This window comes from Vigna unguiculata, chromosome 7 (genome assembly GCF_037176805.1).
Source record: "Vigna unguiculata cultivar grain cowpea cultivar isolate G323 ecotype 2 chromosome 7, ASM3717680v1, whole genome shotgun sequence".
In the NCBI taxonomy this organism is placed as follows: Eukaryota; Viridiplantae; Streptophyta; class Magnoliopsida; order Fabales; family Fabaceae; genus Vigna; species Vigna unguiculata.
Window position 1 is genome coordinate 42150601 of NC_140798.1, and position 72089 is coordinate 42222689.

The following is a 72089-nucleotide window of genomic DNA, read 5'->3' on the forward strand; positions in this document are numbered from 1 at the left end:
TTTATCAGGGACCTACCTAAAGAGTTTTAAAATTTATCAAGACGTACATACAAAGTTTTTAAATTTATCAGTGACCTACCTACAAAGTTTTTTAACTTATCAGGTACGTAACAACAAAGTTTTTAAATTTTGCAGGGACCTACCTGTAAAGTTTTTAAAATATCAAGGATTTACCTGAAAAAATTTTAAATTTATCAAGAACTTGATGCAAAGTTTTTAAGTTTGTAGGGACCTACTTGGAAAATCTTAAAATTTATCAAGACGTACCTGCAAAAAATTTTAAATTTATCAGGGACCTACCTGCAAAGTTTCTAAATTTATTAGAGACCTAAATGTAGAGCTTTTTTAAAGTTATCATATAAGGAACGTAAGTGCAAATTTTTTTAAATTATGAAGGACCAACCTACAAAGTTTTTAAACTTATTAGGGACCAACCTGCAAAGATTTTAAATTTATCAAAGACTTACATACATAGCTTTTAAATTTATCAGGGATCTACCTGTAAAATTTTTAAATTTATCCGGGACAAACTGCAAAAGTTTAAAATTTATGAGAGACCTACCTGCAAAGTTTGTAAATTTATCAAGGACCTACCTGCAAAACTTTTAAATTTCTCAGGGACGTACCTGCAAAGTTTCTAAATTTATTAGGGACCTACCTGCAAAGTTTTTAAATTCATCAGGGACCTACATGCAAAGTTTGTAAATTTATCATGGACTTCCATGCAAAGTTTTTGAGTGTATTAGGGACCTTCCTGCAAAATTTTTAAATATATAAGGACGTACCTGCAAAGTTTTACAATTTCTCAGGGACCTACCTGCAAAATTTCTAAATATCTCAGGGACCTACAAACAAAGTTTTTAAATTTATCAGGGACCTATCGTCAAAGTTTCAAAACTTATTAGGGACCTACTTGCAAAGTTTTTAAATTCATTAAGGACCTACCTGCAAAGTTTGTAAATTTATCAAGGACTTACATGTAAAGTTTTTAAGTTTATCAAGGACCTACCCGCAAAAATTTTAAAATTATCAAGGACGCACATACAATGTTTTAAAATTTATGAGGGGTCTACCTGCAAAGTTTCTAAATTTATCAGGAATCTAAATGCAAAACTTTTAGATTTATCATAACAGGAAAATAACTCCAAAAGTTTTAAATTTATAAGGCACCAATTTACGAAGTTTTTAAATTTATCAGGGACATATCTGCAAGGTTTTTAAATTTATCAGGGACCTGTCCACAAACTTTTTAAATTTATCATGGACCTATTCAGTTTTTTTTTGTTTTAAATTTATTAGGGACCTAGCTGAAAAGTTGTTAAATTTGTCAAGGTCTCTCCTGCAAAGCTTTTAAGTTTATCAAGTATCTGAAAAGTTTTTAAATTTATTTAGGACGTACCTACAAAGTTTTTAAATTTATCAGTGACCTACCTACAAAGTTTTTTAACTTATCAAGGACCTAACAATAAAGTTTTCAAATTTTTTAGGGACCTACCTGCAAAGTTTTTAAAATATCAGGGATGTACCTGAAAGATTTTTAAATTTATCAAGAACTTACATGCAAAGTTTTTAAATTTTCAGGGACCTACTTGCAAAATTTTGAAATTTATCAAGACGTACCTGCAAAGTTTTTAAATTTATCAGGGACCTATCTGCAAAGTTTCTAAATTTAGTATAGACCTAAATGCACTTCTTGTTTAAAGTTATCATATCAAGAACGTAACTCCAAAGTTTTTAAAATTTTCAAGGACCAACCTACAAAGTTTTTAAACTTATCAGGACCTACTTCCAAAATTTTTAAATTTATCAAAGACTTACATACATAGCTTTTAAATTTATCAAGGATCTACCTACAAATTTTTTAAATTTATCTGGGTAAAACTGCAAAATTTTAAAATTTATGAGGGACCTACCTGCAAAGTTTGTAAATTTATCAGGGACCTACCTGCAAAACTTTTAAATTTCTCAGGGACCTACCTGCAAAGTTTTTAAATTTACTAGGGACCTACCTGCAAAGTTTCTAAATTTATTAAGGACCTACTTGCAAAGTTTTTAAATTCATCAAGGACCTACCTGCAAAGTTTGTAAATTTTTCATGGACTTACATGCAAAGTTTTTGAGTGTATTAGGGACCTTCCTGCAAATTTTTTAAATTTATAAGAATGTACCTGCAAAATTTTAAAATTTATCAGGGACCTACCTGCAAAGTTTCAAAATTTATTAGGAACCTACTTGTAAAGTTTTTAAATTCATCAGGAACCTATCTGCAAAATTTGTAAATTTATCAAAGACTTACATGTAAAGTTTTTAAGTTTATCAAGGACCTTATTGCAAAAATTTTAAATTTATCAAGAACGCACATACAATGTTTTAAAATTTATGAGGGTTGTACCTGCAAAGTTTCTAAATTTATTATAGATCTAAATGCAAAACTTTTAGATTTATCATATGAGGAACTTAACTCTAAAGTTTTAAAATTTATAAGGCACCAACTTACAAAGTTTTTAATCTCATCAGGGACATACTTACAAGGTTTTATACCAAGGACTTGTCCACAAACTTTTTAAATTTATCATAGACCTATTCGTTTTTTTTTAATTTATTAGAGACCTAGCTGAATAAGGTCTTGCCTGCAAAACTTTTAAGTTTATCAGGGATCTACCTGAAAAAATTTTAAATTTATCGAGGACTATCTACGTATATATTTTAACCTATATTATTTTATTTTATTTATAGTACCGTCACCAAAGATGGTATTCTTTTTTCTTAAGTTTTCAATGACTTTGGTTTTTGAGGTTTTCGCGTTATAAATTCAAGTATACTCAAACTAGTATAGAAATGTGTGTGATTTTTCTTAACTCTTAATTTTTCAGTTTTTGTATTTTTTATTTCAATTCGTTAATTTTTCTGAGATGTATTAGTTATACAATACAAATTCATTAGTCTTCTTAATAGTGCCCAACATTAGTGATGATGGTCACATTTAAATTAAAACTCATACTTCACTTTAACATATTTATCTTAAAATAATGTGTCACATTATAGATAAATTTTACGAAATATCATATTATATTAACATTGAGTAAATTGATTATAAAGGCAACACTTAGAAAAACATGGTAGTGTCTTATTTTCCACCGGCCAATTCTGCTTTTACACGTTTCATTATTATTTTAATTAGATTTTCATCTTTATTAAAGCAAACTTAGAATGAAGGTCATAGATTCGAATATTTATTATTTCTTATAGAATGCACGACGGATCCCACTTAGGTAGTGAATAATGGCATCAAAGGATAAATAAATAAATAATTGTAATATGCTTTGATTTTAATAAATAAACTTTTATGAACGCAGTCACACGATGAATTTTTTTTTTAATCTTTTAAAGAAATTCCAAAGTGGTTATACAACATTTTTTTGGTATATCTCTCGTGTATTCTTCACTTTTCATTAGAGTATTTTGTTTTTCTTAATTTCATTTGTTACTTTTTTCTAATAAAGATTTGGGATCACCAAAATTTAAAGACTATAAGCAAACTAAATTGTGAGATGTTTATAGAGTTAGATACCTAAAGAACTATTTATCCAATAATAACTTTTACATAAATAAAAAGATGTTTTATTTGAAATGAAAAGATAATGATTTATGAAGCTGTGTAAAAAGAGGGCTGAAAGAAACAAAGAATGATGTAAGCACAGTGTAGGAAAAGGTGGGAAAGAAAGTAGTGGTAGGTAGAGAAACTACAAAAAGAGTCACGAATGAATGAAGTCAAAACAAAAGGTGACCTTAGGAACTTGTATGTATATACATATTAAACCACAGAACTTAATTTTAAGAATGACGTAACACCACAAAAAGAAGACATGCACAATTTCTTACGCAGCAGCATTGTTTTAACTACCTCAGTGTCTTCTAATGTCTAAGTTATCTTAAAATATAATTTCAGATTTAACTCAAATTTCATAAACTTAACCTATGAGATCAAACTTCCACTTGTTTAGTGTAAACTATGACGCATGATTACGAATACGACAAATATTTGATATATTAATTTTGAAAATAATAAAATATAATATGTGATATATGTATATTAAAAAATATATAATAATTCATAAAAATATAGTAAATATATGATTGTTATTGTGCGAATCTAAATTAAAATATTAAAATTCTTAACATAAAAAATTATAAATTATTGTCATTATAAAAATATTACTGCTTTATAAATTATATAGTTCATTGTTAAGTGTCGATAAAATATCATAAAGTATCAAATACAAGTACGTGTCAGACACGGATACATGATCCAAATTGAAGTATTGATGCATCATAAATTGTAAATTTTTCCAAAAACAAATGAAACAAATATATAATCTAAATTATTTTTATATTTTATGATATCTTGGTGGAATGAAATAAAAAAAAAAAAAATTAGTGTGTTCAACTCAATGTCTTTTGAGTGGGGAAGGTGGATTGGGGAATGGTGTTTTATTAGAACGTGTATGAAGTTATATATGCATGTCACTTTGTGTTTTTTTAATTTTAAACACTTCGTTGTATTGCACACTTGTATATTTCTGTGGATGAATGCAAACATGACATAAGTTTCACTTTAAGAAAGTTCGAGACAATTTCCTTCATTTATATATATATATATATATATATATATATATATATATATATATATATATATATATATATATATATATATATATATATATATATATATATATATATATACGTATGTACGTATGTAAAGGACAAATTCGATAATTTTTAATTAAATTTTTTATTAAAAAATTATTTATTCAATATTCAAATTTCCATATTTATTTTTAATCAGGTTATACGTTTGTTACCTTATGTTATCTTGTTTATTTACTTGTGTCCATATATTAAATGTATTAGATGTATGATTTTTGTGATTAATATAAAATGATATTATAATTAATGTAAAACGATAAATAATAATTTTTATTACTTTAATTTACTTAAATAATTTTTATTTATCATTTACATAATAGTAGTATTGACCACAATCTTTTAATTGGCATCGATGATAACATGAAAGTTATCGATGTCCAAAATAATTTTATTATTTTAATATATTTTCAATTAAGAATAGTAATTGGAATCTGAAGTGAAGCAAAAGAAAATTTCTAAGTTGAGGTGGGTCAAAATTGTTCCGTATTCTATTCCCTCTACGACTGTATTTAATTATTATATGTTTTGTTACATTTATGTATGTTTATTAGTTAAGTATATAATCCTTCGTCCATACTCTTTGACCACCAACAAAGATGTTGGAAAGGAAAGAATAACATTCAACCTAAAATGGAATCATGTCAAACTGTATTTAAAACAAATGTAACGTTAAATGTTATTATAATTTTTTTTATTGATTTTAGTCATATTTATCAAAATAATATAGAGTTAAACATGTTTAGAACGCCTAAAATTGAACATGAGATTATAATTTATGTTTCAATATTAATATTTATGTGTTTAACATCAAGAACGTGTTAAACATTGTATACAGTTCAAACGAAAACTTAAAAATTTATTTGAGATGTCAAAAAAATTTAATATATTTTAGTTAGAAGGATTATGTCTATTCATTTTTAAAATTAAAACTAATTATATAAAAGTTAGGATAAAGTCTAGTTTTAATTTTAATTTCAATTTCGCATCAAAGTTTAGAATGTAAAAATATATTTAACCCAATACTATATTTAGTTTATGATTAAATATATTTTTAGTTTATATACTTGGATATGAAATTGAAATTCGTCCTTATCTAAAAATTATAAACTTGATATATTTTGATTTCCAAACTTTATAAATGAATGAATATAATTATTTTAATATAACAATGTATATTTTTTTTTTGTTTATTAAATGATGTTTTAGACTAATATTTAAACTAAATCGTGTCAAGATGGTGTAAACAACTCAAACATCGTCCTAAAACACATTTGACACCTTAAAAAAATTTAATCGAAGTTGATTAAGAGAATTGTATCAATTCAATCTTAAAGTTAAGTTAAACTTTTGATAGAGAATTATATTAAAATTTAGAAAATTAAAAATATATTTATCCACTTACTTTTTAAGATAAAGAAAAAGTGAGTGATAGTACCTGCACCGGATATATCTTGTAGTAGAGTGGATATGCTTCCAGCTGTACATTCCAGAACGGACCTGCATTATTTGTCATTACAATGTTGACTAAATCAAGATTTTGCTTTGTTTTATTAATATGGTGTGAAAGGTACTTAATCATTACAAATATTAATATGCGAAATTCAGCGCAACGAGATCGTGATTCGTGAATGAGATGTATACGATTCATTCACCATTCTCAATTAGCATAGCATTACTTCATTATACTTTCTTAAAATTACTTTATTCTCATTGAAGTGCTCATCTATCATGGCAAAGCAATGTAATTGGTTCAGGAGATAAAACCCTTTTTTTTATAATTACGTGTACAACTTGTTGAGTGAAAAGTGTTTATACATGCGATCCTTGTTTCCCTTTCATACTAATAGTTTTATACCAATTGTGATTATATTTTGATTTATAGAATCAACTAGCTGTTAGACATTTGAGATGCTTATAATTGTGGAAAGTTAAGAAAAGGTCGTATAAACCCTAGAACAAATCTAGCATAGGAATTTTTTCTCCCCAGAAGAGGCTTCCAAAATATATGTGAGATGCAGAAGGGACAAAAAGCAATAGGGTCGTAAGTACAGTTTCTCCTACAATCTCGCTTTTAACTCAATTTTTTATTCATCACATCAATTATTTGGTTGGAAGAAAATAAAAGTATGTGTTTCCTCTTCATTAAAAAATTATTCTTAGCCTACTGATTTTAATTATTCTTTATATATATATATATATATATATATATATATATATATATATGCGCTTAATTTATAATATATGTACTGGAAAGGAATATAAAATACAAGATGATAGAAATATGGAGAATGTTTTTCATTGATGATGACCACTGCTCATCTTCCTAAAATGGAAGAGACAATTATATCCCTCCTTTGGAGAGTGATTGGAAAGAAAGTTACAACAATTTGAAATTATTGCAAGAAAATTCCAGCAGTTATATCAGTTACCAATATATGCACCTTTCTCTAGCTAAGACAGACCAAACAACCCACAATGTCTTAAACAGTGACGCTACATGGAGCACAATAAATTTTTTACAAACAATCTCAAATCTCTTAGTTGGAATTTTTTCATCGATGGGTCCTATAAAAAGAGTTATGGGTCAAGATATGATTGCTTTGCTTTGTTTTTTCAACACATGACATTGTCCTGTTTCTTATTATGTTTATCCAGATCCTTGATGCCACCTAATGGCATACAAATGTTGAAGAGAATGATCTTAGCTTTTTCGACATGTCACATAACCTTCTGTCGGGAGAACTGCTTCGTCATTGCTGGAAGAGTTGGACATTCAATTTATCTCAATAGATTCATCAGTAGTAATAATGAGAGCCAAAATTCATCCTTCCAGGGCAGTTATATGATCTCGGAAGCAATGTTTTTGCACGATAATAAAAACATTGCAGATAGTTTTTTATTTTTGTTAATAATAAAATCATTAACATTATTGTTGTACTTTTATTATTAGAAAATGTATCTTTTGGTATTATCATTATCCCTGACTACTAGAGATTTAAGGCAAGTCTTATGCTTTCTTGTTTAGCACAGAGGAGTTCTTATAAACTTGTTTGGCTCAATTTATGTATGGTGTATCAATAGAAACATCAAGACAAAGCAAGATGAAGATTATAAATTTTGTTGAGGAGTCTGACGATTAAAGGTTCTCAGTAAATTTACAACTTTGTGTTTAGCTATTATAATCCAGCGGGGTTACTAGACTAAACTTCTATTTCGCGATCCTTATCATTGAGATTCGGTATGTTTCCTTCCCACAGCTCAAGTAATTCTCTTTTCATCCAAGAGATCACAATCACAGGTCCCAAAGTAGAAGGCACCTACAAAAACCAACAAAAGGAACATTAGAAGCGAAACCAAACACATCATAAAATCACCAAAACATGAAATCAGCTGCACCAAGGTTAACGCAATTATTGTAAAATTTAACATTAATATGTAAAAGCTCAAGATTATCTTAGGTTAAGCTTACTTTTCATTTTCGGCATGTACCAGACCTAAGGATCTCCTTCTATATTATGGTGAAAAGATACTAATGTTTATTCCATTTATGATCACAGGAAACAAGAATGAAAATGAGACAGGTTCCTGTTTAAATATTATTATTCATTTAGGATGATTCCAACAGATACGAGTTTGTATGCTCTTAAGAATGGAGCACCATTGACAATCATGAGAATAAGAACTATGGATCAGGTATCGCATTGTTTGAAATTCTACCAAGCAAATTAATTTCGAAAAATAATAAACAATGATCGGATGTACAGTGCAACTTATGCACTGGGCCAATGGGAAGTAGTCATTATGCACTTAGACTTTGATCCTAGAAAACAGATGACAAAATGACAAACAAACAGCCCGTTACTAACATTGCAATTTACAAACCAAATATATACGTTGTGAAAAAATGCTCAACAATTTCAGTTTACAAACAACTGCGGCACAAATCTAGCAACCGTAACTTCTATTGATAAGTGCACCGAGGAATATAGAACCAACTTTTACAAGGGAAGCAAGGGTTACACAATGGAAACTGTAGCTTCTACTGTTAGTGCACCTAGGAAGAACATAGAACCAACTTTTACAAGAGAAGCTAGGGATATACACAATGGCTACTGTAACCTCTATTGTTAAGTGCAACCTAGGAACATAGAACCAACTTTTACATATGTTGATAACAGAAGAGATGGAGAAATTAAGGAGTCAACTTTTATGATCCATCATAAGGCCAATAATTGCATCACATAGATAATGGATTGATGAACAATCTCCTGTTTTGATCTATTTAGTTTAACCCAAAAAAATCCGGCAAAATTATCTTCAGATTGAATTTCAAGATGGAAATTCTTCAAGTTGGTATGCCATACTAATGGACTGGGTAGAGAAATAACAAAGCTAAAATGAGTCATAACTGTGACTACTTTCTTGTATTAGTCATACAACCTAAAACCTCCCAATATATAAATAGATAAAGGAATTCCAGTTGTGTGCACATTAGCACATAAAAAGAGTCAAAAATGTCTTTTTATCTGAAAAAAAAAAACTTTATTATATAAAAAACACAAAAGTCATTCTATGCCAACGATCTTGAGTAACTTAAAGTGTTTAATAAGATGTATTTAATGTCTTCCCTGCTCATGAGCACACAAACAGAATAAATATGACAAGAACATAAGTTCAGGAATAAATGATGTAAAAAGTAAAGGTAGCTATGAAACCAGTATAATGACAAGAATAAAAAGAAAAACAGAAGTACCAGATACAGAAGTGCAGGTTGAGGTGAGTGAGTCAAGACACCAGCAGCCAAAGCAGTTACTAAACCAATGGCATACCCAGGTAGTGCATACCATATGTACTTGTGCCCCTTTGAGGAATGTAACTCAAAGAGATTTACAATGTCCCTGCTCTTGCGATAATCAAAGCAGAGGACTAAAGCCAGGAGCATTCCTGGGATAGCCTATAAAAGAAGACAAAAATTTATAAAACATGGTCAGCCTACGGTGATATTGTAAATAAACAATTTATAGTTTAACAATACAAGCACTGGAGCACAAAGAAAGCATAAGCATTTAACATATCACATTCAATGCAATCTTACAACATAAATTTCAATGAAATCAAACCACCTTGTAGCATGAGAAGTTAAACACCCTTTCAAATTTCAGTCCAATATAAATTGGTTCAGGGGAAGGAGGTTTTACAGCAACATGTACAATACAACAAAGTGAACAATAGCCATATCTTTTTTTTTTCAATTCTATTGCTCTTGCATATGATATGACATAATATTTCCCTGAAAAGGGGTTCAAAATCATAATGATAATACATGTTAATCCACATAACATACATAAAACCTAACAAGGCAGGATGCATGAAGAAAACAAGAGAAAGAAGTGCACGACATATAAAATTTGCACAACCGATTTAAATCAAACAACATGAAGCTTTCTATAGTTCAATATTAAGTGAAGTAAATCCAAAACAACACAGTAGTACTTCATATGACAGTAAACAATTGAAAAGAGAGTCTAAAACTCAGAAACAGTTACGGACAAATCCACATATCGTTAGAGATAGAGGGTAAGAATGTCATACCATGTCACCTAAACCAAGCATCATGAAGTCCGTCGCATTCTCTCCAGGAACAACACCGCCCAGCAAATTTCTTGGAAAAACAATCTTTACAGGCAACTCTAACTTCTTGGTTATTAGTTGCAACCCAGGAAGGCTTAAACTATTAGCAACTGTGTGCACGGGATTTGATGCTTGCTGCGTTGCTACTGATACCATGACATTTGCACCAAAAAATCTTTCGGAAAAGAAAACCCAAAAAATGTCATATACGAATAGACAAAGAAGGAGCATTGCACAAATCTTGATGTTTGGGAGACGCACATGGCTTACAAAAGCAATGCATATAGATATGCCTAATAAATTATTCAGTATCCAATGACCAGAAACAAGCCAAGACGCGACTATGAAAGAGCAAACTACCAACAGTATAGCTTGGAGTCGTGTAAAAGATTTTGAGCAACATCGTGAAACAAATGGATCAGCTAAACCAAACTGTGTCTTTAGATAAGCAACATAAGGAGACAAGCAGAAGAAAAGGGAAGAAGCGGACGCAATGGCAGTGAATGCAGTGAGAAGCTGCGAGACAGATGAGAACAAGTAGAACATCAAAAGCAAGCTAAAAGAGCTCATGACAGGGATCATCAAGGCTTGTGACCTATCCAATGTAATGGATGCTTCGGATAAGTCACGATTACGTTCCATTTCCTTGCCGTAGTTTAGAGCTCGAAACGCAGAACCAAATGTCACAGCCACTGCTGTAGTGATAAGTGTCACAGGTGCAGGCTCGAGCAAATACAAAAGTTTCGAAAGGGATTCCATTTTACAAGAGGCACGATTATGTCAAGCCTACTTTCATGCATACACAACTCAACACCTGTAACTTTACAACCAAAGTTGCACAGTTTTTAATTTGGAAGACAAAATCCTAAGCAGTTAAAACCGTGCAACCTGCATAAAGCAAATGAACCTTGTAAGCACATGTAAGTATTTCATTGAAAAAACAAACGTGCAACAAAAATAATTTCAGAATCATAAGCTATATTCCCATTTATACCACGCACACACAAAAAAAAAAAAAAAGGTTTCCTCTAAGGTCTAACCACTACAACAGCAGTGTCATCCCTCTAAAGCATACAAACCCATCAGAATATGTTCACATTATGGTTTTATTTACCCCAAATCCAAATTCGACAGATTTCTTTCTTGATTTCAAAAAAGCAATTAAATTGAGTAATGCACCCAAAATTCTCATCATCCCTTTATTCTTCTTTCTCACGATCACATCTATTAACCCCACAAAAAAAAAAAAAAAAAAAAAACACACTACCACCGACCCGCATCGCAAAAGTTGAAGATTTTGAATCGGAGGTTAAAAACTTATGCACATCCACGATTATCAAAACCCATCGGGGATATTGAAGCGAAGTATGTTATGAAAAATGGAAGAAAAGGAAATTGGGGAATTAGGGTTTAGGGGAAAGACTGACCTTGGACTTTTGCAGAGGTTAGAGAGACCCTTTGCTTTCTCGCGCTAATCAAAGATGCCACCCATTTCTCCCAAAGTGATGTGAATGTCAACCTATTCATAATTTCATGTTTACCCCATCACTCTCACTTATTTCCCACTTGTCCCCCTACTTTTTTTTATAGGATCAATGACATTTTACTAATAAATTAGTAAATTGATTATAATTTAGTTTTTGGAAAAAGAAAAATGGATTTAATACAAATTGTACCATGATTGCAATCTTTGTCATTAATTTTTATGAAATGGTGTTGTTAGTAGGAGAATTATAAAAGGATATAATTAATATGTTTTGAATTTTAAATTTTAAAAAGTGTATAATTAAATATAATACTAAATGAATATTTATCTAATCATCATAATACAATTTTATTTAATTTAAAAGAAAAAATGTAATATTTTAATTAATAATTTATTTGATGTATGTCTATGAAAAGTTAAACATAATTAAAGGGTTAAATATGCTTTTGGTTTCTCAAGTTTCAGTGAATTTTGAAATTAGTCCTTCTTCGGAACTTTATACCAATTTAGTTCTTCATCTCTAGAAATGCGTGAATTTAGTCATTCTTACCCAATTTTATGAAGTTTATTTGACATTTTAAACACATGTTGTGATAATATTTGAGTTAACATTAAAGTAAAAATATTTCAAACGGTTTAAATAATTTAAATACTATAATGAAATGCACTTGAAACGTCCGATAAACTTAACAAAATTTAGTTAAAAAGACTAAATTCACGCATTTTTAAAGATGAAAAACTAAGTTGGTTAAAAATTTTAATTATAGACTAATTCCAAATTTCGCTGAAACTTTAGGGACAAAAACATATTTAACCCATAATTAATAATTATATTTTAATATAATTAAAAATTAAATTAAAATTAAACGTAAAAAAAGAAAAATAATTCGAATGTGTGACAAAAAATATTATGAAGAAAAAAGAATATCTTTTACATGGAATTACATTATTTTCACCACAGAAAAATTAAAAAAAGAATATAAATTTTAAGGAATTTTTTTTTCTTTTAAAAATTAAAGACAAACATTTTAAGTTTTCACTAAAAAGACTCTTTTATGTGTCAGACATATATTTTTTATCATTCCTTCTAATTATTTTTCTTTTTTATGTTTAATTATATTTTAATTTTTAGCTATATTAAAATACTTTATTTTTTTATTTTTTTAACTTTTTATAATTGTATATAAAATAAATTATTAATTAGAGTTATATTTATTTATGGACATTTTTATCATTTAAATAAAATAAAATAATATTTATATTGATTAAATAAAATAAAATTATATTTATAATGATTTCGATAAAATTTATTTAATATTACAATTAATTATATAATTTTATAAAATTAAAAATATATTAATTATTTTTAACTAGTATTTAGTTATCAAAAAATCTGATGTTTAAAGATAAATTTTATATTAAATTTTATTATTAAACCTTAATTTAATATGTAACCGTGAAAAAGTGAAGAAGTCATGTAAGAAGATTTATTTGTTACTTTTATGTCTAATTTAATCGAAATAAAAGAAGAAAAAAGAACATAGTGATTTTTTAAGAAATGGAACAAAGTGATTTTGCATGTTTAAGGAACCCATATACGGTATTAGGAATAGACAAATTAGATTACTAGATTTGAATCACAATAAACACATAATAATTTGTAAATTTGTAATCAAATTTTTTCCATACGACTTTCGGACTATCTAATCATTAAATTTATATCTATATTTTATTCAAGATTGTTTAACTTTGAAACATTTAGTTTGATACGTACTTTTAAAAATCTATTTAACACAACTTATTTTTAAACAAGAAGATATGTAATATATTTTATCTTATTTTTAAAAAATGTAAGATAAAAATGAGTAAATAATTTAGGTGGAAATAAAATAGATATAAAAGTATACAAATTTAAAATAAAAAATATTATTTAAGGGATTAATTGACCATTTAAACAGTTGACTTAATGATTATTCAAGTTCATTTGATTTTGATTTTCCTAGTACTACTAAGAAAAACTTTATAAAACAAAATCATCCATTCTCAAGAAGTAAGTTTTTGAAAAGCCCAGTCAAAAAACTAAATTGGACCAAAATCCATGGTATTGGACTGAGATAACCAAACCGGCCCATATAAATAGCATTTTTTCACGAGTCATGTGCCTCAGAACAACTTCTGGATAAAACATTATTTATGTTTTTTGAAAATTTGGAAACACGTTTGAAAACAATAAAAACCACGTCCAATTTGTAAAAACAAAATGGGAAAGTTAGTAAATTCTCAAGGATAAATGATTATGTTATTTTTTAAATGATGATGCAATGTTAGCTTATTCTGTAAAATGATGAACTAATTATTTCAATTCTTGAATGTTTAAATAGATTTTTAATTACGTTAAGTTTTGTATGATTATTTTGATATTAAAATATATTTCGAAGATTGATTTTGTTATCAAGTTATAATACAATGATCAATTTGAATTTTTTTATATAATACTAAATCGAAATTCAGCAATACCTTAAACATACATAAATCAAACGTTGATCCGGACATTTTTTTTCTTTCTTAAACCACATGATTCGTTGAATGTTCTGACTTTTCTCTTTTAAGGTTTTTACTTTATAGTAGTTTGTTCCTTATTCTTTACTTGAAGAACCCGGTTCAGAAGACTTCAGACAAGACAACAAAGAGTTACATGCCCAAAAATGCAAACAAAAACTGGATCTCACAGAAAGATGCTCTTTTACAATCTCAGATAATTGTCAAAAAGGCATTGAGAAAACTAATTTGATTAATAGTTAAGATTAAATAATTTTTATGCACTTGTTGCTGACAAATTTAGAAGATAAAAGGATAAACAATATTTTTTCTATGGATAGAGGATAAAAATAATATTTTTCATATACATAATGTTGATAAGGCATGTGCTCCTTAACGCATTCATGTTTGTGACAACTTTTTAAATAGACGAAGTTGGTGGATTGGGTTATGCATGTGTCTTAAGAACTTTAAATAGCAGGATCAGCATAAACGAATAAGATGCAGATTATATTATTATTATTATTATTATTATTATTATTATTATTATTAATGTGTATATATATATATATATATATATTGATAGAATTACATGACTATAAGCATCGAGAACCAAATTTAAATAACTAATAAAAAAGAAAAAAAAAATCATAAACTAGAAACATTATAATGTGTGCTCTTAGTCTGAACCCAAGTGAGTTATAGCACAAGTTGGCGAACAAAATGGACCTACCACGTTTACTTCGCACACTACACAACTCTATTAGTTCCTTCTTTCTTTTTCCATCAATCACAACCTAGCTGTACAACTCTACTCTTAAAACAAACTTCTACTAACCCCAAATCAACATTCATATATGTCCAAAATTCATGACACGTTTCAAAACTACACATGTCATGTGATCATGTGATAATAACCGGTTCAAGAGATTGATTATCTACACTGATCATGTGATAGGTTTATCTAAAAGTATTGTTAATTCAACATAATTAAAATTAAAATATAAAACACTTATTTTGTGGCAATTGATAAAATAAACTCTCCCAACTTGTACAACTTAATTTAAAAGTATATTAAAAATAGAAAAATTAAGTATTTTGCTTTATGTTTTTTTTTTTTAAAAGAACATTTAACAACTACATGAACAAATGGAGATAGTCTTAAAGAATTGGAATGAAGTTGTGTGTGGTGTAGAAAAAGATGAGTGGGGAAAGGAAAACAACAAAAAGTGAACTATGGCTTGAACACTCAATTACACCAAAAACTAAACCCCACGGCAGCAACAAACATAGTTTGGTTGCCATATCGGTTCATTTCTGTTGTTGGTGGGGTCCATTGCGCACAATTTCAACCTCAAACCTTTCGTCCATTCCCTTCTTTCTCATCCATTTTCCAATATCAATTCCCTTCGTCTCCACCTTCTCCCTTTCTCTGTTTCCACCACTCAACAACTACACTCACCAGAACGACGCCGTTTCGCAAAGCGTCTAAAAACCGCAACTCCTAACTCCACAGACACACATTCTCCACCTTCTAATCTTTTCTGCTCGCATGCGCCATGTTATTATTATTATTATTGTAACGCTTCGATGGCGACGCGAGGTTTAATCTATATCCGTTTCGTTTAAGCAATTAATGAGGCGTCGATTTCACTTACGTGGATTTCCAATCCCGCTTCGTTCCTCACACTGCATTGTGGAAACTCAATTAATCTCAACGAATGTTGATTATTATTAATACTCCTTTAATTCCAGACAAAGAGCAAAAGCACGCACTGTTTTCTAGATCCTGCTGTCTCAGCTATCGTTTCCCCAAGCGAATCCGAATCCAGGTAAAGAACGCCATTCCTTTCTACTCTTTCTAGATGAATATCCTCGTGGCGCTCGCATTCTTGTGTCTGGCAGCGCTGGCGCCATGGCGCGTTCGCTCGCAACAACAGAGGCATCTCGTGAACATGACGCTCGTTCACCAGGCTAAAGCTAGCGGCGCTCGTAAGTTCGTTTTAATTTTCATTTTCCTTGATTCAGTGTTAATTAATTTTGCATTATTATTGTTGTTATTCATTGAAATTTGGAGGGAAAAAAACGTTTTCAGTGTGTTTGGACGGAAGTTTACCGGCGTATCACTTGGACAGAGGATTCGGCGCCGGTGAAAACAACTGGCTTCTTCAATTTGAGGTACTGTGCACTCAACTTTCTCTAAATTATTTAAGACATGCGCACTTGTGTGGTAAAGATGTAGTGATATATACTGCTATGTTTTTGAATCTCGCGAGTGTTACTATTGTCTTGAAAAATGGGATGAGTATGTTGTTTTTGTGGTTTGAAAAAGTGGCGATGGTGTCTTTGTTGTTTTGGGGAGGTGAAGAGGGTGATGATTGCGTGAGTCATTGGTTTGTTTCAAAATGCCACATGACAGTGGCTTTTTTGTCGTGCACCTAGAGTTTTGCGCGCGCAGCTTTAGGGAACTGGAATCCACTGTTTTACCTCCCAAAGCTGATTCCAAAATAAGCCTATCCAAGAAAAAAATTATTGAAACCATCCCCTCGGCGGGTATTTACATCGCGGATTTTTTGATACATTGAAAAAGTTTTTGGTAACAAATTTTGAAAAAGTCTTTACAAAATTTTTCTCTTCTCTAAAAAAACTATTGATCCAATTAAGTGATCATATGTAGACATTGTTAAAACTTTGTTAAAAAAGAATTTGTCAACAAATTTTTTCCTTTACATTAGGAATTCAATACAGCAACTCAGCCAAATTTTGACTGATTCATGGTGACTGAGATAGATGGTGGCTAGTCAAGAAGAGTCAAAATTCGGCTCTGATAACAGCAAATTCTGACCTGTTTTTTTTTCTTTTTTTTAGACTCTTTTTGACAATTTTTTTTTTTTAAAAAAATTGGAATTTATTTTTCGTAATACATCATTTTTTTAACGTTATATTAAACATTATTTATTTATTTATTGAGGTATTATTCTCTCGAAAGTTTCTTGACAAAACTTGGTTAAAAACTAACTTTTCTTTAATTTTCTTCAAACTTTTTTTTTTGAAATATTAAAATATTTTTGAAAAATATAAATATAAATTACTAACGTAGATTAATTTATATTATTTAAAAACCTGTATTTAATTTAACATTAAATTATTTTTATCAGCTTAAATAAACTTTAAAAGTTAATTCAAATGACGTTACACAAATTAGTAAATGTATACATTAATATTAAATTTTAATTTAACAACTTATATGACTAACATTGAGGATTTACTATTAATTTTAGATTATAAATAATAAATGAATAATTTAATTGTTATTCATTGAAATAAATTGTTGACTATTTTACTAATTTTTATTTTATAAATTTAGTATTATTGTTTTTATTTATATTTATTAATAGATTCATTGAAATAAATGTATTGATTTTATTTATATTAATATAATACAAAAGTATAAATTTTGTTATCAATTTAAATTTACTATAGTTAATATTTTTGTAAAATAATTTATCTTGCAAATTATATTTATGATTCTTAATTTGAACTCTTTAATAGAAATAATTAATTATATTTTTTATAAATTTTTTAAAAGATTTTTTTTTCATTTAAGTAATATTAAATTAATTGATTAAAATGATGACTATTTAATCTAGAGGTAATTTTTCTTTTTCGCCTTACCTTGATATTGTAAAATTTATGTGCCAACAGGTTAGTATTCAATAAACTTTCAGATTCATTGATCTTTAGCGTAATGTGATAAGCAAAATAAATTAAGGAGATGGTAAAAAGTTTATAAAATTAGAACATTTTATTTATTCAAAATTTCAAATAAATTCGTATACATTAAAATAAAGGTTAAATATATTTTAAGTTATTTAAATTTCAGTGAAAATTATAATTAATTTTTTATTAAAATTGTAGTTTAATTTAATTAAAATATGTGGATTTATTCATTTAATATATTTTGTTAAATTTATTAAATTTATTTGATTAAAAAAATTAAATATATTTTTTTTTTATTTTTTTTACTCTTTTTCATTGATTTGTTTGCAATGAAGTTTCATAATTATTTGTCATGAATGTTTTCTATCACATTTAAAATTTTCTTATTATGTAGAATGGTATCTCCTTAATTACTATTACTTTGAATTACTAGTATTTCGTTTCAAATTATGATTTAAGTTTCACAAAATAAAAATCTTAATTAATTTTGTCAATGAAATTTAAGTGCTCTATTTTATGCAAACACATATTGCAACAACTCAAATTCACATATTTTTTATACATGACAAAATTTTAGGAAACAAAGGATATAATTAGAAGAAAATCGTAATTATTTTGAAATCCGATGATGATCAATAAAAAAGGGAATTTATTTTTAAACGTGACACTCATTTAATGACGGAGAATAATAATTTATGTTTCTTAACAATTTTTATTAATTCGTATAAAATCCTTTACTAACCATTCATTCAACATGATCTCTTTCTCAGATTTTTGTCTCGTTCACAAGATTTAAATCCAATTTTATACTTACATTTAGTCCTACTTTTATTTGAAATATTAAATGAAGTCATAACAAAAAGCATAACATATTTGTTTAATTAAACTATATATTTTGTAATAAAATATTTAGTAACATTTGTTATTATTTGTTCTTATACCTGTCTCAATATCCATTATTTTTATCCATCTCCATTTAAACTCAAATACTCATAAATTATTAAATAATATTATATATATATATATATATTATTTTTATTACTTATTTTCGTCACACTTTTTTTTTCTTTCGTACTCTTTTCTATTATCTTCTAATTGTTTAACTTATTTATCTATTTCTACTACTTTTAGTATTATTATTTATTATTTATTTTTTAAATTGATAATTTTTATTTATTTTTTCTAATTCTTACTTTGTATTTTGGTTTAAAATTTATAAAATCAAATTTTAAAATTATTTGACATTTAATATTATAATAATAAACAAAATAGATATATCATTATAATAATTAGTTAAATTATTTGACATTAATTATTTAATATTATAATAATAAATAAAATAGATATAGACACGAGTAGGTAGGGATATATCATTATTTAAATAGATTAGAATTTGACAAAAATTTATACTGGGACGAAAATAAATATAAATTTTGACTTTAAAGATAAAATGAAATCCGGTTGAACTTTGCCCGTTATCATTTATACATAAAGATGTACTGTAATATATATTTTTTATTTGTATATATGATTTGATCATTATCTAGTATTTATCTGGGTTTTAATAAATGCTTAAATCATTTTAATTTTATTTATATTAAAATTTTCTTTTATATTTTAACTGTTGAGTTCAAATCTCAACATTAATTATATTTTTAAAATTTCTTTGTATATCAAATCTTCAATTTTTATATTTTCTAAAAGTATTTTTCTAATTTAAAATTTCTATTTATTCTACTTATATTTTCAATTACGTTGACATATGAGTTTAAAAATAAATTCATATAAACAGTCTCCAGTTCAAATATATATCTTATCACAAAATAAATAAATAAAAACTATATTTTTTCTATTATCAATTTGATTGATTGATGAATTTTACTTTTTCTTTATTTCCGTGACATATTATTTGGTATATATATATATATATATATATATATATTAATAAACTCTTAAAACATTTCTTAAAGTTTGTTAAATTATCTATAATATTTTTTTTTATTAAGTTATGTTCAAATTGTAATATTAAAAATTCTTAATAATATATTCTTTTATACTTAATATTTTTCTTTAACTTATGTACGTGTGTATATTCGTGTGTGTAGGTTAGATGATGGAAGTTTCAAATTAGACAAGAGTATACTACAATAACAGTGTGTTTTATCCGTCTTAATAACTTATTTTACTTTTAGTTCTTTATTCAGTAATATAAAAATATTGGGTAGTAGCATTATGAAAAAAGAAAAATAGAAAGAAAAAGACAGTACGCCCTTCCCTGGTAACACTTTTATAAGCAGTGTCGGAAGTGTGGAGTTATTGTCCGAGAATAAAGTTTCGTATATTCAAACTTTGAATCCAAGCAAAGCAATGGAAAGGAAACCTGAAATGATTGAATGAAATGACAAAGTGACAGTAGCACAGTAGCTACTAACTATTCAGTTAGTTTGGTGGAGCCTAAATTAAATTCCAGTTGAGGAAAACCCTTTGGATCTACCTTCATAAATCATTAATGATGATCAATACCTATTTATTAATTATGGTTCCTATCAGGGAGGTGGATGGTGCAATGACTTGCAATCATGCTTTGAGAGAGCCAAAACTCGGAGGGGTTCAACAAGTTATATGGCCAAATTAGAAGTGTTTTCTGGTATTTTAAGCAACAATGCCACCCTTAATCCTGGTAACTAAACCAACTTTTTCTATTTTATTTTACTTTAGAAATATCAAAATTTAACTAAATATATTTTTATGATACTCAATACAAATCAAATTATTTTGATTATAATGTCTTGAAACAAACTGTGAGAGTAACTTGTTCTTATCAAATTTCCAAATTTATGTGTTTGATGACATCTACACAAATAAAGAGAAAACAAATATTTCCTTGAAAAGCAGAGTTGATGGTAAATAATAACAATAACTTGGGTCATAACTTTTGGATCCACATCTTGTTGGGTTCTGCCATACCAAGTAAGGCAGGTTCCGTGAGGTGGAACTATGATGTAGTAGAAGCCGGTAACTACTGCATTTATATGAAATAAAGGAGAACAATTACATCATATTAGGTGAATATAACTGTGTTTGGTACGTGATAGAGGAGGCGTTTTTCACATGTCACGTTGGGGCTGGAAGCACAATTTTAATTTTTTCCACATTTTTACATAAATTTGACTTCTAAATGAATATCCAAACACGTATTATGACAAAATTCTGAAAGGTCAAGTACACAATGAACGCCGTGTGCCTCAAGGTAGCGTTCAGCATCACTATCATGAATTTTGATTTTTTTTTAAATATTTTAAATATTTTAAATATTTTATTCTTTTCTCCTATTGTTTGTTGTACTTGACTTTTAATTTATATTCTATCTTATTTTTAATCATTTCATATTTTACAAACTAGTGTGAAAAAAATAATCATTGCCACAATTTAATATCTTACAAAAGAAAGTCATTATTTAATATAATTTTTTATTGTGTAAATTTTCCTTAGACTCAAAATACAACATATATTTGTAATATGATTTTTATTATTAATCGTATTACTTTAACTGTTTTATATTTTACTTCATATTAATAAATATTTTGTGCACTGTATAAATATTTGTAGTATTTCATAATTTTAAAAAATATACTAAAAATATTTTATGAAGCCAAAATAAAAGAAAAAGGTGAGTAATAAATTTATGTAGAGTGTGTTAAGAAAGAAAAAAAAATGTTTAGGATTATAAAATGCTTAATTGATAATGTATCATTCTAGAAAAATAATATGCAAGTCATTTTAAAATACATTAAATACATTCTGATCTAATATATAAACATATATGGTTGTTGATGAGCATTTGTATATTTTGATTGTTTTAATCCAATTATTTAACAATACAGAGTACATGACTGTTCTGTAGAAAAAAGCGTACCACACACTTCATCTTAAAAAATTGAAATCAACATAATGATAAACTATTAATTGTTATAACATCATTAAAGAAAGTTGTTTCGCAAATGTTTTCTTGCCAACATATTTTTGTGAGAAGTGTTCCTCCCCTTTTCATCTCTTGATTTAAAGATAAGAGCATATATGTGAGCCAATTTAAATTTCAGTGACTGTTACATTGATGTTAGTTTTTTATAGTCTAAAATTTCTATTTAGAAAATTAAAGTAAATATTTACTTTATAGCATGCTACCTTGAACTTTAAAAAAGTATTTTATTTGTATATTAGATTACATCATATATGATTTCTTACTCTTACTCCTATGCTATGTACCTTTTTAATTACCTCCAGACCCATTATTTTTCTCTTAGTTATTTTGGTTTATTATATATAAGAATATAATGGTTGGTGATTAATATAAAGTAGTTATTATTATTATTATTATTATATTTTATTATCTCTTTTAGTATACCAGTATATATACAGTGTTGTACAATGTAAGGACTACTACCAGTTTTGTAATTGGTAACATCCTAGTTTGGGGATATTATTTTTGTCATTTCCACTTTACTCTTTTGTGTCCGAGTGGTCCTTCTGGAACCATTAAAAAATAGGTCATCAGGTCTGGTTTGGCCTCACTTACCATAAATTAGTTACTTTGTGAGTTAAATTAATTCAACTCACTTATTAACAGTAAAAAAAACATGAATCAAATTCGACCTGATGTATGTTATTTTGTTGATCCATTTAATTAAAACAATTAAAAATAAATAAATTATATTTATAATTAAAATTTAAATAAATTTAAAATAATTTAAAATATTTTTTAATTCAAAATACAAATCAAAATAAAAAAATATTAAATTTGTATTAGTTAACTTAATATATTGATCAAAGAAAAATAGTCTAATTCAACCTAAATAAAAAGAAATTGTGTGATAATTTAGATGGAGTTAACCGATACAACTCATTATAAATTCAATCTGAATGGACCTAATTATTGACAGATACTAGAATTTATAAAAAAAATTAGCCCAAAATAACCTAAACTCCTGATGGAACAACTGAGGGACGGATTCTGATCCAACAGCTCTATTTAAAACACAGCTGTCATTTCAGCTTAAAAACGATAGTCATGCATACAGGCAATCCAGTTGTGTTGTGTATACAGGAGACTGAGACTGTAAACTATATATAGCTTCTGGGTCATGTCCCTCCTCACGGACTCTTGTCTCCTATCGTGTCGTTTGACCTTCCTTTTTTACTTCCGAGTGTTTAGTATGAAATTTCTATGACATATATTTGCTATTTTTTAAAAGAATTATTTTAATAAATTATTCATTAAATAGATAAATATATCCAAGACCATGCCTAGGGTTTACAAAGGAGATTACAGAAGTCCAATAGGATTGGTGGAAAGAGCATATGACAAAACAATAAATACGAAGTTCTTTGTACACAAATTTTAATTTTAATACATGCTTTTTAAATATTAAAACTAATTCATTTTTTATTTTATAATAATAAATGAAAATTCTCAATATAATTTTAATTTGAATATAATACAAGTATTTTCTTTTAAAATAACAAAACCAACAATTATATTAGACCCTTTCCATACCTGTGCCAAGAAACCTTACATTTCTCTCAGACATTGGTGGTCCCTTCTAGTATGCTGCTTATTGTATTCTTTGTTATATACTAAAAGGCAAACGTTTTATATTACTTAATTAATTAATTTCTTGTACGTTTCAGTTCGATTTTCCCTTAGTATTTTACTAGACTACTTAGTTGGCCTTCTGAGGAGTAGGGTATGGCCTTCTCCAATTGGGGTTCTCAGAGAACATATTTTATTGGATTATACCAAACAATTTTTTACACACAATTTATATATATTATTTTATCTTTTAATTTTTTTTACAAATACAAAAGTTAGATTTTTGTAGTGACCAAAATATTTTTAAAAGTGAATTATCATGTCAAAAATACATTTTCCATTTTTATTTATGGTTTCATTTTATTCATCCTGCATTTTCTAATCATCATCTCCAGCTGAACTGTCGGTGGACATATATGATTTTATATGCTAATCTAAATTATTTTAGATGATGTGTGTGAGCATCATGTGTTGCGTTTAGATCCGTTACACCGACCTGCTAATTTCTTTTCATATGTTCCATGAAAATGAAAAACATATTTCCCCTTCTTTAAAATGAAAAGGAAAACAAATACGTTATTTATGTTTACAAGTTATTTAATTTAATATTAGCATTTTAGCAGTATATAATTGTTTAATTTAGTTTTGAAATCTCTGGCGTGACCGTAAAGTCTAACTAACTATAATAACTTTTTTGTCTAATTATGTACTAAAGGAAGTGTTTTTTTTAATCTTTTTTTTTTACCTCTTAGACTTTGTGTTTTTGAGTGTTTCCAAATTATTAAATTATTGCGTTTGTCCGTGAATGTATCAGATTTTTACAACTGGAACCGTGTAAAGCTGAGATACTGTGACGGAGCGTCGTTCACAGGAGACGCTGTGTTCACTAACAAGGTAAACAACTCCTCATTTACCAGTCTTGCATTCATTCCTCTATCATAAATAATATCTTTCACATTGACTAGACCATTTCTCTAACCCAAAATTAAGGTGGTTCCCCGGTTCAGACTAAATCAGACACCGATTCAGGCTAAATAAGAAAGAATGCCGAATATAAAAAAGGAAAACAAGAGCAAAGTTTCTTTTGAATTTCTAATAACTGATATTACATTTAACACTATACGTAATTGTTTTTGTCATTGATTTATTCTTTATTTTACACACTAAACTTGTATCTTGAAAATACTCTTCTACAGTCAGAAGGTCTAACTTTAAGTTATTTAAGTTTTGTTGTAAAAAAACAGTTTCCAAGGGAAGTTACAGTAAATCAGGAGGATATTGGGTTAATTAACTTTACGGGCATTAATGTTTCATCAGCATTTTTAACATGTCTAAACCAATTTGTTGCATAGAGTAACTCTTGGTGTTTGTGAGATGAATCAGACAACAACACTTCATTTCAAAGGGCAAAAGATTTGGGAAGCCATTATTGACGACCTTCTACCACAAGGTTTGGGAAAGGCACGGAAGGTATACTTCAATTCTGTAGAGTTTGCTTTTGTTCATTCTCGCAACTCTGAACTGAACATGAGTTTGAGTCAACAAATTTTGTTATATGATAGATGGAATTTATGATACATACTATCTTGTGTGTAGGCTTTGCTTTCAGGTTGCTCAGCAGGAGGTTTAGCGACCTTTCACCATTGTGACGACTTCGCCCAGCGTTTGCCAACGGATGCTAGTGTTAAATGTTTGAGTGATGCCGGTTTTTTTCTTGACGAGTATGTTTAGTCTATCTTGAGCCATTCCAACGTATTCTTCGCCTGTATTTCTTCAAAATCTAAGTATTGAAGTTACTTTCCCCCTTTACAGAAGAGACATCAGTATGAACCACACCATGAGGTTTTTCGTCAAGAGTCTAGTTCAGTTCCAGGTAACATTCAATAAATGCGACACATGTACGGCACTTGTCTTTTAAAAATATCTTAAATAATGTGTTCATCAATAGAGAATTGAAGGCCTAAATGGTTTGTGGGTATGTGCATTTGGTTTATATGTTATACGATTTTCATCTTCTTAACTGAAAGATATTTAGGCAGTACAACTGCTATATTGCTTCACTTTTACAATTTCTCACATCTGATGACATTTCCTTCTTCATTTGTCGGTTCATTTTTCTTATATGGCTGTTGAAACTTAACAAATCGCTTTTAGGATTTCTCTTTGTAATACGCATTGCTGAATGGTTCAATTTCGTTGTAGATATCACATGTCATAACACGCCTTGGTTACTTTTGTCATTAAAATTGAGCTTAGGTAGAGGGAATTGTTTATATTTCGTATTTTATATACGCAGGATAGCCGAGCAATCGGTTATGTAAAGAATTCTTAATGAAAAGAAAATTATAGTGCTCAAACATGCCAAAGAAGACGAAGTTATTTCTTATTCATTACTTGTAATCCATCACAGCAATATGTTACAAAATAGACAAAAGAGCTAGCTAGAATGTTTTTATTCTCTACATTCAATTTTGAAATTGCATAACAGAAAGCATAGTATTCAACAGTCTTAACATGACAAAGTCTTGTGCAACAGGGGATAGAGCAGCACCTGAATAGAAATTGTACCAAAGAACTGTACTTTCCAGACTTGGTATGATTTCCCATGAACTTGCATCATTAGCTCAGGCAAATTATAATTATTATATACAATTTTGATGTTTTTCATGTTTACATGCAGTGCTTCTTTCCACAATATGCGTTGAAATACATATCAACGCCATATTTTATTTTGAATTCTGCCTATGATGTATACCAAGTAATATTTTTTTCACAATATTTTGTTCTTTTAGCATCCTATATGGCACAATTGTCCAATTATGAGATGATTACACCTTATAATGTCAACAGTTCCATCATATATTGGCGCCACCCTCTGCTGATTTGCACGGACACTGGAACAAGTGCAGGCTGAACCCGGCTGCATGTACAGCAGACCAAATTGCTATATTGCAAGGTTCCTATTTCAAACTTTTATTTCTCAGCAGTTTATGAAATTCTAATGTATTAAGAAGTCTCTAGTGTTTACAGTTAAAAATGTTTTTATTTTGTGAATGATTATACATAGTTCGCACGTGTTGAAAACTCTTCCATTATGATGTAAATAGAACTAATTTTCCTTAATCCACGTCTATTCAGGTTTTAGGCTCGACATGCTTGCAGTTTTGAGACCATTCTATATGAATTCAAGAAGAGATGGGGTGTTCATAAATTCATGTTTTGCTCATTGCCAAAGTGAACAACAGGATACATGGTTTAGAGATGATTCTCCAAGAATAAACAACAAGGTACGGATCTTACTCATTGACAGAGATATGATGATAATAAACCTGTTTATAGTATGTGGAATTTTTAAGTTTGTCTGGAGAAAAATTATATTGCATGAAAATAAATTAATTGACTTTTAATCATCAATTATATCTAACGTATATGGAGAAGCAGTTTGCAAAATAAAAGATTAACAGTATAAGATCTTTGAACAGTGTCAATATTGTAGTATTTCGTTATTTGATGTTTCATCCTTTGAACTTTTGGCACTACGAATTTTAGTCTGCAATATGGTTAAGGTAAACTATCTTTTACAGACTATTGCAGAAGCGGTTGGTGATTGGTATTTTAGTAGAAACATAAGCAAGGAAATAGACTGTCCATATCCATGCGATGGAACATGTCATAATATTATACCCTAAGCTCAGGTAAATGACTTGTATAAAATCATGTATTTGTTCTCTTGCGTATCTAGGTGGCTTTTATTTTCCATTGTCTGACTTGATTTCAAATGTTGCAGGTGAGATGGAAGATTAAACTGAACATTTTTCCTCAAGATTCTCAATTTCTCACATAGAAGCCCTGATAGTCCAGTAAAACAGAATTAAAAGGCAGTTTTTTTGTAGAAGAGTAGAAAACCATACACATATAGTGAATCCTAGGCAGATAGAAAATTCCTTGATAGGAAGTGATAAAGAAACCAATAGAGAAAATGTGGTTTGAATGATTTCAGTTATTTTTCATTCATTATAAAATATTTTTACTTCAATAAAATTAATTTGAATTTCTTTTTCCTTTTTTTTTCTTATGTCTCATCATATCATATGCACTTGAAACAGGTGATAATTAGTAACTATAAGAACATAATGTCTCGGTAATTGAATCAAACAGATAAATGGCGACTATCTATAACACCAGGAACTTCATGATTCTTCAGTAGCAACCTGATAGAATAAGAAGGTTCAGATTAGTAAGGAAGAATTCCAGGGAGATAGCATAAGTGAATACAGAGGAAAATTGAATGCCACAAGCCTGTCTTTTCATTGTTCTATGAATTTTTTTTCACATAAAACATTATGACCATTGAATTTCATGTCTAAAATATAGATTTATCATTAATCAACCGTCCCATATTCTTAAAAAATACCTCCTTTAAACCTTTAGTATTAAATTCGTTTTACTCCTATTAGGTCTCTTTGTAACTTGAGTTGATTCTTATTAAAATCTTTCTTCTCATTAAGCATAAGTTCATTTAAAAGTTAATTTTAATTATTTCACAAAGAAAGATGATAGTTTAACAAAAAAATTTGACAAACTTTTGACAAATTATCTTTTTAAGTAAAAAAGTATTACAATTATTACTTTATTTTGATTAAAAAATAAAAAATTAATCTATTTAATTCTATTTATAGAAACTTTGTCAAAAGTTTGTTAAAAGAATTTGTCAAAAGATAATTTTCTTTTCACAAAACAAGTTTCTTTAGAGTTGTCAAAAAATTAAGATTTATCTTAGAACTATTATGAGGTGAATTTAATTATAGTAAATCTTATAAATTATTGACAATAGAGTGACATCCTAAAAAAAAATATATCAACCAAGAAATAACTATAGAAAGATATCTAATGATAAATTCAATTTAGAAAAGAAATATGTATACATCAATTATATGATAATAACCATGGAATATAAATTTACATAAAATAATTCTCTTTAAAATAATTGTATTTTTTATAATTCTGAATAAAATTATAAATTTATAAATGTTAACGTTTTTTCAATTAATATTTTTGCTTTATTCACTTATTAAAAAAATACAAATAAATTCAATAAAAAGATATTATATTTAAAATTATAATTAGATATAAAAAAATTTATTGTTCATGGGTATCTTGACGATAAATTATACTCACTCTAGGTTAATAAATGACTAATTAAAATATTAGTAAAAAGGAAAGGAGGGTACAATTTTTACTTGTAAGCTAAAAAAGTAATATAATGTTTGTAGAAAGTAAAAAAGAAAGACTATATGAATTTATTATTTAAAAAAAATTAAAAGGTATTTATTGAAAATAAAAAGTTTATCATCTGTTATCCTTTACTCAAAAACTCAAATCCTAAACATATACCTGAAGCGCAAATACTCCATACTTGTGATCAAGTTTTATTTCATGAATTTTCATAATGAGTTGAACAATTCTTTATGAACATGAATGCTTTATTACTTATTAATACACATGTTTGAAAAATATCAATCTATTGAAAAAGAAAAAAGAGTGAAAGCTATAATTAGTATTTTGTGGATATGAGAAATCAAATTTTAGGATTTGTTCATTATTGTTTGTGAAACCCCTTTTATTATTTCCTTTCTCTTTTCACTCCCTATTCACCAAAAACACACACCAGCTCAACGTTCCTTCTCATCTTCTCTGCACTGGTCTCCTTCACTCCCTCAAACCAGAGGACTACAGCCCCTTCTGACCCATCCTTGTTCCTGATTGCAGCAAACAAGTCAGAAGGACCAGTCCAAGACTTTCCTTCCTAGTTAAACCTCCATCCCCTCAGCGTAAGTAGAATTTGCTTCTCATTTCTAATCATTTTCGAATTCTGGAAGTTCTTCTTTGGCTAGACCGAAATTAGGGCCCTATCCTTATTGTGTGAACCTCCATTTCAGTCCCTTAGGTTGTAAATTGGGGTGCTTCATGTCAGGTTTTACAGAGGGGGTTTCACTGGGGAGAACAACACCAATGAGATCTGAGTCTAACCACATAAGACACTGACACCACTCTCAACCAAAAACCTTAAGGCAATGGGTTTATGGGCCTTGATCCTTATATGGTGCTCTACTTTCTCAATTCTGGTCAATGTGAGACTTAGACTCACACTTGGATTCCTAACACTTCACTATGAGAAGCCATACTTGCTAGTTGGTGACCAGTTAAGGTAAGGGAAGCTAACTCTTCACTCAATTTTCGTGTAAAATGTGTCTCTGAGTGATTGGATTGCATGATCATGTGTTTAATTAATGTTTGGAACTGCTTGTTGTGTGAGATTGAGTTTTGTGTGAATTTGTGTAGCTCTGCATGTGAAGAACAGATGGGAATCCTGGTAATTTTGCCGAGGCGAGCAGCTCTCGCCTAAGCGAAAATACTCAGAGGGTTGCATCTGTCACTGCGCGAGGTCTCGCCTAGGCGAGTTGGGGTCGCTTAAGTGAGAGATCCTCTCGTCTAAGCGAACCAGCTTAGCCTGAGTGAGAATTTGCTCAGAATTGTTGAGTTGCCATTGTAAGAGGTCTCGCCCAGGCAAGAGCAGCTCGCCTAAGCGAGACAACTCTCTAGCTTAGGTGAGATCCTCTAGCTTAAGCGAGATTCATTGCAGAATTTGATTTCCTTCTCTGTGTTAGATTAAATGAAGTTGTGCTAAGTGGATTGATGTGATAATTGTCTATCCTGTACGTGAGTTATATGAATAATAGTCAATGTGATGGAATTGTGTGAATTTGGTCTGTATGAGAATGTGATGGAATTAGGATTTCAGGAGAAATTCTAAAGATGATGGTTATAGTGAATGTAAGGACATGAGGACTCAATTTGGTGGTATCATGACGCTCCTATAACCATTAAGACTCATATAGAGTATAATGGATTATGTCGGGATGAGTAGCAGGAGGTCCTAGTCTATGGACCCGATCCGTCATAGACGTGAAGGAGACTTACCCTGGGAGTGGTTTGGTGAATATCCCTTGTGCCCAAAACTCTACAGAGTTTAGGAACCGTCATAGGTGCAAGCCACCAAGAGCTCCAATATGACTTACATAATCTAGACGGATATCGAGTCTAGAATTGTGAATGCGTGTTATGATTGTAACGATTTGAACAATTCTGATAAATGTGATAAACCTTGATTGGTGCTTAATTATTAAATTGCATGATTTCTCTTTATTTAAATTAGCTTACCCTTCTTGCATATGTTTGTTCTATGTGTCTTTCTCTTTTGCAATGATCGCCATTAATGATTGGCGTGAGCAACTAAAAGTGCAGGTGAGGATACACTCCTCTTGGATATGAATTGAGTAGTGATTGAGCGCTTTCAGCAGTAGCTTTCACCCTTTATTTTGCTTAGATGGTTAGGTGTTTTGTAACCCCTTTCTTAGTTAAGGCTGTATGTATAGACAGTACATGTATGGTTAACTAAGGATGACTGTATTGATACTTTATACCGGCCTATTCCTATCATTTGCTTGAATTATCATAATATAATGTTTTATTTGATAGCATAAAAATTATTAAAACGGACGTTATATTGTTCACGCAGATAAGATACTGATGTAAGGCAAGTAGGTGATTCAGTTTAATACACCAAGGAACTACCATCACATCTGGAGCAAATACACCAAAGAACTGCCATGACATTCCAGCTTAAATTAACAAGGTAAGTAACAAGGCATCGTTCACCTAAAACCAGACGTGAAAGACACTTAAAATACAATTTTGGTAATCTCATATCCCCTTTTTTAAAACCAGATTATTCTGTATAGATTTAAAAAATATATTAATTATATTTTAAATAAAATATTTTTATTTAAAACCAATTTCTTTTTGTGTAATTTTCAAAATATATGTTAATTATTTTTTGAATAAAATAATAACAAGCAAAATGAATCATAAAAATAAAAAAAATTAGAAAATTCAATTATATGGTTCACAATTTGTTTAATTTAAAGTTTATTAATAAATAGCCTTTATAGTTTATATTATTTAGTTACTATAATTGAAATACTTTAAATTATTTAGTTACTATACAAATAAAATTGTAAAAATATACTCTTAACCCTTAAATGAGGTAAGTGACTGTGTAAAAGTAATGCTAAAAGGAGCTCTAACCTTCCTAGGAATGGATATAAATATAACTCTCCGCACAAAATTTACTCCATTCTCACAAGTGATTATCTCGCTCATCTGATTCTTCTGCAAAGCACAGATTCAGTTAACTTTGTAGAAGCACAGATTTAGTTAACTCTGTAATTACAGCATTTCTTGATATTTGAATTTTAGAAAGTTTTAGTCTTTTGCGGATGTTTTCAAAGACACATTCATTCTTTGATTGGGTGTAGGCTTCTTTGATCATGCTTGTCTCAATGTACAAGTTAAATTTTTATTCTTTCTGGCACCTTATAAGTTCTAAAGACAAGAAAGATTGTAGAAAGATCGAAGAAGGAGCAGGGGAGTGAAGAAAGAAAATCAAGAAGCAGCCAGGGTTTGTTAAAGTGGTTAATGCACTGCGCGTTCTTGATTGAGATAGAGTGTTTCAGGTTGATTCTATTTTGTTTTGGGTGTGTTTTTGACAGTTCTGGGAATGTGAAAGCTTTGACCTCTACACAGTGCTTGTGCGCTCTGTTGTTGATCCTGTCAGAAAGTTACTGAATTACAGATATTGATGGTGATTGAGAGTTATGTTTTTGTATTTGCACTTTCTTGCATTCTTTATAAGACTTTTCTGGTATAGATTACAATCTGAACTTTAAGAAGAGCTCTGTTTGCATATTTTCTCTTAGCCTGGTCATCCAAGCCCATGGACTGTCTTTAACTTGAAAATTATCAAACCCAGCAGAAAGATGACACAAATTTTTACAGTAAGAAAGAAAGACAGATAGCGAGAAACAGAGGAGAAAGATAAATAAATTAATGACATGTTTGTCATACAAGAAGACTATAATAATGTTGTTGGAATAACTCTGTGCAAGAACTGGATGTAAAAATATCACGTAAAGGTATTTCTAAACTCTAACTCTAAATTAGTCTCCTTGAAAAATGTGGTGAAAACATTCATGATCCATTTGATTCAACCAATCTTACTTTTGTTGGAACTAGGGATGGTAACGGGGCGGGTACGGGTATCATGATCCCATCCCCATCCCCATAATAAAAATTCATCCCCATCCCCATCCTCAAACCCAACGGGTATACAACTTTTGACCCATCCCCATCTCCACCGGGTAACGGGTATTTTCTTATACCCATACCCATACCCATTTTTATTGTTCCATATATCAATTAAATATTTTTTATAAAAAAAATTTAAAAATCACACCAACGGAATCATGATACTATCAAAATATTCAATATTAAAATAACATACTCTTTTTGATTTTCATGATGTAGAATATTAAGAAAAATATTATAATAGTATAAATCTCAAATTAAAGTATCAAATAACAACTAAATAAAATTCAAATAATTATATAAAAGCTAAAAAATTACACATTACTAAAATTTTATAATAACCAAAATATTTATTAATTTTACAAATGATAAGTGGTTTCATTTGCATTCGATCCACCTACACATAGAAAAAAAATGAAAAATTAGATATGATATAATAATTGAAATTGAAAATTTTAATTACTAGAATATAATGTACCTTCTTCATCATATTCATTATCATAAAGGAGTAAAGATAATTAAATGTGTGACCCAAATTTGAGAATATCCATTTGAACATAACATAACGGAAAAAAAAATGTATAATTAAGATTATGATAAAAGGAAAAGTACCTTGAAGATCTGCTTAAACCTTAAAGAACAAGCCAAACAATTAAAAGAGAGTAAAAAAGTGTATAACCAAAGTAACAAAAAGAAGAGCTACAAAATAAGAGTCAAACATTTTCATGAAAATAAATAAATAAATAAAGATAATCAAATGTGTAACCTAAAAATTATTTCATAGAATGAAATTGAGGAACACCTATTTGAACATAACCATGTACAGAGAGTAAAAATTATGTAATAAGAATAAGAAAAATTACCTTCAAAATTAAATCTTGAAAAACAAACCAGACAATTGAGAGAGTAAACAAAGTGTATAACAAAAAACAAAGAGAATGAAAAATATGTTATATATATATATATATATATTATATTATATTATATTATATTATATTATATTATATTATATAATATTATTATGTATATATATATTATATGTGTGGATATCTTATGTTTATATATATATATATATATATATATATATATATATATATAATTATTTATATATATTATATTATATTATATATTATATTATTATTACTATGTATATATATTATATGTGTGGATATCTTATGTTTATATATATATATATATATATATATATATATATATATTTATAGATATATATTTATTTTAAGTATATATTATATTATATTATATAATAATATAAATATAATAATATATTATATTATTATGTATATATATTATATGTATATGCGTAGATATTTTATGCTTTTATATATATATATATATATATATATATATATATATATATATATTTCTTTTAAATTTTTATAAATTTGTAATGTTATAAATTTGTTTATAAAAGATCTCACTAGTTAAATGATTAATTTGTTTTATACGTATATATTATATATATTATATTATATTATTATGTATATATATTATATGTATATTATATTATATTATATTATATTATATTACATGTATATGTGTAAATATATATATATATATATATATATATATATATATATATATATAAGTATATTTTATTTATATGTATATATACTATATTATATTATACTAGTGTAAACACAGGCGCTATCGCGCCTGTGTGCACGCATTTTTTGAATTATATTAAGAATTGATGATATTGTAATGTTATTAATTTAATAAACAAAATAAAAGTATATTTATAAAAAATAAAATAAAATGTACGAAGAAAATAAGAGAAAAATAACTATTGATGAATAGTAAGAGAAAAAAAGAAAAAAGAGATAAGTAAATAATTTTATAAAAACTTATAAAAATAACCGTTAATTTTTAAAAATTTAATAAATAATTAAATTATAAAGGGTAAAGTTGGAATTATGAAATGTGGACACAAAAGAGGGAATCCCCTTTATATATAGTTATAGATTATATTTTATGTGTAAATATATTATTTATTTATATATATTTTTTAGATTATTTAATAAATTATAAATAGTTTAGTAATTTAAGCGGGGACGAGTATTTGGACGGGTATATATATATCCCCATCCCCATCCCCATCTCCAGTTGAAAATTTCGGGTATTACCCATACCCATACCCAGTCAAAGCGGGGATTCCCCGTCAAAACGGGGACAGATTCGGGTGATACCCACAGACACGAGTTTATTTGCCATCTCTAATTGGAACTAGTAGTAAATATAGACCTAATCTAATACACGTAAAACAGTAAAGAAGCGACTAGATAACAGTAGTCTTACTATTAATAATTCAAAGAAAATTATGAGATGATAATATCATGTTCAATAACCATTGATAAAGAAACAGAAGTATAGGTAGAAAGATAAAATGAAATATGACGAGGGTTAAAACTTAGGAGAATGTATATCATATTTTTGGTATCATATATAAATACTTTAAAATTGAATATAATTTTCAAAAGAATTTAATATTATTCTCAAACGAAAATTGAAATTTGCTGCAATAATTATGATGATATTCAATGTAAGTGTTGTGAAATTATAAATTTAATTAAAAATAAAATAAAAGTTATTGAAATCTTGTACGCATAATACCATGTAGCCAATCTATTGAAGGAGTTGATTGTTACTGTGACAAAGGTTTGGAATGTTACGATGTTTTCACTGGTGGATTTGTCAAACAGAAGAGTCATGCACTACCCCATATAGCTGCTGCTGCGGTTTCATAGATATAAAATGTGCTTTGGCTCGACAAGAACATAGTACTCCAACGAAGGGAGTTAAGGTATTTCTTACGTCAGTAGTTGTAACTTAAAAACGTTAATCAAGAGACAAAGCTCTGTAATGTCCCAAAAACATATAAAATGGCACCAATCAAATCACATCTACCAATCTTATCTATGATGAGTCCGTAAATACCACAGCCCCAACATCTTCACCATTCAATTCATTCACTATCACGTTATGCATAACCAACACACACTCTTACTCAGACTCCCCTCGTTGCCCTCTCACTCTCTCACCACCATTCATCTCCCCATAACCAAGACAAAGGTCATCGGCACGAGAAGGAAACGCAATCGCAGTTCTTCCTTCAGAAGAAGCAATTGGGTTGTCCCCAATGCATTGACAATGCATTGTACTTCTCGCTGTGGCAGCGATGATAACAACAACAACCACAACGGTGCCACTTTCCGCAACTCCAAGCTGAACGAGTCAACCTTCCTGGCTTCTCTCATGCCCAAGACAGAGATTGGCGCTGACCGTTTCCTCCATGCTCACCCACATTACGACGGGCGCGGTTCTCTCATTGCTATCTTCGGTGGGTACCCCTTTCTCTAAAGGTTCTCCTTTTTTGTTCATGTTGTGGTTATTGGTCATGAGTTGATGTTGGTGTTCTAATTTGAGTACTGGGTTGGGTGGCTGCGTATTTGGTTGAAGAACGTTTTGTTGGGAGACAGAAATACGAGTTTTGGCGATTATTTTCAGGCTGAATTGAGAGGGGTCACAATGAGTATGTTTGATGAGGTACATCGGGGCTGGAGGGGAAGTATTGTAGTTCTTTAGAGCCTTCAATATAATTGACCTTGCATGAGTATAATTTTTCATAGATGCAATTTTCACCATGTAGTACGGTCACTGGCATAGTGCTGATCTAATTTATTTCCTTAAAAAAATTTCATCGACTAATATCTATTATGTTTGTATTCTGATGATCAATTGATGTACTTGTTTATATGATAAATTAGTTTAATCATAAGAGCTGCTTGTTTGCAGATTCTGGTGTAGACCCGGCTGCAGCTGGATTACAGGTGACCTCAGATGGGAAACCAAAAATTCTCGATATTCTTGATTGGTAGGAATTAGCTAATAGATATTGAAGTTTTATCTGGTTTGTATTACTTTACCAATAAGCAATGATATACTTATTTCCCCCTCCAGCACCGGGAGCGGAGACGTTGATACCTCAAAGGTGGTAAAGGCTGATGCTGATGGTTGTATTTTGGGGGCTTCTGGTTAGTGCTAGCTAAGGAAAAATTATGGGAAAATTCTTCAATATGTTGTACTATTTCAACTATCTAGTGCCTTCATCTTAACATGTATCGCTTGTGATGACTGCTAGTTGCTTATCAGTTTTAAATTCTTGATTGAATTTGAAGTCACAATCCTACTTCAACTATTCTGTTTTATTTTTTATCTTTTGTTTTGTGCTCCGTTCCTAAGAAAGTATCTATAATATTTAATCATTCTTTTCTGTTTCTTTCTTCCTTCTCCCTAGTCAACGAATATGAACCACATTAAGTTCTTGTCTGTGTTTAAACATTCATGCAAAATCTGTACAGGGGCGTCTTTGGTCATCAATACTGCCTGGAAAAATCCCTCTGGTGATTGGCATGTGGGTTACAAATTGGTTTATGAACTCTTTACAGAAAATTTGACTTCTCGTTTGAAGGTAGCATTGGACATTTTCAGAATATTATTATAGTTGCAATTTGTACTTAATACCTATGGCTAATAGATTTGATTTTCCCATTTCTTCTCCTAATTTAATCATTGGCAGAAAGAAAGAAAGAAAAAATGGGATGAGAAAAACCAGGAGGAAATTGCAAAGGCTGTAAAGCAGCTTACTGATTTTGATAAGGTTTTGTAAAATTTGCTTGATTCTTCTTGTATGCCATTATTTCAGTTCTACGATATGATCTACTCATAACAGTTCAACATTTTATTTAGTAGGCACTAGGCCTTCAATATTTTAGAAGCAAGCTACTGCAAGCGCTGAATTAATTTTTTAAGTGCATTTCTTGAAATGTTTTTCTTGTTTCTCTTTTGTATGCATGCATATAACATGAATAAGGTGTTTGGAAAGACAAAAGGTATTCTCCTTCCTTTTAGTGACAGATGTACATTTTCTATTATGTTTCAGTTTGTTACATTTTTTCTAGTTTCTGCTTTCTTTGATCGGCAGAAAAATTGCCTCATAGCCTTAAAAGTATAAGTGAATAAAAGGTAGAAAGAAATTATTGCGTTTATACTAGCATTGTGGGAAGCGTGATTATGTTCATGTGGTGACTCATGTAAAACAATGAAATCTTTCTTTTGTTTTTTAGTTATCAGTTTATATTTCTAATAACTTTGTGAACCGATAAAAACCTTCTCTTGTTATAATATTCCTGTTTGCATTCCATTATATATTTCTATTCAATGTAACTCAAAATCTGATTTGTCTTCTTTTCTAGGAACACGTCAAGGTGGAGGAAGCTAATCTTAAAAGGGTTCGTGAAGACATTCAGAATAAACTTGATCTTCTGAGGAAGCAGTCTGAGGTGGGCTGAACTTGTTATTAACTTCTGTTGATCTGTATATTGCTGCCTTTTCCACTCCTTGAAACCAGTATTTTATTCCAATATCCATTTAGCTATATGACATTCTGAATTTCTGTATTGCTGAACATATTTTTTATGTGTGAAATATGGTGTCATTTTCGTGGTGAATGATGAATTATTGTTCCCTGAACTTTTGATTGGATGCAGTTGTTTTCTTTCCTTCATTTTGGGCATTGGTCTATAACTTTTTCATGGGGACATCTATAATGGTTATGGGGAGAATTGAGGAGTTGTGAAGAAGTTTATATTCTGTGTTACACTCTGAACAGTGATATATTTTTATAGTATGATTATAACCAAGTAAATTATAAAGTAATACGTTATAGACATGGACTCTAAATTTAATAGAACTAATGTTTTTAGGGTTGTTTAGGAGAAATATCATCTGCTTCTGCTATTCCTACTTTTGATACTTTTGTCACAATGATTTTGGAGTCTGTGTTGTCACACTGTCAGGTTTTGCAATGCTAGTGACGGTGACGTTTCTCACGTAGTTGGGATGCAAATATGTGAGGTTTTATCGTTAATACTGCTTTAACAAAAGAAATAGGTTTTTTATAGTTGAATACTCTTTGCTTCATAAAATGAACTTGAATAACTCAATACCAAAAACAACATAGATCAATAGGAACCACATAAAGGAACCAATAATCACATGAGCTGCATGTGCTATATTTAAAAGGCTCTTTCAAGTTTACACCCTCGAGGGAACCATGAACCTCTGTATCCTTTGTAAGAACCATAAATTTATGATGGTTCATAGGGGTGAAGGTTTGCTTAACCCATGGTTTGTAAGGTGAGGACTATCCAAGCCATATAAGAACTGGACTACATTGTTCATACATATAGTCAGTGTGCGAGGCTAAACACACTCCCTTGAGTTGCAATTGAGGTAGCCCTAAAGATGTTGCCTTAAATGTGGCTAGCAGTGATTGCAATTAAGGTGGTTTTCCAGCACACTCCCTTGTGTTTAGAGCTATGGGCCTGACATGTCGCATCTTACATTTGGATTTTGGACTTGGCTTTACTCCATAAAATGGCCCGTAAGGTGAGGATTTCTCAAGCCTTATCAGGATTACATTGATCATGTTTTAGTCGATGTGAGACTACTCCCCCCTCTCGAGGCTGCAACCATGGTGGATCAACGGAGACCACAGTTAAGATGAGTTTTCAATAGTAGCTCTACTGCTGTTAGTGATGCTCATAACTAGCTAGTAGCAATGATAATATTTTTATAAAACATTTGTTCCTGTGTGAGACAATGTTGGAAGCATTGCATTCTTCACAAAAACACAATTACTGCTTCATCTCTATCTTTCGTAAAAAAGTTCTTCTAAACTTGTGCTTTGCCTTTTATTTACTTTCTGATCTCATTCATGTTTTAGTCAATTTAGTTGTCTTACCAAAATGGCAATGCTGTTATATGTTTTAGAGTTATGATGATAGAGGGCCTGCCATAGATGCTGTTGTCTGGTATGATGGAGAGGTTTGGAGGGTTGCAATTGACACACAGAGTCTTGAGGATGATCCAGACTGTGGGAAACTTGCTAATTTTGTACCCTTAACTAATTATAGGTACATTTGGTTGCTTATGTTATTTACCTGAAGTTTTAATCTCAGTTGATTGTTTTCGTGCACAAAAGTGTTTGGAAATTGGTTGATACTCATTTTTGACTGAATGAATTTATTGCTTAAGGCCCCCATGCTATAGTTACACCTTACAAGTTAATTAAAGCTCATTCTATTTGTCATGAACTCATGATGTGACTCTTTGTTCCCCTGCCCCTTTCTACTCTTTTTCTTTGCATTGAAAATAAAGTGTGTTTTCCTTTGAATTATATATGAATTTTGTTTTCTTGTCGTATTGCTTTTGCTTCAAAACAACTTTGCAGGATTTAAAGAGTATATTTGTTGCATAATGATGTACATGTTTTAAAAGGAAAGTGTAAGATGATTGTCAAGTCATCCATTGATTTATAGTTTTTAAAGGACTAAAAAAAGTATCTTCTGAAGCTCAATAAATGTTAAGCAGGACTTGCATGCTATACATGAAATTGTTGTTACTTTCAAATCATTTCTTGCTTCTAAGAAAATTGAACAGTTTTAAATGTAAACATTAAATAATATTTTGAGCTGTTTTTTTATAACATTCTGGACAGCTCTGTTTATTTTCTTAAAAATGGATTCTAAGGTGTCTTGCAAATTTATGTATCAGTGAACAAAAACTTAACAAGAATAACTACCACACGATGATATACTATACAGCTACCTGAACAATGTGCTATTTTTTTCTATGAAAAATAATTCTTAACTTAATTTTATTATTTTTTTGGTAACCGTTTCTAGAATGTTTTATTAATAGTTTCTCCTAATGTTTTATGAGATCTTCCTCTAGTCTCACATAATTAGACTACTCAAAATTTGATAAACTTTTCTGAGTTTTCTCACTGGAGCAGAGCTATTGGTCTTCTCACATGACCAAACCACTTCAATCCTGAGTTTCTTATTTCCATCAATTGCTTCTTCAATAGGTGCTGTTCCAAAGCACCTCACATTTTCATCTCTACATCACAAATAATTCTGGTAAAATTTAAAAAAAGAAAATTATTATTTTCCAGAAATAAGTAACGTGACTATTAAGAAGGAAAAAGGCAGTGGTTTCTCCCATCTTTATTGTAGTAGTTGATACTTGACAGATGTTTCTGAAGTAAGTAGTCAAGTGGCATTGTATAAATGAATGCAGTTTAGCTATAGGAGCAATTGACATTTTAGTTCTAATCAGCGTGGTAGGTATTAAAAGTTAAAATGATTTGAATAATAACTATTACTGTCTACTTTTCAGGACTGAGAAGAAGTATGGTATCTTCAGCAAATTAGATGCTTGTACATATGTTGTGAATGTCTATAATAATGGAAATGTCTTAAGCATTGTAACAGATTGCTCCCCTCATGGCACCCATGTTGCTGGTATAGCTGCTGCATTCCACCCAGAGGTACAGTACAGATATAGTTTTATCCATATATTTCAATTCGTATGGAAAGTATTATACATTATAATATAAAGTATTGTTGGTAGGAACCTTTATTGAATGGAGTTGCACCTGGAGCACAATTAATATCTTGTAAAATTGGGGACTCTCGCTTAGGTTCAATGGAAACTGGAACTGGTCTGACTAGGGCTCTGATAGCTGCGGTGGAGGTGGTTCAAATATATTTTTTTTAATGGCATGACTATCATTCAGATTTCAATTATTGATGTATATTTGTCTTTAGTAGTATTTATCTTTGACAAAACTAATTTTGTTTAATAATTTACAGTGCTTGACATGTATTATTACGTTGTAGTGATGTGCCTTGTCTCATTTCTTTTGTAGCATAAATGTGATCTTATCAATATGAGTTATGGTGAGCCTACTTCACTGCCAGACTATGGACGGTTCGTTGACCTTGTGAATGAAGTATCTTCTAAGACTTCCTTTTTAACTGGGCCAATTATATCTTTCCTTTGTCATTTATTGTTCTCTGAGCTATGGATATTGCGTATGATTTATATCTAGGCAGTAAACAAGCATAGACTGATATTTGTGAGCAGTGCTGGTAATAGTGGGCCAGCATTGAGCACTGTTGGAGCACCTGGTGGTACATCTTCAAATATTATAGGTGTTGGAGCTTATGTTTCTCCTGCAATGGCAGCTGGTGCTCATTCTGTTGTGGCACCTCCTTCCGATGGACTTGAATACACATGGTATATTTTATTCTATGTGAGTTTAAAATTGGATTGTTTCTTATATCCTTTTAACTTTTACCCGGTTCTTCTGGATTTGCATCATTTTTCATTGCATTATTTGTGGAAATATTTACAGGTCTAGTCGTGGACCAACAACTGATGGAGATCTTGGCATCTCTATAAGTGCTCCTGGTTGTGCAGTTGCTCCTGTTCCTACATGGACTCTTCAACGGCGTATGCTCATGAATGGGACGTCAATGGCATCACCATCAGCCTGTGGTGGAATTGCATTGCTCTTAAGTGCAATGAAGGTTCTTGGACATGATTCTTATTTAGACTGTATGTTTCATTTGGTTTTACTATGCAGTTTTATGGTAATTTGTGATGTGAATGTTCCACATGCAGGCTGAGGGGATTCCTGTGAGTCCATATAGTGTGAGGAAGGCCCTTGAAAATACATCTGTTCCCATAGGTGGTTCACCCGAGGAAAAGTTGTCCACTGGGCAAGGGCTTATGCAAGTTGACAAGTATGATATATTTACAAGTCTTTGATTTCATGGAAGTTTTGGTAAATAGTTTTTATTTAAGATTTATTATTGACTTAAATCAAATAATTGATGACAGGTGTTATGAATATATAAAGCAGTCTCAAAATATTCCAAATGTTCGATATCAAATTATGGTCCATAAATCTGGAAAAACAAGTGAGCATACTACATTCTCCTGGACTTTCCATTATGCATTTAGTCATGTACAATTATGATGGTTGCTGACATTCTGATATTTGCCATTGTTGTAAAATATGAAGCATGTGCAGTATTTGTAAGTTTTGAAACTTTTTTAGTTTCAATGGGGCACAAGGGAAAACATGTTAGAAAGTCTCTTACTGTGCTAAAAGGGCTGTAAATCTCATCATTTTCCCTATGCTTAATATAGTCGCATTATCTGTATGATTAACAAAAAAATAATAATAATTCTGGGTAGAACTATTTTGTAACTGTATCATGTCCAAATGTTGCACGCCACCTGTATGTAGTAGGAGATCACCTTCCTACACCTCTCACTATTGTCATCGTGCCCATAAGTTTAAAATTGTTTGGGTGCATGCAGTAGGGACATTGCTGTCCATACAAAGGTGTTATTGGTGTGTCACTGCAAGTTTTTATCTCAAGAATAATTTCTCATAATAAAAAGGCCAAACTACTGTTTTCATTTATGGATATTTCATAAAAACACTATAGAAGTAAATATCTTGATTATATGATGACTCATATGCCTACTTGAGCTTTTGGGCATGTGTGCATTATCCAATTGACTATTTGATGCATGACCAAAACATTTTCTTAATCCATATATTACCTACAGTTCTTTATAGATCCGGTAAGGTCTAGTTCGCTTCTATATGCTGACAAATTAAAATTCATATTATAATTCAGGGGCACAACTCATGTCAATCTAACTTATAATTCAGAGGAACAAAATAGTGGGCGAAAAAGAAACTGGTGTAACCAAGCACCCTAAGTAAATGTTGCATGGCTACATATTTCTAGCAGTGACTTGTAAATAGGACAGGATGTCTTTCACCTTTGTGCAAGTGTTGTATTAATCATGTTTTAGTAGAGCAATAAAACTGACGAGTTATCGTGTCAGTAGTGCTTAATTATTGTTGGAGGAAGAAAAATAAAAAATAAAATAAAGTACTCGTTAGAGCATATACTTTGAATGTCCAAATTATATCCCTTTCTATAATTGCTGATGGCAGAGCCTTGGTCACGGGGCATCTACTTGAGGGAGGCTAGTGATTGCCAACAACCTATGGAGGTAAGATAATTCTTACATTTAGTGCGCATTGATAATTGTAGCATGTTTCAAGTCTTGTAAAATGGAATAAAGATAGGAAAGTGATAAAACAAATAACCAATGACTGATAGTAATATGTACCTAATTTTTATGTTGACGAAGAACTATAAGAATTTGTTGAGTTGACAAACACTGATTTACCTTGCTTTATATAGGGTACAATAAGAAAAAAAGGTAGTGTTTGCTGATATTTTGTTAGGAAATTGTTGGAGGAGTGTTACAAAAGTGATGAGTCTTGATGCTCGTAATTGTGCTTTGAGATTTCTTCTTACAATATTTCATGTGTGTTGTCAAATCTATGTTTATCTGAATCTGCTCATCTAGTGGGGTAAGACTTTTGCTGTTGTTGAATTTGTTATCAATTAACGGAAAAGTAATTTATAATGCAATTCTTTTTGTGTTCTGATGGGGTAGTTTTTTAATAATGTGTTGCACTTATTGACAGTGGACTGTGCAAGTTGATCCAAAATTTCATGAAGATGCCAAGAAGCTTGAGGAATTGGCTATGTTTGAGGAGTTCATTGAGTTGCACTCATCAGATCAGACAGTTGTGAAAGCTCCAGAGTATCTACTACTCACTCATAATGGTCGTACCTTCAAGTTAGTCATCCTTTATTATATCCTTTCATTCTAAGTGTACGTATAGTTTTTTAATTAGTTCATAATGTTATATTTATCGAAAAGATTTAGGGATAGAAATACATCAATGTATGTCTTATAGATATCTGAGAATGAAGAACCAACTGAATTTTTTAAAGGAGCGGACACATCTATTTTAGGCCATTTCTTTATTCTTTATGCACCCTTGTCTGTGTTGTTTCATAGATGGACTTAAGGAAGAAAGTGTCATAGATGGGGTATACTGTTTAATTTAATATTTTTAGCTGATATAAAAATATATTTCTCACAAGAAATTTATTCCATTTCATTCGTTTTTGCACTAATGGAAAAATTTAGAAAGAAATTTCTCCACTTTCCTTATTTTCTATCCGTCCAACCAAACACACCAGCACATATTTTTTATTCTAATCTAAATGAGTATTAGTGTGCGTAGGGTTTTGATATTGACTGGGTTTGGATGTAATTGTTTATATATGTAATAACCATATAATTCTGACAGGGTTTGGATGATCCAAATTTGTTTTTTACATAATGCATACATTTGAAGTAATTTAAAAGTGAATTCTTCCTCTGCTACCACATTTTTTAATAAAAAGGTTATACATAGGGTTAATATTCTTAATGTTTATGGTTAAAGATGATACGTATATGGGCATTGGCATTTATTTTCCATAAAAGCATTGTTCATGAACATATCTCTTTGTCTGAAATATTTGTGAAGTTTTGTTTATTATAATTTATAAGCTACCGTAACTTTTGTTTTAAATAATTTTTAGGAGCATGTTTAGTTGAACTTTTTCAAAAGGACTTTCAAGCATGAAAAATATGAAGAAAAAAAAAAGAAAATCTCCGTAAGTTTAAATTAACTTATACATAAACTAATTTGTTAAAATTCTCTCATGTAGTTTCTCCAATTTTATTTTATTTATTTATTTATTTTATTTTTAACTTTCTACATGAGCTAATTTTAATTTGTAGACAAGTCAGTATCATTTTTTTCTTCATATCGTTTCCTCTCCTAATATTGCTTTTAAAGAACCTTGTCCAAACAGGTTCTTGGAAACATGAAATTTCCATTTACAGCGACAAAACTTGGTAGTTGTTATGCGAGAAAAAAAAGGCCTCCACGATGAATATACATAATCCCAACTTATTTTCCTTGAAATTTGTACACTATAATCTCTAATCTTTCACATGCATCATTCTTAAGCTTTTCTGCTAAAATATACTTTTCCTATCAAATAGTCTTGTTTCTTTTCTTCATTTATTTCAACTGTAAAGTAAGGGAAATAAAACTGATAATCTAAACTACAATGAAGTGAATGAACAACAACTAGTAACAGACACATGAACATAAACCTAGACATGTACTATATAACTGAATTGCTAATTTTGTTTTTTGTTTTTGTTTTCTTAATGACAGACGAATTATATTCCTTTTTCAGCATAATTGTAGATCCTACCAATTTAAATGATGGTCTGCATTACTATGAGCTTTATGGTATTGACTACAAAGCACCATGGCGTGGTCCTATTTTCAGAATTCCAGTTACTGTAACTAAGCCCATGGCTGTAACTGACAGACATCCTCTAGTTTCATTTTCAAATATGTTATTCCTGCCAGGTGCTCTTTTAAAAATGTTTCCAGAAATCTCTTTGCATTTAAATTATATTTCGCAGTGCTTTTGCAATTTTGGTCTAGTTTATATTCTTTAGTCCTAAAACCAATACTTCATGTCTTAATTTTGTGCTTCACCAGGCCATGTTGAGAGGAAGTATATAGAAGTGCCAAATGGTGCATCTTGGATTGAAGCAACCATGAACGCATCAAGTTTTGATACAGTTCGAAGATTTTTTGTGCACACAGTTCAGGTACAATCTGCAGTTTGAAATTATTGTAGATTAAGTATGGAACTTCTCTTGACATGCTCACTATGTGTAGATATGTCCATTGCGAAGACCTTTTGCAAGGAGGAATGTGATAACTTTTTCTTCTCCTGCTGCCAAAAGCTTTACCTTTAGGGTAGTAGGTGGCCAGACATTGGAACTAGTCATAGCTCAGTTCTGGTCAAGTGGCATTGGCAGTCATGAGACCACCAGGGTAGATCTTGAGGTAACAGGATTCATGTCTATATCTCCTATTTTTTTGAATTGGTCAAACTACGTCATGAGAACTTATCTAAACTCCTTTATTACGCCACCTTATTAATTTGATAATGGCTACCAAGAGTTTTTGGCTATGTGTGGCACTAAATGTGGAGGAGATTTTACCATTTTTTTTTTCTTTCTGTTTTTGTATAATAAGAAGAAATTTACTTCCACCATAAACAATAGAAGATGCTAAAAATAATGCTTCTAAAATAATTACTAGAAGAGAGCTCTTCAATCCCTTTTTGCATAACAAGGAGATCTTGAAGTACCCGTGTGCTCAGAACACTGAAAGTCTGAAGAGATGCCAACAAAACAACCACCTTCCAAAGCATTCCTCTTTCAATCAGATAGTAACCAACTATTTGTAATCCACATTAATAAGCCTGAAGAAATCTCTCATGGTAACATGTGGCATCAAGATGTCTGGGATTTGATTGGCATTGTCAGCTGAAATTTAATCTCGATTGAAATCCATGGTTAGTTATGTCCCTTAGATTAATAATTGAAGAGAAAATAACACGGCCAAAGACAAGACAATAAATGGCTAAATTAATTATAAATGACTCCCTCTGTCTAAAGGGAGTTTTGATATGAAGGTTTGAAAAGCACTGATGACCCAATACATTAATTAATTTTCAAGCAGGGCATAATTTTCCATCATTTTGAACCCATTGATGTTTATGGTTTTCAAATTTTCCCCATTTTCTTTGGCTTGTGCAGTTTTAGTAGAATTTTATTAATTAGTGGAAAAATCAAGCATGTCCTTATAAAGCATACAGATGAACTTTCTTTGTAATTCCCTTTTAAAAAAATTGTTAGAATTTAGATGTGCAAAAGTATGTGTTTGTGTTTGTATATAGTCTTATCTTTCAAGTTCAGCACCTTTTGTAACTAGGCCTTGCATATTGTTGGACGCTTTGAAGAGTAAGGGTGTCTTGTTTTCTTCTGTGACTGTAACTTTTCTCATAACTTCTGGTCAAAGAATTGAATGGGAAATTACATTAATTTTTCATTGAGATGCAATGTTGTTTAGTTATATAAAATTCCAGGTTATGTATCATGGTATAAAAGTCAATCAAGAGGAAATTGTACTTGATGGGAGTGAAGCACCAATCAGAATTGATGCTGAAGCGCTATTGGCATCTGAGAAACTTGCACCAGTAGGAATTCTAAATAAGGTTAGCTTGTAAAATTCAACTTCTTTTTGTGCTATTCCTTTGTGCTTGTGATGTGGGAAAGTAATGAGCTTTAACTTATTGTCCTAATTTATGTTAAAAAAATGCAGATAAGGGTCCCCTATCGACCAATAGATGCTACGATTAGCTCACTTTCAAGTGATCGTGACAAACTCCCCTCTGGAAAGCAGATACTAGCTTTGACGTTAACGTGCGTAGTTATAAATTTCTTTGTGTGCTTAATTTATCTTTGCAATGTTTAGATGACCTGTTCTCATTATTCTGATTTCAGATACAAGATCAAATTGGATGATGGAGCTGAAATAAAACCTCAAATACCGTTTCTAAATGATCGGATATATGATACTAAATTTGAGTCTCAATTTTACATCATTTCCGATTCAAACAAGGTACATTCATTCTGATATTTAATTTCATTTTTCTTTTGAAGATTGAAGTTTGAGGGAAGGTGGAATGATTTATCATTTATGATACTTTCTGAGGCATGCGGATAGCAAGATTTGAAAAGAAGACTGAAAAATTGTATATTATTTTCTTAGGATATACTAGTCTGGACCTAGTGATTACAGGGAATAATCTTGTTATCATAATTACTGGAAATAAAAATGGAAACAAAATTGCTTTGAAATGTTCTTTATACACATGATACACAAATAACACTCTGAATATCCCATGTCAGACCAATTAGTCGAACTAACAACTTGCAATTTAATTTTAAACAATTGACACATTTAAAGACGGGTCAAACTAATCCAAATCCAGGAAAAAAAAACATTGTAGAAAAGTGGTTTGAACTAATATTTATTCTTTTTACCTTTCAATTTTAGTCTAGAACATTTTAAAGATAAATAAAACACATGTTTAAGAATTATATCTAAGGTTGAAATGTGGAAGTAGAGTCCTTCAAGATTGGGTGGGAGCTATATACAAAATTTAAAATGGACTAAAAAACTAAAAAACTTAATTATTTTTTTATCAGTTGCGTTCAAAATTACATTACACTAGTTCTAAACTAATATTTACCGAGAAATGACCTTGCTATTATTAACAGGGAAATAAAAATGACACATGTTGAATATAAGAACATGATAAAAAATGACCTTGCTATTATCACATGTCATTTTCATATTTATCGATTCTGATTGTAGAAAGTATATTCAAGTGGAGATGCCTATCCGAACTCTACAAAACTTCCCAAGGGAGAATACAATTTACAACTGTATTTAAGGTACAACTCTTTCTTAACCATGTACTGGGATGACCAATTATGTTTGTTTCTTATGGTGTTTGATCTTTAGTTGGCATAAATAAACTTTGAATAGTCCAGTTGTGTTGTTTTCTAAGGACCTGAAGGTTTAGTTGTTAATGTTTGCAAAAGAAAGATGGCGTATTTATTACAAGGGTAATAGTTTTAGGGTTTAAAAATATTGAGAATGAGAGATGTATCAAACATGGTCCTAGACTTGTTGGAAAATCGCCTTATCATCGGGGAAACCTCTAGCCTGCTTTTCTTGTGTGGTCTCTTTGTGGGTTGTCTTAATTACAGCTTCAACGATAGTAGTTTAGTCTTACATTCACTAGAGACACTTAAAAAGAACTTCCGAAGTTTGGATTCCCCTTATAAGTTGGATTTATGTTAGTTTACATTCTAAGTCCATATTTTAAGAATACTCCATATAATTTATTGTTTCAGGCATGACAATGTGCAGATTTTGGAAAAGATGAAGCAGCTGGTGTTATTCATCCAGCGGAATTTAGAAGAGAAGGTAGTACATGAAATTTTGAATGACTTTGAGCATCCCTTGTACCTTTTGCTTTAGCAACAGTCTCATTTGTCTTTACATGATTGTGAGTTTTTCAAACGGTTTTCCAAAAGCTCCCCCCAAAAGCTGACCGAAAACAAGAAAAAGTATTTTCCCACCATAAGCTAATACAAACTTTCAGTAGAAGAATTGATATATAAAATTCTATTCTGATGAGAGGTATCCATGAACCCCCCACTATAACATTGTGTATCACTAATTTCTTTCTTATTAAAATTCAAAGTATATATATGTATGTTCTTCCCACATAATAAGACGGGTCTGTTATTTCCTTGAACAAATCAACCTCCTCAAAACCTAAATTGTTTATTCAATTCTATAAATGAGTTTGTTATTTCCTTGAATAAATCAACCTCATCAAAACCTAAACATTTCATCAATTCTACTTTCTTCATAACAACACATACACTCATACACAGGAACCCCAACTTCACATCACCCAATGTCCTCTTTGTTGGAGATCCAACATTGAATAAGAATAAGGCTGAATTATAATATATAAATAGAGTGCAATCCTCACAAATTGGTTTTGTAAGATTAAGTTAGATTTAAAATTCAATTTCTTAAGATGATATATGAGTCTATCCTTTCATTCCTCGATGCCTCTGACTTCAGATGCTTAAAGGACCTCGTTGAAATCCTTTACCACCTTCTAGAAGGTTTTGAAGCCCACCAAATTCAGAAACAAGACTGGCATAACAGAAAACGTGGCTACAAACAAGAGTCAAAACCAAAGCATAAGAAGAAGCAAACATGGAAAATGGAGGCTTTGGACCAAAGGATCGACATGGCGAAGGACAAAACCAAGTCTTTGGAGAAAGAAATTGCAGACGTGGCCAGAGAAGAGAAAAGAGGCATTGGCAAAGAAGCTCACTGATCATTATATGAGCGACCCAGATTTTGGATTCCTTCATGATCATTTCTCTGATTATTTTGTAGTGTTTGAGGAAGGAACTCGAGTTCTTAAAATCTAGGTCGGTGACCAAAGTCTTGCCGCAAAATGGTGTCGCTCTATGTACTCATCTTTTGATCGTCACATTTTGTTGTGTGAAACTATTACAAATAGGATTTTTCCTCATAAGGATTATAAAGAGCGTGAAGGGGTTGAGGAGGCGTATTATGCTTATAGGGTTCGCAATCGATTAAGGAAGAAGGTGTTGGTGCCTTTGTAAAAAGGTGTTGGAGTTGCCTGAGGCGTTAATTTGGGCCAATTGTTGGGATTTGATTCCTTACAATAGGGTTGTCTCTGTGGCTATGAAATTTTACAAAGAGAGGGTTTGGAAGCATATAAGGAGAGGTTTGGGGCTTACTTGGAGAATGTGAAATGAAGAGCACTATTGTTGCTGGTGCTTTGCTTCCCCATGAGATCATAAGGTCATTGAATGAGGATGGTGGGGATGTGGCTGAGTTGCAGTGGAAGAGGGTGGTAGATGATTGTGTGGCAGTGGGTTGTTGGTGTGTGAGTTATGTGAGGAACCTTGGAAGGGGAAGGTTGTGACTTTGTCTGCTGACCCTCAATTTCATTTGATTGAAGGGGATGATCTAAAGTCCAAGACTGAGTTTGTGAGGGAAATGAATTGAGGGATGAACACTGATTTCCAGAATGTGTTTAATCTGATGTTGGAGGTGGCTGTGCACGGGAATCTGAGGCCAGATCAGATGATAAAGAGCTTTTTTGCGTTCAGTGACATGGAGTTTGGTGAAGTCTCAATAAACCCTTGGACTAGTTGTGCTGGATTAATTAAGTACTCAATTTTTATTTCTTTCTCTGCTTCAACTAAATAATATAAAAAAAAGTGGAAACACAATATACCTGGTACAAATTTCTTATTCCTATTTTCTATGACATGTTTGCGGTTTTATTTATAATGTTTTAGCTTCTATTTGGATGCATGGGTCGATTTGTTAAGAAATGTAAAAAAAATTGGTAAACACCCAACATGAGATGTCGAACATAGCACATATTACACTAACTTATTTTCTATAAATTAATAATAGAACCTTGATAATAAGAGACCAATTCATCCTTATTATGCTGCATAACGGATTAGACTTTGAATTCTGAGAAGATAGACTTATACTCAAATGCTCTATTGAGGGATCCTCGGATACCTCTCGCTGGAACACAGTCAAATACAGAGAATTAGAATGAAGCTTCTTATTTGGTCAGTTGTTCCTAAATTTGATTTTTCTCTTGGAATCTTAATGTGATCTCATGATTAACTTACATTTCTTGGAATGCTCGTGGAAGATATAAAATTTATATACATTATCAAAGCTCTGGCCACTTATTTGATTCCTTCTATATTTGTTTAATCACCATTTATGTATGACTTTGTTTCCAGGAGATCATTCGGTTATGCTTTTTCTCTGAACCTGATGGTCCTGTGATGGGAGATAGTTCCTTCAAGTCCTCAACGTTAGTTCCGGGGTATGTTACTGGTTTATAGTCCCTACCTTGTTCCTTAAGGTTTAAATGTTAAATTGTGCTGTGGTACTGATGTTTGCTTATTGATAGTATAAAGGAAGGATTTTATCTTGGTCCTCCACCAAAAGACAAACTTCCCAAGGTACATTGTCCTCCTTTCTTTGTGTATCTCCATTGGAGTTTTGTTAAAATTTAGTAACTTTTGTAATTTTACTTTGACAGAACTGTCTACAAGGATCTGTGTTGGTGGGATCAATATCATATGGTAAACTATCATTTGCTGGTCTACAGGATGGTAAAAGTCCAGAAAAGCATCCTGTGTCACATCGGGTTTCTTATATCATTCCCCCAAATAAGGTTATCATCTACCTATGCACTTACCCACCTTAAGGTCTTCCTTTGTGCTCTGTAATTGTACATATCAATACGTTCTGATTTGGACAAGCACCAAGCTTGCTGATGTATCAACTGTTATAAAGCGTATGCTATACATTAATCTCTAATCATATTTTCCTTTTACCTTCTGCTGAAAGGTTGACGAGGACAAGGGAAAAAGTTCTTCCTTATCTTCCAAAAAGACAGTTTCTGAACGCTTAGAACAAGAGGTATGCAAATATTCTAGTAATTTTATAAAAATATATTTATAATTTACTTGAAGAGTGATAGATAAGCCTTGACTTTAGCTATATTAAGTAGAAGATGCGAGCTTTTGTTCTTATCATTAACAGTTTAAAAATATATGTAAAATAAATATAATAAGTTATTGTAAGAATATCTTGTGAGGGAAGGTCATAATTGTTTTTACTTTTCTATCTCTCCAAATCCAGAAAACATTCTCTTACAGTTCTGATTTATCACAAAGTAGATATAAAAGATTTCAGATCGTATATCTTTTGCCTTAATTGGTAAGAATCCTAGTGTAAGATTGAGTTGGACATTGAGTAAAAATGATAATGATAAAGTTGAGCAACATATGATGAAGAAAACTCATACACCAATACCTTAAGGTTTTGGGTAGAAAGTAGTGTTGTAGTCTCTTATATGGATTAACTTATTGGTGTCAAATCTTCCTATTGAATCTCCCTTCATAAGACCTAATAATGGTATTATTAAGCTGGCATTGACTTGTCCTTTCAGGTACGAGATACAAAACTGAAAGTGTTTGGCGGTCTAAAACAAGGAAGCAATGAAGAGTGCCTTGAATGGAAGGAGTTGTCTGCCTCACTCAAAGTCAGTATATAATTCTCCCTCTCTCTTTTTATATGCGTGTGTGTGTGTGTGTGTATATATATATATATATATATATATATATATTGTTTTACTGTTATTCAAAACTGTATCCTGCTGTTTATTCTCTAGGTTGAAATTAAATCATTGCAAAATTTATGTTTCCTTCCAGACTGAATATCCAAAGCACACACCGTTGCTTGCAAAGATTTTAGAAGGTTTAGTTTCCAGAAGTTATATCAAAGACAAAGTTCTTCATCATGAAGAGGTACATATTGTTCGAGTCAAATGTTTTACTATTATTTCCCCCCTTCCCCCTCTCTCCGATTTTCCTTTACAAGCCTATATTGATGCAATTTTGTGTTGATAAAAGTATTGCTCGATTTAGTAATGCGTGAATGAAATGAAGAGGCTAGTTCTTTGACAATTTTTAGTACACTTCGCAGATAATTGATGCAGCAAATGAGGTTATTGACAGTGTTGATAAAGAAGAGTTAGCAAAATTTTTTGCACTAAAACATGATCCAGAAGATGAGGAAGCAGAGGTGCTTATCCATGTTCCCTATCCTTTTAGTTACCCCTGCCACTGACATGGCATGTGAGTGTTGTTTGTTCAGAACATTTTTCAATATTACATGATTAGTTGTAGTTTTGGCACTTGGACTTTTATAATTATAGAAGTTGGCTGTGCAATTGTTTGTCTGAAAATGATAGGATAGTGAAAACAAACATTTATACCCTGATAATGTATAAAATGTTAGAACAATCATTGTCAGGTAAAATTACTTCCGAAGTTCCATCCCCTAGACAATAAATTTTGGCACTACATTACTATCACCATGGATTTTCACTTTTCAATTTGTTGGCAATCGATGATATTTAATCCCACTGTAGAAAACCAAGAAAGAGATGGACTCAACCCGTGATCAGTTGGCAGAGGCACTTTACCAAAAGGGGCTTGCACTGGCAGAGATTGCGTCTTTGAAGGTTAGAGCTTTTATGTTCTTGAAAGCAATGAGCGTACACTATCAACAGTCACAGTATTCACATTTGCAAAACAGGGAAATACCATGTAGATGAAACATAGATCAATTTTTATATATCCTTACCATCACTGGTCTATGAAATAAGGACAAGGGAATGTTCTTTTAAAAATCTCAAGCACATTTTAATGCAGGTTTTTTAATATTGGAAAGATCATCCACATATTATTTTTTTGATTGGAGAACTTGATGAAAACATATAGGGAACTTGATCTAAGTTTTGTCCATTGATAAATATGTTCTGCCTGCTTCATTTTCCATGCTAGTTTATCTAAAACTTGTTTAACCTAGTAGCTGTTTAGATCGGTTATAATCCCTCATTGGCTAGGTATATAGCCAACAGTAATTGTTGACTCAAACAAATCCACCCCAATTGATATAGCTTTGTAGATTCAGTTAAGCCTAGTCCATTCACAACACTAACATGGCATTGGAATATTCAAACTCCATGCTCCTAATATGTAATCCTGGGCATGAAGAGTGTGTTTAAAGAGCTCATATTTGCTAGGTGTATGGTCGAAGTACTCTTAGGTAGCTTTAGTTGAGCCCAATGCATACTCGATTCAAATAAAATCAACATTTGATCTTGTAGATATTCGTATAGTCAGGTAGCTGTATATTTTCCTTCTCAAGTTCAAACTTTGGATGTCATATTATGTGAAATAGTAAAAGCTACTCTTTTCAAGTTTGGACTTGCGTTATTGGGTTAGTATGATGTTACAGTGTCAGAATAAGTCAAAGATTTCCATTATGAAAATAGTATCACTTAATTATTGTTTATCAAGTAAAACTTGACTTGTATATTGTCAAAGGAGGTAGAAAAGTCCTTAGCTTCGGTTGCTACAGAAGGTGCAAAACAAGATGTGGAGAAAACTGATGAGCAATCCAAGGATGATGACGTTCATCCAGACTTGTTCAAAGAGAACTTCAATGAACTGAAGAAATTGGTTGATGTCAAGTGCAGAAAATATGGAATCCTGTTGGTTACAAACGAGAGGCGTAATCAAAGGCTTGGAACAGCATTGAAGGTATTTTCATTTTGCTAAAAATCTTGTGTAAGTTTCTGCCATTTATGACCCTCTTATTAAGTTCTAATGTAACAAAATCTTTAGTTTCCTTTCTCCACAAAAATCCTCTTGTTGACACAAGTTCTGTCTCAAACTCCTTACACATACAATTGGCGTACTTCATTGTTTAGGAGTGTCCAATAAATTATACTAATCATATATGTGAACCTTATTCAGGTACTGAATGACATCATTCAAGATGATGCCGAGCCTGCCCAGAAGAAATTCTATGAACTGAAGCTCTCTTTGCTTGAGGAAATTGGATGGACTCATTTTTGTACATATGAGAGGGAATGGATGCTTGTGCGTTTCCCCCCAAGCTTGCCCCTTTTCTAGGCTCTTCCCATTGTGAAGTTTTTTAACAGCAATGCAAGGAAATGTCCTTCTACTTAGTTATTTATTGTCATGGCAATCATTCATGCAGCATTAGATTGACCATTTTACTCCAACAACCTCCCAGCTTAATTGCCAGTTTCAAAACAACATTGGAGTTTCCATTCTCTACCAAGCTACCTTCATCCCATCATTGTCCAGGTGTGCTTACAAACTCTTTCTATGTAAAAATAAAAGAAAACAAGATATGACTGTTTTTGTTTTATACATCTTGTAATTCCATTCAAGTGCCTCACAATCCTTCTGTGTGGATCATCCCTTTTGACATTAGCAATTACAGAATTAATGTGGTTTTCAGTTTTTATTTTTTAATGTTTATTGTTCTTTCTTAATAGTTATGTTTTGGTTGGATACCTCCGAATTCAAATATTACATTGAATTCAGACTAATCCAAGCCAAACTGCGTGGAAATACATATTTAAGTGTAAGCAACAATTGAGATCTTACTATTATGCTCTTTATTGTTTGGAATATTTAATGTTGGATTTAGTATCTATTGAGTGAAAAATATGAAGTAACTGAAGAAATAGAAGTAAAATGTTGGGAAAAATGCATCATCAATCAAGAACATTACCGTTTTAATCCCCAAGAATCACCCTATTAACAGATAAATAAGATTAACTCAGAGAACACAAGAATATAGTGTGGAAACTCCAAATACAGAGAAAAATCACGACCACAGAGAATAATCACTATGTCCAAATTTGTACAATACACAGAAAACACTCACACCCTTCAGAGTAAGAATTTAGCTACATCTCACAACACTCTATCACAAGAGAATAAGAAAAGTCAAACACTGGCTCAAAGTGTCTTCAACTTGGGGCAAGGAACATCATGGACTTAAAGCCCATTATATAGTTACTAACATTCACCCCTTTAGTTATCCTAGGTGATGTAGGACTTTTCAAGACATGTTATTTTCATCAGCCCAACATTCTCCACCATAATTAAAATAAACATATTTCCATTACCTATACTAGCAATCATACTCCATCATAAGGAGTGTCACTTGGAATCAAGTCGTCTCGAGAATTTTCACTTGGAATCAAACTATCCCAAGAATTTTCACATGGAATCAAACCATCCCAAGATTTTCTACTTGGAATCCAACTATCCCAAGAATTTTCACTCGGAATCAAACCATCCAAAGAATTTCCACTTGGAATTAAACCATCCCAAGAATTTCCATTTGGAACCAAACCATTCGAAGAATTTTCACTTGGAATCAAATCATCCGAAGAATTTTCACTTGAAATCAAACCATCCCAAGATTTTCCACTTGGAATCAAACCATCCCAAGAATTTCCACTCCGAATTAAGTCATCCCAAGAGTTTCATGCACCCTGCATCAATGTTAATCAATGTCCGTGTGTAATCACCACACACCTTGCATAAATATTAGCCAATGCTAACACCATACACCCTTCGTCGGAACCATGTCGTAACCTACGACACAAAACCACCGAACATTGCGAAAAGCCACAGATTGAACATCTGCACTTCGCAAGTACCGTGCCATTTGACTCCCTGCCGAAGACGCAACACTCGTTGACGTAACGCCTGTTGACATAGCACCACCATTGACTCTCGTTGAAGCAGATCTGTAAACCGCAGAGCACTTCCTCCACGCACATGCCGCAAATTGTGACTCACAAATCAGATTTCCATCGTACATCACTCACCGGGCCATGCAAGCACCAACTGCAATGTCCTCCGCAGATCCAGGACCATCTCGCCACACACGAACTCCACTACAGATCTACACCTCCACGAACCCAGCTGCAGATTCATTGCATTAACACAACACTGACAATGATTCTTTCATCAAATTTCTCATTGCAACTTCAGCAACTTCAGCAACCAAGGATGATTTTTTAACAAGGAATTAATCTTTTCTGACATGGAAGATTATACTACGTTGCAACCACATAACATACTAAGAACATCCTACCGAACCATAGCTTTGATACCACTATTGGAGAAAACGCATCATCAATTAAAAACATTACCGTTTTTATCTCCAAGAATCACTCTATTAACAGAGAAATAAGATTAACCTAGAGAACACAAAAATATAATGTGGAAACTTCAAATACAGAGAAAATCCACAATCACAGAGAATAATCACTATGTGCAAATTTGTACAACACACATAAAACACACAGAATGAGAGAAGTCAAACATTGGTTCAAAGTACACCCACACCCTTCAGAGCAAGAATTTAACTACACCTCACAACACTCTATTACAAGAGAATGAGAGAAGTCAAACATTGGTTCAAAGTGTTTTTGACTTGGGGCAAGGAAGATCATGAACTTAGAACCCATAATATCATGAACTTAGAACCCATCATATAGTCACTACCACCCACCCCTTGGTTATCCTAGGCGATGTTCGACTTATCAAGACATTATTTTCATCAGTCCAACATAAAAACGTTTAATAAATATATGTTATTACCGAAAGTTAGTCTGCCCTTTGTGCAGTGAAAATTGTTAATGACAAAAAGGTCACACTTTCTTATTTCCTTGCTTGGACGAGACATTAGGGATTTGGTCACACACGCACTCAATCTAGCAAATATGTTAATAAGTTGCCTAATTCCAGTATTAGAAGTGTTGGTTTTATTTGGTGGAAAGGAACTCTCCAGTTTTAATATGATTATTGATAAATGATATAGCCTTAATAATTCAAAAAAGTGTTATTTTCATTTAAAAAAAAAAAGTGTTGCAAACCTTGATAATTCAATGTAAAGGACGTTTATAAATATTTCTCTCAAGTGGAAATAAATATTGGAGATCCAATATCGAATAGAGATAAGACGAATGTAAAGTATATAAGTGAGTACAAATCTTATCTTACAAGTCAATTTTGTAAAGTTGAGTTAGGTTTAAAATCTACTTCTTAATATAATATCAAAGTCATGAGTTTGAGTCTATCTTAGCGATATTTATTATTTATTGAGCTTATTATGACACCTGCTATTGAACCGTTATCGACTGCTCATTAATTTCTAGTTCCACACTTAAAAAGTATATGTCTCGGTGTGAGGGAATATATTGGAAATATACATCGATCAAAGATAAGATGAATTTAAAATATATAAGTCAGATAAACTTTATCTTACAAGTCGATTTTGTAAGATTTAATTAAACTTAAAACTTTTTTTGTTGAAAAATATAAGACAAAACATATTTGTTGAAAATTATTCCAATGTTTTCACTACACCGGTTTCTTAAGACAAATCTACAAAGATTTTTATTTCCTAGACATCCATGTTTTCTCTTTTATACCCTTGATATAGATGCTTTATTTCTTTTTTCTTTTTTTTTTTCGTGAGGCTACTAGTAAAGACCGTTGGTAAAAAGGTGCAAGTTAGTTGTGTGGTAACTCTTAGCATATATTTTAAAAAGCATTAACAATGAAGATCTCTACATTAGCTTTCGTATTTCTTTTAAATTAGATAATTCAAGATACAAAGTCACGATTTAGTTTTTTTTTTTTTCTTTTTTAAATGAAGATCACATCCTAGACTTGCTATGATTTATTCTTAAGAATTCTATCATAAGCACCAAACATCAAAATTAAAGGTTGATCTTAATAAAAAAAAAAAAATCATATTTTCAAAACTTGTGGGAATCCAATACCTCTATAAAAGCCTACAAAAGAAAATCCAAGACTTAGTCATTGTTTGGCATAGGCTATTTACTATTTGTAGATATTTGTGAGGATTGATATGAGATGATTGACAAAGATTGTGTATACTTATTTTAAGTGGTTTGCGATGATTTGTAGTGAAAACTTAAAGAGGAGATAAGTGTGAAATGAGAATAGAATAATTGATTTGTAGGATGATTTGGTAAATTACTGATTTACCCTTATATTAACATTTATTTATTTTTCCAAATAATTCTATTTGTTGGGTTTTTCTTTAATCGATTTGTAATTTTTATTGAAAATTATTAAATAAAATTTGTAATTTATTCATATTTTAAAAAATAATTTATTTTCAATTTCTCAACCAATATTTTTTAACCAAAAAAATTTATATACGAAAATTTACATCCTAAAAAAAAGTTACATTACATTGACCAAAAATATTTATATATTTTGTTTTCTTTCTCAACTATCATCATATTTCTTAGTGGAAAAATGGATACCCTTTCCAACTTAGAATTTTGTAAACATAAATATTTACACTTTTTTGTCACATTAACATAAATTAAATTTAGCCAAAATGTATATTATATATTTTTACCGTTTAATTAATGTTAATGCCAATTAATTTTAAACCTATCATTACATGTTTGTTTTTGTTTGTTATCGTGCAATATCTTTGAACTAAATAATCCAGCTGTTTTGTTAATGTAAACTTTTATTAATAATTATATCGGTTAATATAAACACCTTTTTAGGAAAAGGTATTCTGAACACTATCCTTATTTTATATGTTCTTTCAATTAATTAAAATCTTCATTTTAAGTTATTTCAAAATAAAGTTTAAATACTTATTTGCATTAAAAATATTTAATTAATAATTTATTTTTTATATTTAAATTTATAATTCACTTTTGTTTAAATACCTTTTTTTCTCAATTAAATTTTTATATCTCTTTAAATAGAATTAATGTTGTTGTATCTTCATAAAATCACAAAAATTATCACGTGTTAGTCAAAATCCTCTTATCCCTCTCTAATCTTTTTCTTCTCCAACAACACAATCTCATTGTTTAAGATACCTATCATCACCCATTATCATCCATCCTTCTCCATTCCTTCCCTTCTACGATTAACTTTTCATAAACATTTTATATAAGAAAATCAATATATTATGTTCAATCTAAAGTATTAAGATAATAAATATATAAGTTTTTTTTATATATTATTTTTTAGACTTATTCCCACCAAAATCTACTTATAACCTTTACAAGAAAATCTGATCCTAAAACCTAGAAGGAAGATTATATTCTGAAAGCATGCACTCAATTTTTGTTTATCTTATCTCTATGTTTTTCTTTTCACTCCCACAAACCTAAGTTTATTATTTTCCATTCTACAACTCGACGTGAAGCGAATCTGGTGAAAATGCCTCTCAAAAACAACATTTCAGTGCTCCTTGGCCAAATTAGGTATCCATATCCATATCCAAGCCCCCAATATATTCCTTTCTTTTCATACCAAACAAAAAATAATTAGTGGACGTCAATTTTATTGAAAATGACATTAGGGTTTTTTCATGGGTTTTATCGAAGTCGAAGGTACAATAACCTAAACGACGTAAGCGTATCAAAATGTACGAAATCATTTCACAAGTATACAGTAACAACAGTTATTACACACTACAACATTAGCCTATCAAAATGCGGCTTCTCATTTGTTCCCATATCTTTGTCTTCATTTTTCACGCTCTATATCAATATACACTCGTTCACAAGGACAAAAACACACACCACATGCATAATTTTACACATTTTGAATCATTTGAATTTTTACAACATTTTGTTTTTTGTGGATTGGATAAAATTCCACTTAAGAATGCATGTAGGTGATCATCAACTTTCAACACGGAAATCAGAAGACTTCGTGTCACCTTTTTCATCAACATTATATGCATGCGTGAATCTTCTTTATTTTATGCACACTTCTTCTTTTTTTGTGGACGGGGGACAAAGTTTTTTCTTTAATAAAGTGTCTGTTTAATATGATGAGTTCAATCTTTGCTGCTAATTTCATTCTTAATTCATAATTGAGTTAAATTAGTAAGACGTAAAACGACATAACCGTACGTACTTCAAAGTCAAAAAACTTCAAAAGAAAAAAAAAAAAACTATCATTAAATATAATTTTTTGTAAACCTCCAATGAGAACCATCACAAAGCTAATTCTAAAAGTGACTCTCTATTCAAAGAATTGAAATTAGGTCAACAAGGATGGGCTTTTAGTCAACCACACGGTTTATGAGAAAGTATGAAAATAAAAGTGTGAAGCATAAGGTTAGCTGCGTAAACAATAACTCTGCCTTTAACAGCAGATAATCTCTTACTTGTTTCAGATTTCAGCTTTCTAATTAAAGTTGTTCAAAAAAGGAATTAAAAGAAACACAACTATAAATTCTTTATGTGATTTTTGTTACAAGTCTATATATATAAAGATTAAATATTATAATTTGATTCTATATGTTTAATTATGTGAATTTTCAACCCTTTAAACAAGTTTTTATGTCTGCATTGCTGCAAAAGCATTGATTTCGAATCTGATACATGAGTACAATATTATAATATGAACACAAGTACTAAATTAAATTAATTATGACCGGATTGAATATGAATTTAAGGATTCTAGAGTAGGGATGTTAAAAAAAATCTGTAATTGCGGGTATCTGCGGATAAAACCTGCAACGGGTAAAAAATGGATATTAAAATTGGATATCCGCTATCTGCGGGTCCAGATATTTTTGATACTCGCATGTTATCATACAGGGCGGGTACAATTATCATAATATCCATATCCGTAGATACATGTACCCGCTAAACTTTAATTCACAAAAATACCCTTATATATATATATATATATATATATGTATATGTATATGTATATATATGTATATGTATATATATATATATACATATACATATATATACATATACATATACATATATATATATATATATACATATACATATATATATATGTGTATATATATATATATATACACATATATATATATATATATATATATATATTAGTAAAAAACATTTTGACCTAATTTCTGTACATCTTGTCTTCTGTCTTCATTCTTCCAGCTTCAAGTATTGGTACGTTGTCTTCTTCCAGGTACACTCCTTGACATTCTTCTTTTTCCTTTCTTTGAAATTGGGCATATTATAGTATGCTTGTTGTCAAATGATGAATCAAAATAAGAATATTTGGCACGTGACAATTGAGGTTTATTATTTGTTTATTGTGTTTATTTTTCAGGACTCAATCGGATAAAGTGAGTTTGTTGATCAAAACATTAATTAAATAATTTTCATTGTGTTGAACGTCATTTTATATTTATTTTTATAATTATTTGGACTTGAGTTTATTTAAACTATTTAAAATTTATGACAGTGATATTTTATTTTATTTGAATATATTATTAAATACTTGTTTTTTAAATAATTTTGTAAATACTCGTGAGTACCCATGGATACTCATAGAATATGAAAAAAATAGGCGGATACCTACATAACGGATACCCGACGAATATAAGTACAGGTACGGGACATATATTTATCTAACGGGTAAAGTATGGAGGAATTACTATCCGTACCCTACCCGCTCCATTGACATTCCTAGTCTAGCACATTTCGAGGCCTAATTTAACTTGGACCAATTATATTGTTTATGATAATTAATGTAGAAAAGGCAACTTTAATTTTAGCATAAGGTTCTAAATTCAAAGATTAAGAAATAATTGTACCTTTTTATGAGCAGGACAAAAAGTTTATATGAGTGAGGGCATTATATCCTATAATTAGAGCCTCTACTTTTTGAGAAAGAACAAAAAAATGGGCACTTAGAAGATATAGCATTGGATATTGGATATGAGGTGGGTACGAGTTTGTAGTGATGATAGATCCTACTCATACCTTCTCCAATCTCAATGCGAGTAAAGTTATTTAATGATTATAGTCATCACTTCATCAAATTTATTGCTTGATTTTCATTATTTATATAAAATTCTATAATTTAGATTTTGTTTATTCTCTAATACAATTTATTTTACTTAATATATATGTGTTCATATATGTATTTTTATCTTTTTTATCTTCACATACGTTTGCAATATATATCTTACTCAATTTTCTTAGTTGAAATTCCTTAACAAGATATATAATCAATATATTTTAAGATGATTTATTATAATTTATTAATATATTTTAAAGTAATGATAAAAAATTTGTAGAAACACTTGCTAGTAATATACCTTACTTTTAAAAAAAAAAAATTAAGCATATTAAAAAGTTGTACTTTTAATTGATTAAATAAATTTGTGTTTTCATATATATATATATATATATATATATATATATATATATATATATATATATATATATATATATATATATATATATATATATATATATATATATATATATATATATATATATATATGTAGCTAATAGCTTGTTTTATATATTATTAGTAATTTTTTTCTTCTTCTATGGTGTATTCAATATATTTAAAAAAAAAATTGATTAAGTAAATATTCTATATAATTTTTGTCAATATAATTACGTTTTAAAAAATATTGATCAGAAAATATTTCTCCCAATAATAAATTTGGTCCTTTCTAACTCATAATTACCTTTCAAATTTAAAGAACATAATTTATAATATATCTACGTCTTGTCATGACATTTAATGTAAGAGTCATCTCTTTCGAAAGTTGATTGTATCTTTCACGTTCAATTTTCACACATGATTAACTATACAGTGTTATTCGTATAATAAAAATTTAAAAAAATTAAAAATATTTATCTTGGATCAGTATGAAAATGTAACCAATACTACTAAATATGTATTGTACAATAACATATTTGAAAATATTTGAAAACAAACACCTATAACATTCAATACTCATAAAATATAATTGTTATTTTATTACTGACATATTTATTTGTTATTTATTTCTATCTCAAATCTAACTTCGTAAATGTTTATCGAATAAACTTCATGGATATTTACAGGTTATTCATAATTGCTTTCCATACGAATTATGCAATAATAAGTTTGAATAAAATATAGTTAAATATTTAGAATCTACTACTTATTACAATAATTTGTATACCTTATTTTTTAAAATTTTGTTCCTAACGATTGAATTTATTTAAAAATATTGAATTGTTTATTACAACTAATATGTAACGAATTTTTCGTACAAGTAATTTATTTGTTGAATCTATTTTAAATTCATCACATTATGTTATGTGAATTCATTATGAAAAAGCATATTCCAATAGTATTTTTTAGTGATTTTTCATTATTTATTACTTTAATTATTAGTATTATTATAATTTAAAATATAATATAAAACTAATCAATTTTTTGTACCATAAAATTATAATATGAAACTTTTTTTCAGAAGAACTAACAATAGCTGATGAATGGTGACTTATGCTTCTTAATTGTAATATTTTTTTAATATAAAAAATGTTTATTTAGTTCATTTTTAAATTATTAATCATGATTAACAAATCATCAAACACTTCATAATTATTGACACGGGTACCCGAAAAACAATACAAGTACACTGACAAATATATTAAAGAAATTGTTCTTTTTAATAGATTCATTAAACCTATTGCAATTTTATCCTGTATTGAAAATTTTATACAAATTGGACATTTGTCAGTTTATTATATACATTTACATTTTAAATAGTAATTACTTCGGTGTGTGCAATAAAACAACAACTAATAGTTTATTTGATTAATTTTATACTATATAACTTTTGATGCCTTAAGCGTAAAAGTTTGACATTTGGTATCAACTATAATATAGAAAGTGACGGGACGGGAAATGATGAAATTACTCAAAAAAAATTATTTCAGGAGAAATTATCAATCCTCTAATTTAATGGTTTTAAAATTATTTGTAGGTTAAATGCTTGACATTACATTTCTTATATATTAATTTTTATATGCAGTTTTTAAAATTAGTTTACAAACTATAATGCAAATATTATTTTCTTCTGTAAGATAAATCACAGTTCTGAACCAAAACTATGGATAATTACCAAAATATGAATTTTGTTTTATGGTGAACATAATTATTAGTATAGGGCCGAATCCACTAATTCAATTGAGTACTATTATTCCAATCATTAGCTAGAAAGTGAAACATCATCCATAGCAATTAGAACCAGAAATTCATATATGAGATTTTTGAGAAAAAAAATAATTATTCATTATAATTTTTGTCCGTGTATAAGATATATACTTTGATATTATTAATTAATTCAAAATTATATTTAAGCTTTTCTTAATTTAAAATCAATTTATTATCGATATATAACTTAATATTAGAAATATGATTTATTATATATTATTAATCCGGAATCATAAAGTTATGTGAGATCATACTTCTTTTATTATCATTTGATACCATCTTCACTATTATTTACTTTCTTTTTTTTAGAAATATAAAATTAACTTTATTTTTATAAAAATTATCAAATAGTATCAAATAATTTTTTTCTAAAGTTAATTCAGTGATAAAATTAGAAGAGAAGATAAGAGTAAGACACAAAAATGATAAGATTACTTTAGTGGATAAGTTAGAAGAAAGGACAAAAAAAGGTCGCTGAACTGTTTTACTAAACATAATATTAATGTGTGGTATTTTGAAAAGTTGGATTTACACGGTATTTTTCTCTATTTATTTTTACTTGGATCGGAAGTGCTTGAATTTAAAAACAAGTTTCAGCACGTGCTTGATAAATGTAGGGATCTATATCTAATGAGCTAGCTAGATTCCATGCATAGAAATATATTGATAGACAAATCAGAAATGCACAGGATCAACGGTACACAGATCTATGAATAAATTTGGATGCATCATGGCCGGTGGTGAGGGAATTAATCCCGATTCTTCAAACCAATGAGTTAAATTTTGTAACATTGGGTTGAAATTTTCTAAAGTGGATGAACAATGAGTGGAAGACCATAGGTAGGCCTTAGGGAGAGCATAATCGCTGGTGAGTGATTGTAACCAGGGGAAATCTTAAAAGTGAACCTAGAGAGAAGAAGGGTTAGCACTATCTTATACTCCATGAAGGTCAAATTTCTACCAACACACATTCTCCCTCCAAACCCAAAAGGCAAAAACCCCATCTTGTGCTTGCATCCACCATTCACATCATCCATGAACCTCTCTGGCCTGAACTCATTCGCATCCTTTCCCCACAATTCAGGGTCATGATGCATCGCCACCACGTCTATCCACATGTTCGTTCCATTCGGCACTGTTACGTCATCAACCTTTATGTCTTCTCTTGCTTGCCTCTGCACATTTGGTGCCGGTGGGTACAGTCTTAGAACTTCATTCATCACGCACTTCATCTGCATGCAACAATTTTCAATTAATTAACAGAAAAGTCGTCCTAGTAAAATCCAAAAACGTGTCTTGCCTTTTTTTTTTTTTTGCGTCAACATAAATATCCTGTTCATTTTCTAATGAGCACGTGCTGCTTTTAATTTACTGGTTATTAAAAATGAAAAGGAAAGAGACCCTACGTATGTGTTTAAAGTCATTGTTGTAATCAAGTGTCAATTATAAAGACAAACCACGTCAGGGTTGGAAAGGCTCCCACTTCACTCTGTAAACTAAATAAAGTTATAAAGAAAGTGACACTTTGTTGTGTGTGGCATCTCAATTCTCACGAGTTAATAGTGCGATATTGACCCAGGGATAGGGAGGTACACAATATACCTGCATCCCAATTATTCAAAGGAAAAACAATAAATGGAAACAAAATTTTTTATACCTTTTTTAAACCAGCGAGCATAGAGATATCAAGTTCTTGAGTGTTCCCCACCACCTCTCGTATCTCGTCTCTCAACTGGTTTTGCCAATCTGGGTGCATGGCCAGAAGCAGCAAGGTCCACGTGATGGCAAGTGCTGTGGTTTCATGGCCTCCGAAGAAGAAGGTCTTGCATTCATCAACAACTTCTCGCGATGTTAACGTCTTCCCTGACCTCCCATCAACCTCATGATTTCCTTGCAGCAACAGACCTAACAGATCTTGCTGACCATTTTTCGTCGGTGACTTCCTCCGAGATTCTATGATGGACAACAAGAGTTTGTCGATTTCTTTGCCCAGTCTCTTGGCCTCTAAGGTTTTCCTTACGTTGAAATACTTGCCAAAGGGAACACCCACATATCGATTTGTCTTAAAAAGTGTCATTTGCAAGGCTCGTAATTTGTCGAAAACATCTCTCGCATTGTCATCTTTCATGCCAAAACTTGTTCTTGCTATGATCTCTCCGGCTGTTGCTATGATCTCTCTCTCCACGTCGATTTCGGGGTTCCCAGAGTTTATTCGGGTAAACCATCTGTCTATCATTTGATTCGTGGAATCAACCATCATGTTTGCCATGTCCTGTGGATAAAATGCAACAACTAGTCAGAATATATGCTTTTGGCCAAAGCAGACATCAAACGTTTGACGTCAAAGCAACAATAGAATATTAATTGAATTTGTTTGGTGGTGAGTCATTGATTTCGGAGTAGTTTCTGTATCCTTACATGGTTATATTTTATGTTTTAAACGTGAAAAACATATTAACTAGTTAATGGGATTGAAGTTGTGTAGAATTGGATGAGTAAGTCTTGAAATTTTAGGATACCTTCAAGTTAATGGGATTGAAGGCAGGGGCAACAATGTGCCTGTGACGAACCCATTCGTTGCCCTCAACCATGACCAAGCCACTCCCAAACATGGGGTCTCTGTCAGTTCTAAACACACTTGGTTTTCCCCATCGCTTCGCCATCACCACCGTCGACATTTTCTTCAAGAACTCTGGCTCTGCAACGTACAGGAATGGCTCCGTCCCCAACCAGTACACGAAAACTTTACCTACACCAAAAAAAACAAAAACCTAAGAGGGGTGTTTGCGGGAAAAAACAAAACAAACAAACAAAAAATTGCAATGATATATGACACAGTAGGCTTACCATGTGATTTCTGCCAGCTAGAAAAGTATGGGAAAACGTTAGAGTGTATATCATGAGTGAGATTTGAGGATGCAACTGAAATGTTATTCTTTTTTTTCATCTCGTTAATGTTTCCAAGAGGAAAACTTGGGATTGGTCCTCCCAACCCACATTTCTTAAGCTTGTTAAGCGTTTGGTTAGGGAAAACCCACCAAGAAAATGTTAGTATCAAGAGCAAGAAAAGGCAAAGTGCTGCGGAGAAGGCAAGAAGAATCCCAGCTAGCCCTAGAAACTCCATCTCTTCCTCTCTCTTTTTGTGTATTTCTGTATTAAGCTTTGTAGCACTATATCTCTTATTTCTGTGTATCGGTTCAATATAGTGTTTGGTTGTGTTGTTGGAAGCAAAGTGCTGTATTGGTATTTATAGGAGGCATATTGAGTAGTAGAATTCGTGGATTTGACTTCGTAAACGAGTAGTAGCACATTTGTGATTACTATACTTTGAGACACTTCGAACATTTTGACCCTTTCATTATATTTGAATATTTTCTTTCCGTTTCGGTCCAACTTTCGTTTTCGTGTCAAACGCATATATTATTGGTCGTAGTTTTTTTGCTTTTGAACATTTTTAGCCATTTTTTGCTTTTGAACATTTTCGGCTGGACCTCTACGACTGGACCACATTGGAATTCAGATAAAAACTGAAGTGGGGTTTTTTTTTTTCCTTTATCGGGCATGGGCATGGTTACTTGTTACTATTTTGTTTTGTTAGTGAGATAGTTGAATCTATATCTTTCCTAATCATTTAAAACTAACCTTATAACTCCCGATTATTAATATAGAAGTTAAATTTACACCATCTCATATCTTTACAACTAAACCTTAGCGTTCTCATTAAATAAATACATAGAGGTAATCATTAAATTATTTGTATTATTCTCTGTAAATTAAAGTTGAATTAACTAGATTGTTGATCAATGGTTTTCTTCACAGAAAATATGAAAAACTTTTAAGTATATATGCTTATAAAAATGTAAAGTAACAACATTATCTTCTTACGAGACTCTTAAAAACTACTTATTGATCCAAAAACCTAAGACACACTAAAAAAAATAACTCTCCAACCAAAATTTTGAAAATCTTCCCTCCAAACATACTCCAAAATCAAATTCCTTTTGATCTTTACTTTTATGATAAATAATAACAACATATAATTTGTAAACATTTATTAATAATTTCTAATTTTTAATTATAAACATTCATATTAATATTTCATTTATGATGTTTACTTATATGTAAGTATTCATTTTCTAAGTTCATACGTTTACAACCATTAATTATTTACATTGTTAAAAAATCAATTAATTATATTATTTATTTTGAATCTGTTTCATTATTTTATTTTATTTTATTATATTTTATTCAAATATTGTTTATACTATTATCATTAAAATACCTGTATTTTTACTGTATAATATTTCTCCAAAAATAGAATATAAAGTTTCAATGTCCATACGTTTCTAATCAGAAAATATATATATATAATTAATAAATTATTGAATAATTAATATCTTATTTTAATTTTTTTCGTAATTATTAATACAATTCTCATTACTATTAGTATTATATGTTTCTTCAATAATTATATTTGATCTTCATTTTTTTATCATTATGTTATTAATGTTATTATTACTATTATAATTATGCAATCATTAATTATATGCTATTTTAACTTATTTCTTTGATTATTAATTTTAATATTATTATTTAATATATATTTATATTATATTCAAATATTTTCTATAATTACTAATTAGTAGTAATAATAATAATATTATTATTATTACTATTATTAATTTTCTTTAATTTAAATATTGTATTAAAAAATTATGTGTTGAAATAGAATATATAATATATGTAAAACTATTAATTTACTTTATTTAAATTATATTTTTCTATTTTGATTAACTCAATTATCATATATTATTTAAAACAATTACCTAATAAAATATATTTTATTAAAAAATATATAAACAACCTAAATATAGTTTTATAATCAGAATATCATTATTTAATTTCACTAAATAAAATATTTATATAAACATAAATTTATTTTAGAAATATTAGGATAAATACAGATATGATCACATTTGTCTGTCTGTATGTATTTTTTAAATATATTTAATATTTTATTATCATCTTTAAATATATTTGATATTTTATTATCAGAGATGATGATGATATTATAATCTCATTAAGTTAATATTTAAAGTGAGTAAATTTATATTTATAGGAATAAAGTAAAATGAAGAGAGAAAAGAAGAGAAAATAATTGCTTATGAACGGAAAAGAAAAAGAAAAAAAGTATTAAAACAGTGTTATAAAAAATATATTAAAGTAATTGTTATTTTTTTTAAAATAATAATAATTTATTGTAAAAGATAAAATAAAATAATAATTATAAACAGAAAATAAAGAATCTTCTCCGTATATAATTATAAATATTTTTTTTTTAAATCTCGTGAAATGTTCAAGTTAAAATACTAGTTGAGATAAAAACGGAAAAATAAAAAAATTGACGGTTTAGTTCTTGCCTCATCGATTGCCCCCCATATTTTTTTTCTTTTTTCTTATATACAATATATGAGATATTTCAAACATGAAATATATGTAGCTTCAAAGTATATCAATCCTCAGAATTATAAATAATGTCATTTTAATATTTAAAGTAGTCCTTTGAGTGTTTATTATTTTTATGAATAATAATTTTGTTACTCGGCCGTTGAATAGTAATTTGTGATGAATGATAGTTTATAAAAAAACAAGTTTTTAAAAAAAAAAAAATTAATTGATAAAAAATAATTCATTCAAAATTAATATGATAATATTTTAATCATTCTGTTCTAATTTAAATTAGGATGTAGAAAGTGCAGATATCTACGGATACGAATACTATAATACTCATATCCACCCTATTAACATGCGGGTATAAAAAATACTTGTTATTCGTAGATATCTAATTTCTACCCATTGCAGAATTTATCCGTGAATACCCACAAATACATATATTTTTGACATATATATATATATATATATATATATATATATATATATATATATATATATATATATATATATATATATATATATATATATATATATATATATATATATATATATATATATATATATATATATATATATATATATATACACACACACAGAAATTTGAGATAGATAAAAAAAGTGTTGTGAAAAATATACACTTCAAACATGTAATTGAGTCTCATCTAGATCCATTTTTTAGTTAAAAATTATGCCAATAAAAAGAATATAAGGCCTATTTTATGCAGTAAATTTTATTTTTTTTATTTCAACTTTTGTTATATAATAATTATTATCTTGTTGTTGTGTTTCTGAATATACTTGTTCCGCACTCGTATGACTCTTTAGAACATGTGAATGTTACTTCATACTTTCTCCTAACATTTTCTGTAAGTGAGATTATTAGACTGTATTAGTTGTTTTTGGCAGTGTCTCTTCTTTTTC

General features: G+C 30.0%; 4 protein-coding genes and 1 pseudogene across 8 annotated transcripts; 3 read left to right on the forward strand and 2 right to left on the reverse strand.

The window, feature by feature from the left end:
* Positions 1–7742: 7742 nt before the first annotated feature.
* Positions 7743–11908, reverse strand: SPPL1 (SIGNAL PEPTIDE PEPTIDASE-LIKE 1). Of its 2 annotated transcripts, none has more exons than XM_028081847.2 (4): positions 11766–11908; positions 10300–11226; positions 9461–9661; positions 7743–8024 (listed from the first exon to the last, which is right to left on the reverse strand). In XM_028081847.2, the coding sequence occupies exons 2-4, from the start codon at positions 11095–11097 to the stop codon at positions 7908–7910; spliced, it is 1116 nt and encodes a 371-aa protein (XP_027937648.1). In that variant the 5' UTR covers positions 11098–11226; positions 11766–11908; the 3' UTR covers positions 7743–7907. The 2 variants fall into 2 exon arrangements, with proteins under 2 accessions (XP_027937648.1, XP_085531457.1); XM_085675331.1 differs by lacking the exon at positions 11766–11908 and adding an exon at positions 11613–11636.
* A 3827-nt stretch (positions 11909–15735) lies between these two features.
* LOC114190356 (Pectinacetylesterase family protein) lies at positions 15736–27734 on the forward strand. The gene is made up of 13 exons (XM_028079205.2): positions 15736–16354; positions 16458–16540; positions 20633–20762; positions 24487–24566; positions 25056–25142; positions 25269–25393; positions 25485–25545; positions 26209–26265; positions 26353–26430; positions 26523–26628; positions 26811–26959; positions 27257–27367; positions 27460–27734. Exons 1-12 carry the CDS (start codon positions 16228–16230, stop codon positions 27359–27361), a joined length of 1188 nt encoding a protein of 395 aa, XP_027935006.1. The 5' UTR covers positions 15736–16227; the 3' UTR covers positions 27362–27367; positions 27460–27734.
* An 8014-nt stretch (positions 27735–35748) lies between these two features.
* LOC114191906 (tripeptidyl-peptidase 2-like) lies at positions 35749–56147 on the forward strand. Of its 4 annotated transcripts, XM_028081358.2 has the most exons (34): positions 35769–36237; positions 36693–36771; positions 36858–36931; positions 37259–37368; positions 37477–37557; positions 38153–38239; positions 39732–39874; positions 41142–41292; positions 41376–41498; positions 41674–41757; positions 41857–42044; positions 42163–42337; positions 42432–42553; positions 42651–42730; positions 43789–43847; positions 44332–44486; positions 45953–46131; positions 46267–46379; positions 46450–46620; positions 47708–47836; positions 47944–48044; positions 48126–48243; positions 49003–49082; positions 49548–49620; positions 52023–52108; positions 52196–52247; positions 52328–52462; positions 52639–52710; positions 53243–53335; positions 53505–53600; positions 53779–53877; positions 54227–54319; positions 55188–55403; positions 55620–56147. In XM_028081358.2, exons 1-34 carry the CDS (start codon positions 35880–35882, stop codon positions 55776–55778), a joined length of 4134 nt encoding a protein of 1377 aa, XP_027937159.1. In that variant the 5' UTR covers positions 35769–35879; the 3' UTR covers positions 55779–56147. The 4 variants fall into 4 exon arrangements, 3 of the variants coding, with proteins under 3 accessions (XP_085532344.1, XP_027937159.1, XP_027937160.1); XR_003606033.2 differs by lacking the exon at positions 55620–56147 and having other exon boundaries at positions 35749–36237; positions 53779–53930; positions 55188–55373; XM_028081359.2 differs by lacking the exon at positions 36858–36931 and having other exon boundaries at positions 36003–36237.
* On the forward strand, positions 50246–51824 carry LOC146884881 (uncharacterized; annotated as a pseudogene).
* A 10189-nt stretch (positions 56148–66336) lies between the features above and the next one.
* Positions 66337–68918, reverse strand: LOC114190937 (cytokinin hydroxylase-like). The gene is made up of 4 exons (XM_028080020.2): positions 68562–68918; positions 68234–68463; positions 67372–67986; positions 66337–66946 (listed from the first exon to the last, which is right to left on the reverse strand). The coding sequence occupies exons 1-4, from the start codon at positions 68836–68838 to the stop codon at positions 66521–66523; spliced, it is 1548 nt and encodes a 515-aa protein (XP_027935821.1). The 5' UTR covers positions 68839–68918; the 3' UTR covers positions 66337–66520.
* Between the last annotated feature and the right edge of the window lie 3171 nt (positions 68919–72089).

Excerpts from the sequence above, each read along its gene's own strand:
- LOC114191906 (XM_028081358.2), top strand. The coding sequence starts at position 35,880 with ATGCATAACCAACACACACTCTTACTCAGACTCCCCTCGTTGCCCTCT. Across the intron at positions 44,487-45,952 it reads CATAATGGTCGTACCTTCAA|CATAATTGTAGATCCTACCA; the intron begins GTTAGTCATCCT and ends TTCCTTTTTCAG. Across the intron at positions 46,621-47,707 it reads CCACCAGGGTAGATCTTGAG|GTTATGTATCATGGTATAAA; the intron begins GTAACAGGATTC and ends ATAAAATTCCAG.
- SPPL1 (XM_028081847.2), bottom strand. The coding sequence starts at position 11,097 with ATGGAATCCCTTTCGAAACTTTTGTATTTGCTCGAGCCTGCACCTGTG. Across the intron at positions 9,662-10,299 it reads TGCTTGGTTTAGGTGACATG|GCTATCCCAGGAATGCTCCT; the intron begins GTATGACATTCT and ends CTTCTTTTATAG. Across the intron at positions 8,025-9,460 it reads AACCTGCACTTCTGTATCTG|GTGCCTTCTACTTTGGGACC; the intron begins GTACTTCTGTTT and ends TGGTTTTTGTAG.
- LOC114190356 (XM_028079205.2), top strand. The coding sequence starts at position 16,228 with ATGAATATCCTCGTGGCGCTCGCATTCTTGTGTCTGGCAGCGCTGGCG. Across the intron at positions 26,431-26,522 it reads CTGCCTATGATGTATACCAA|TTCCATCATATATTGGCGCC; the intron begins GTAATATTTTTT and ends TAATGTCAACAG. Across the intron at positions 26,960-27,256 it reads CTCCAAGAATAAACAACAAG|ACTATTGCAGAAGCGGTTGG; the intron begins GTACGGATCTTA and ends TATCTTTTACAG.
- LOC114190937 (XM_028080020.2), bottom strand. The coding sequence starts at position 68,838 with ATGGAGTTTCTAGGGCTAGCTGGGATTCTTCTTGCCTTCTCCGCAGCA. Across the intron at positions 67,987-68,233 it reads TCAATCCCATTAACTTGAAG|GACATGGCAAACATGATGGT; the intron begins GTATCCTAAAAT and ends TTTTATCCACAG. Across the intron at positions 66,947-67,371 it reads TGCTCGCTGGTTTAAAAAAG|ATGAAGTGCGTGATGAATGA; the intron begins GTATAAAAAATT and ends TGTTGCATGCAG.